This window comes from Phallusia mammillata, chromosome 3 (genome assembly GCF_965637545.1).
Source record: "Phallusia mammillata chromosome 3, kaPhaMamm4.hap1.1, whole genome shotgun sequence".
In the NCBI taxonomy this organism is placed as follows: Eukaryota; Metazoa; Chordata; class Ascidiacea; order Phlebobranchia; family Ascidiidae; genus Phallusia; species Phallusia mammillata.
Window position 1 is genome coordinate 16,410,885 of NC_137254.1, and position 71,507 is coordinate 16,482,391.

A 71,507-nucleotide genomic window follows, 5' to 3' on the forward strand; every position below is an offset into this window, starting at 1 on the left:
GGGAAACCGTCCAATGTCAAATATTCAGCTCTGTTTTTGCCTCGAATGCTGCACATTTTCAATACGTCTGGCGTACTAAAATTTTAAATTAATATGTAGGGTCGCTGGTCTGCACAAACACTTGAGGGCTGATCCCAGTTATGAATTTGTGCTTCCAGATGTAGTACTACAATTTTGCATTAAACATTTCATAAAATTTTCACATACGATGTGTATAAAATCATCATCATAATCATCACATTTATTTTCAGTTGCGTATAAGGTTATTGCATTTAAATATAACATAATAGGCAAGCAACTGTTAGATGGCGAAGGGACCATAACTTTTTTTCGACATTTAAATCATTATGCTATTTTCGAATTATTTTGAACTGTATTGAAAAACAGATTGTTTTCGTTTTTTTCGCATGATTTAAATGCAACTTACAATCTAAGTATAATTTTTGTACACAGCTTGAAGAATGTTGGGCAACACGTGTTGAAAACTCCAGTGGTTTACCGAGTTACCAGATTGTACAAAGCGGGTGAGTTTACTAACATTCGACCACTATTTTTAACGTTATTTACTACGTTCCTTTTATATATATATATATATATATATATATATATATATATATATACATTTTCTATTATTGTAATAACTAAGACAAAAAATGGTAGATACAAGTAAGCACAAATGAACAAACAGGTAAACGCTACGTAAAGGTGGTCAATTGGAGGCCAAACCACTCAACTAAGCACTCTGCACATTTTTTTCTTTCAGTGGCAATTATCCCAACTGTTTCATTATTTTCAAATCGTTAATACATGTGTTCACAGTGTATTTTCATCACAAATCGGGCACACAAAAAAGTACAATTTAATAATGGTGCAACAGAGCTGTGGGTATGTGTTCCAATATACAGTAAACTTTTGCAAGCAGTCCAAGAAGTAACATTTTCCAATAGGGCGACAATTTGCAAGCGCGGAACTATATTTTTGTGACCTGATTTTTAAATCTTAGGTGCGATGCGCCACCAAGTGGAGGCGACGCTCTAAACGCAAAGATGTTGATGCGAAACGAACTTTGCAACTTTCAAGCTGATGAGCTTTGTGTGGACAAATTTCACCGATGCAGAACAGTTTATCTACATCCACTGCGACGTCACCATCTGTCAAAATTCAACTGGACAATGTCCTGGACAGGTGAGTTGAGTTGATAATATTTCTCTTCCAACAAGAGACACAATGGAAGACTGTTCACCGATTTAATAGTTTACTTTCACAAACCGTAAGTTGTTTGTCACTGACATCTTTCAGACAGACTCGATGTGTTTAAGTTTATTTCAAGTTTTAAACTAAAACACCTAAATCAGTGTTTCTCAACCTGCGGGTCGCGACCCCCAAAGGGGTCGCCAAGCACTTTCGAGGGGGTCGCGAAGACGCAACCCAACTCGGAATGATTTTATCCGTATCAAAGAAACTTTCCCTGTGACTTCTGTTTAGCATAGTAACTCACACGACCGTTTGATTTAGAACTTGCGCAACAAATTTTTTTGCGATTGTATACTTCTATAATTGCCGTTTTTGGCTTTGCTTAATAAAAAAAACACGAAATAGTGAAATGGTCAGTGAAAATGACCCACAAACACAATTTTAAGGGTTTTCTGAAGTACAGCAAAACGCCGAACTATTGCAGTTACGTTAGATTGCAAATGTGTGAAGAACACAATCAACACCCTGGTGATTAAACTTCTTGTGTGCGCGTGTAAAGGGGTCGCGTGGTTTAGAAAACCTCTAAAGGGGGTCGCATAGTAATAAAGGTTGAGAACCACTGACCTAAATTCATGATGCAATAACTTTGGGGCATTAATGTATTTGCAGACATGTGGAGGTGTAGGACGAAGATCTGTTGACAACAATGGACGCAACCAACGACTTTCTGCAGGACCTGTGCGCATCTTACAAACTACCAAGTACTTGCTTGTGCAAGGTAACAACACAACAACTAAAATGCCTTTTATCCTACTTTCAAAATCTTATTTTAATGTGCTATTTCCAATACCTGCGTTCATAGGCGAACATCAGTTTTACTAAATACGCAACCAAAGTTACTGGCAAAATTTGTTTCATTTTTATCTTTGAAAGTGAAGAAGTTGTTATTTCCCCCTTTTTTGTTTAATGTTTAGTAGACGCCGGTGTATGCTGCTCGATTCGGTAAAGCTGTAGTTACAGGTCTGGTGTACGGTAGTATTTGTATGTAGTATTGTTGACCAACACAAGGATTTAGTTAAGTGCAGGTTTTTGTAATAAACTTGCCCTCACACAAATATATCTAAGTTAAACATTTTTTATTGCAGACACCTCGGGAGTTAGTGTTCAAGCAAATAAAGTAGCTGGCAACATCTTCCAACTTGGGATGTTTATTCTTCTGGCTGCTGTAACTATCGGAGCTGGTTACCTCCTATGGAACAAAATTGCCCCAAACCCATCATCTAAACAAATCCGTCTGTAGACATAAGTTTTCACGTATACTCGAGATTGTTATGTGTTTGCATTCTAAAATTTGTCGTTTGGGATTTCATTGGGTAACACACACTCTTTGTCGTACATATAACATAAACGCTCAAATCGTACGTAAAGTACGTTTTGTACTGTAAGTGAAACTTTAATTGTGAAATATAATCAAATCTAACTGAAGTGTTGTTTTTTATAAACTTGAGCTATATATTAACTTACCTGGGATAACTTAGTACGGCTAAACAGTATAAAATGAAAGGAAATTTAACTTGACAGCTTAGGTCAGTCTCGATTGGTCAAATCAAAGTTTGTGACACTTGCATTTTTGCTTATAGTGCACCAAACTCACTTTATTTTTAGATTGACGATTTGTAATATAGTGTAGCTGCAGCGCGTTTGAAATTGTCCACCAATTGTGCCCTCCACTATTTTCTTATGTTTCCATGTCAAACGTATAGCGTACGAGTTTGTGTGACGTCATAAACGATTCAGGTAATTCGGATGAGCTTATTTGGCTAAACTGTTTTGGCCGAACCCAATTTTAGCCGATTCGGTACATCTCTACCAGTAACTCGACGACTTTACACAGTGGGATCATTTTTTCCTTCGGTACAATGAAGAGGAAGCTGGCTTGTAGTAACACATTTGCCCCGCATTGTTCGCGTCACAATGTTCTGCAGCACTAGGCATTGTTTGTTTGACTTTATGCCAGCCAGCAGAACCGGAGATAGAATGAATCTTATAATTACATGACATTTTTGTAGGAGCGTCCACGTAATTTAGCCTCTAATATAAGGTAGAGCTACTAACACTAAGCTTGGGCTGGCCCCCGGCCTGAGAACTTCTGGTAGGCAGCGCAAAAGAGCATAGGCGTTTATGGTGCTGTCTCAGTAATTATTCTTACCATGAACCCAAATTGATGTAACAGCACCATAAACGCCTAATCTCTGTTGCGCCACCTACCAGAAGTTCTCAGGCCAGGGGCCAGCCCAAGCTCAGTGTTAGTAGCTCTACCCTAATATAAAGACGATGTGAATGTGACGTATAAATCAGTATGGTTTATTACAAAAGCTGTATATCATATCAGCAATTGCAACAGCTTTATAGTCGCTGAAACAGTTTTGTTATTTAACGAATCTCCCGCAGACAATAAAATGTATAAAAGAAAGATTCTTGCTTCTGATCAGTATAATATTGGACTGTTTCATAAAAACAGATAAAAGCATAAATCGTTTCTTTTAATAACAAAAATATATATTTCGCCTTAATAAATAGGCATCATCAGTTTCTGCAAAAAGCAAACATGTAGTAGGCTGTCGATAAAAAGTTGTGAAAGCTTTGTCCATTCTCGTTTAACGAAATAAAAAAAGTAAGTTACAGTTCGAATGTTGTAATATCCCTTGTAAACGACCTTTACATACCCATGTGCGTATAGGGACTGTCTGAAGATGACTTTGAATCAGGGGTGTCCAACCTTTTTGGCCAAAGGGCGGTTTACGAATGATTGCGCGGGCCACTTAAGTGTTACGGCTACATGCTAGTTTGGAGTCTTAGAAATAGCCGTCTTATAATTTCTAATTAAAATCCTCACACCGAAATTTCAATCTTAGAAATGTGTATTATCCTCGTTTACAGTTATAAGAACAATAAACACACCAAGATATAGTTAAGTCAAAAAAGTTTTTTCCACACGTTGACATTTCAATGTGACGTTTAGCACTGTTTTTCTCTCACAAGTTTGGCAATATTCGGTGAGATGGACGATGAAGCAATGCGAAGCGATTTAAAAAAAAAATTTCGTATGGCTGTCAGAAATTACTGACCAATAAGCGTCAGTTACTGTCAATCTGGGGTGAATGAATACTGCAGAGACAGTAAAGAATACCTCTAGCAGCTTGAGTAATGGAAAAACAATCACCAACACAAGGTAGGCAAGACTCTGTATCTTGTGGGTCAGACGTGACGAGTCTATACCCTAATCTTAACCGCAATTTGGTCGAAAAGGCGTTATGTCACGCCCTAGAAAGTCAGTCAAGCCGCAATCCGCAGAACGTTGGTTAGCCTAATCACATTTACGTTACAAAGTGTAGTTACACAGTGCCAGCAAAGTTTTTAATCACAAGACAAGGGTATCTGGTGATAACCATTCGGTGTCCATCGCCAATATTGCAGTGCATTTTATTGTCAAAGACCAAGAACGGTTGCTTCTGACACGAACTGGCCTTTTTAAACGTTTTATTGACGATATTATTTGGATATCGTTTGGCGAGAGAAACACTTTGAAAATCTTTCGGCTCAAGAAATCTTGCACTAACCTTCCTATGTTTAAAAACCACCTGCGTAGGTGAAAAACTAGAGTTCTTAGATGTTTCTCATGTTGCTTGTAGCGAAAGTCCAGGCTTTTTTACTACAGATCATCAAAAGCCAACCGCTATAAACCGGCTTTATCTAAACGGTTTATGCACCACCTGCCACATGTTTTTAAATCAATTGTGGTTTCTGAAGCTACTCGAATGAGAAGATAAAACGAACGTGCATCAGGCTACACCAGTAGTCTTGTAAGATAACGCCAAAAGGGCCGAAAATCAGATTTTTTCTGACACGATGACAACCGACGTCATCAACCTCGCTCGAAATAGGATCAACGTGTTCCAGGACAGACTCCCTCTACGAAGCCCGCACAAACGGCGGTTTGGGCAACAGGTTTTCCCAATCTGGTTAAAGCAAATCAAGGTCTAAAGCCCAACGCCAAAGTAGTTTACAAACGGCCCTTAACTCTTGGTGGCATGTTAACCACCCCCTGGAAAATCGCGCTGGCGCTAACTACCACAGAAAATGGAACATCAAAACCGTGCGGAGCTTGCGCTTTGTGTGGTCGCTTAAAAAAAATATCAATCGATGGAGTTTCCCACTACCACGTTTAGGACAAACAAACGAGTTTTCAAACTTCGGCAAAACCTAACGTGCAAAAATTATGGAGTTCATGTGGCAACATGCTCAACTTGCCAAGAAAACTATGTTGGACAAACAAAAAACAAGTTTTCAACCAGATGGAACGCGCACAGAGCCATATGGAAAGCATGTGATCTTTCCAGTGCAAAAGAACAGGCGGCAATGCTTCACCATTATCACCAACATCACCCGACGCTCCTAGACAAAAGACCAGGCATCGATCAATGCTTTTGAGTCACATTTTTAAAACAACCAGCAATGTGCATGTTGGACGTATGTGAAGATAAGTGGTATGGTAAAATCAAAGCCACCATAAACGTCGCAAACATGACCCTGCCACAGGTTAGATAACAAGTTTGCAGGTTGCTTGCGGAAGGCACATTTTCGGTCACGCGTTTGTCTTATCGCCTTTTTCCACCACGTTGCTTTTTTGTTCTTCATGTCGTTATGTTGTATCCGTTTTAACGTTTGATTTAGTTGTCGAGAAGTGTTTTGTCGTTGTAGCAGTCTTTTATTATTATTTTTACATCTTTTATTGCCTAAATAATTCTATTATATTTCTTGCTTAGAACTGAGGATGCCATTATATCGGCGAAATCGATATTATTTATTTACAATACATTGCAACACCACAAACATAGATTGATTTAGGTGTACTGAAAGCTTCAGTTTACTAAGTTATGATTATCTGTAACTTGAAACATCTGTATTGAGCGCACGTGGGTTCAGAACGATTTCTGCAAAAGCACAGTTATATATGATTTCTCATGGGATTTAAAGTCACATGTCAACCTTTCCTGGAAAGTTCTGTTAGCGTTACTTGCTTTTTGTTTCCTGTTTGGCATAATCTATATCACTGCTGAGTGCGAAAGATGTTTTACTGCTAAATGCATTTTGCGCGAGTCTCTGATACCAGATGTATGTCAATGAACCAAGAAACATTACTGACTGACTCTTGAAGCACGAGTCAGATTGTGACGTAACAATAAGAAAATTGTGATACAGTGCGCATTGTGACGCAATAAAAGCAGCTTGAAATAGTTGTGTATTACTACTCTATTAACAAAGAAATAAAGCACACAATCAATGCCAATTTTTCAGAATGAAAGTTCGCCATAAATTAAGTAGGCGATTAAGTTGCCAATATGAGTCATTTAAAAAAATACTACGCGGGCCACTCAAAACCTTCCGGCGGGCCACGGGTTGGGCACCCCTGCACTAGAGAATTAACAAATATTCACACTTCAAAATCTATTGCGGCACAAACAAAATCAAAGTTTGAGAATTAATCACACATTCACTAGCATAGACGGTGAATGAAAAGGTCACACGGCAAGTAAAAAATGTACGTGTAGATTTTGGAAAAACTTCTGAAGCAAAACAATTTTGAAAAAAAGCAAACAAAGAAAAGACTTGACGCAATTGCAGATCACTCAAAAGTCACGCATTTGCAAACTTCTTTGTATTGTTTTGGTGCCATCAATGTTTCAATTTATAAACATGTGCTCCGATTCTAAAGTTTTAGACACCAGGCTACTGAAAAAATATGAAAATTTGTTTTAATGCTTAATCGCTGGTCTGTGACATCGGTGCGTTTTTTTGTATGTGTGTGCGATTTTATTGGGATACAATTTAAATGTTTTAAACACATACTTACGTGATCTGAATAGATTGCCTTAATTTCATCTACGTTCACTAAGTTGAAAATAGCTTTTTTCGAATCAATATTTTCCTTCTCCCCTGTCAAGCTGCAGGCAGTAAAAGTGCACAAGTACATTAGAATCCCTAAAATAAGGATTCCAGCCTCTTTGGCCACACCGACCAAAACGCACGTCAGTGGTGCAGCAAGAATAACCAACGCAATAAACCGTACGTCCAAATGATGTTTTGAAACTACAAATAAAAAAATTCATTCACCAGAAACACCCACTAACAGCCGTTTTCTTTTTAACTTCATTCCGAAATTTAATCGACCATTTCACATACTATTTGTATATATTGAGGTTTTTCACGGTTACCGATTCTTGTTTACTCTATTCGACTTGTTTAAAGCCGAAATTAGTACCGAATTCCAACACGAGATTGCTATTTACATTTTTAAGGGGGCCACAGGTCCTACAGGGTCACTTGGATGGCCACGAGGCCAAAAAGTTACTTTGCTTTTTCAAAAGTGCTACGTGTTACAAGTGTGGAAGAATAGGTCACATTGCATCAACTTGCAGAAACCGAACCAAGAAGAATTTTAACTTCATTACTTCCGAAGATGAACAGGTGCCTGTAAAATGTTGTTTTAGTTGTTTGAAGTTTAATGTAACTAAATGTCCGCTGGTTACAGAGTTTCTAGAGGTGTTTGATGACAAATTAGTGTAGGAAATATTGGGGGATCTGACGTTTGAAGTTCCAAAATCCGATTGCAAGCACGAAGCTTTGGTTGGTTTAGTTTGTGCGGTTGACAACAACGGTAATGCCGATTAAACGCGGCTTGACGTAATGTGATTCATACGCCCAACCGAAGTCGAATCGAATCGAATAATGTCCAGGGCTGGGGCGAAGCCCAGTCAATTCTGCCCAACGAGAACTTGAAAGATACGGTATATAAACACATATCAAAACAACGTCATTAAACTACGCACGTGGGATCTGTGATTGGCCTGGAGGTACAGAACGTTTACATCCTGTGTTCAAAACATCAATTAGTAATTATATGGGATGTACCTCTGCGGTCTCACGCAATCAAACACTTGAGGTATATAAATCACGTAATGGGAAAACTTACAAGTCACGTCCGCTCTTACTAATGACGTCAGTGCGAATATTAGGTCATTTACGTTACATTAGTCTTCCTCCAAAAAGTGTTTTACAAGAAACATGCACAAGTAAGAATTGCGAGAAAACATGTGAAAACAATTATGACATACAAAAGAAAAACATTTAATTAACCACACCAAAACTGATACGCGTTAACTAACAGTAAATTTGTCATAACGCTTGCGCGTCTCTCGAGCTCGGTTGTCGACAGTTATCCGAAAATTCGAGAATCGGGCTTAGCAGTGGTATGGGAAATTTAAATGTCCTCCTTCATTGTGCCACAAGTAGTTGTATGAATTCACATTTCTGCAACAATAAAATAAACAGCAGTACACGTACAAAAACAGTTTGCTTTGTGCTAGAGCAAAATTTAGATGCAATTACAAATAACAAAACATCACTAAATAATAATCACTTTTACTCTACGTGGTCAAAGTTATTCACGCAATATGCTTCAGTAAGCAACATCTGAGGCAGCTATGGCCTAGTAAAGATATCTGGTCTAGTGTCTAATGCATCATGTTTCCAATTGGGACGCCATCTAGCCAGTAAAGGTATAGCAACCTTGTGAAGTGTCATGGGAGAATATAAGTGCGGGGAAAAGCATATCCCGTCAAAAATAGAGCATGTTGCTTGTAGACAATAAGGACTGGTGTAAAGCAGGTACGCGCGAGAAGCTAACGTATTTCTCAGAACCACGAAAAGTAAAAAATTGTGGTGATCAGTCACAATCGCTACCAAGAGCTAACTTTTCCTCGGTGGCATACTAGAGAACAAAGTGTCTCAACTCGAAAAGTCGAGTCTCCACGAAGCTAATGGATATCGAGACAAGCAAAAGCGATAATAAAAAGCTTAGTTTTGGTATTAATAGTTCAAATTAAGTGTGTGTTTTCACAATAAGTAGCTTTTAAACTAGCACATTACAAATAAAGAGACAAACAAAAGGTGTTAGTATAACATATCCCAAGAATGGGGTAGGCAAAGAACTTAATGACATAACAAAAACAATAAGGAAAACTTAACTGGTAAGAATTCAAGAAGCCTCATCGTTGAAGTCGTGATTCATGACGATGCTTGTTCCGTTTGTTCAGTAATCCAGTTATAATAGACAGTTCGTGTTTCCGATCTCCGTACCTCGAATAGTACATATCCTCCTTAACAGCTCGAGCTTGATTGAATCGTCAAGAAATTGAAAGCTCGTGCTCTTGAATGCTTGTGGATTGATTGATTGATTGATAGTAACCTTCTAGCACTTGGCAAGGCTTAGTGCTTGTTCGTCGACTCGTCGTAGTCGAAGCGATGCTTGATGGTTGCGGGGTTAAATTGTACCGCTTGCTTGATTGTTGCTTGACGCTTGAATGGATCAGAAGGTTATTTGTTGAATGGTTTAAGAAGGATTATCTTCGTTTAGATGATGAAAGATCTTCCGACCAAAAGTACAATTGTTTTGGTACTCACGGTCACAGTTGTTGTTGTTGTTTGACGTATTTCTTCTTCTCTTCTTGCAATTTACTGCTGGTAGCAAATCACGTCGGGGTACACCAATTGTAGGAAATACGTTTGGTTCTGAGGTTTGAAGTTCCAAAATCCGATTGCAAGCACGAAGCTTTGGTTGGTTTAGTTTGTGCGGTTGACAACAACGGTAATGCCGATTAAACGCGGCTTGACGTAATGTGATTCATACGCCCAACCGAAGTCGAATCGAATAGAATAATGTCCAGGGCTGGGGCGAAGCCCAGTCAATTCTGCCCAACGAGAACTTGAAAGATACGGTATATAAACACATATCAAAACAACGTCATTAAACTACGCACGTGGGATCTGTGATTGGCCTGGAGGTACAGAACGTTTACATCCTGTGTTCAAAACATCAATTAGTAATTATATGGGATGTACCTCTGCGGTCTCACGCAATCAAACACTTGAGGTATATAAATCACGTAATGGGAAAACTTACAAGTCACGTCCGCTCTTACTAATGACGTCAGTGCGAATATTAGGTCATTTACGTTACATTAGGAACGTTAAAAGGAATCAAAGGCAAGTTGTATCTCAAATCTAACTCAAAACCTGTTTTCTGCAAGGCAAGATCACTTCCATACGCCATAAAGCAAAAGGTTGAAACTGAATTGGAGAGGCTGACATCTGAAGGCATTTTGGAACCAGTTACCTTACAGTGAGTGGGCAACACCTATCGTACCAGTGTTGAAGAAGGATGGATCAGTAAGATTGTGTGGAGATTTTAAAGTAACCTTAAAATATTTGCCACGTTGGCTGGAGGAAATCGTTTTACAAAACTGGATTTAAAAAATGCGTATTTGCAAATGACCATGGAAGACGATTGTAAACATTTTCTTACCCACGAAGGACTTTTTCGTTACAACCGCCTAGTTTTTGGGGTCGCTTCAGCCCCAGCATTGTGGCAAAAGGCTATGGATCAAGTACTGCAAGGTTTGAAAGGGGTACAATGTTTATTAGACGATATGATAATCACGGGAGCAACCGATGTAGAACATACAGAAAATCTTAGAAATGTTCTCAAACGACTGTCGGAGTATGGCTTGAAAGTCAATCCGAACGAGTGCGAGTTTTTTAAGGATCGAATCGAATTTTGTGGTCATGTGGTGGATAAAGAGGGATTGCATAAATCGCACGATAAAATTAGGGCAGTGACAAGTTGTCCAACCCCACAGAACGTGTCCCAGTTACGTTCGTTTCTTGGCTTAGTTAATTAAGGTACCTGAAGGTATGTAGGCCCGGAAGGTAAAAAGGCCCATCACTTATATTTTTAAATATGGGAGGAAAAAACTTCCCGCTCTCATCCGATTTTAAACTTAATGCGAATTTACACCATGTGCGAAGTTTTAGCTTTGTTCGTTCTTTGTAAAAGTTGCTACGACCAATTAAAATCCTTACCCTGTTCGTTAGCGACTTTTTGTAATTTCAGAAAACTTCTGAAAGCAAATATTGACAGGTTTAGTTGTTGAAATGCAAATTTTGTCAAGATATACGTGAGATGGATCATTGTAGTTTGTGCAGAATATTGTTTGAGTTAGAAATAGAAACTGCTTCAGGATTAATTTGATAGGGTTTTGTATGTCAGCGACTGGTGGCAATAAAGCCCATTAAATTTTAGTGCCTAACATAGTTAAAGTGAATGGCATGGATGCAAATAGTAAGATAAAACTATAATAAGCTTATGTATTAGGGTCTGTTGTATTTTCTTTACCAAACACAGTAGCCAGTAACATAGATTAATATAATTCACTATTACAAAGTCAGAAAATAAGTAATTGAATTGCCAACTTTGCTAGTCAAAGTAGCGAAGTTATGTCATGATTTAGATTCAATTTTTTGTTGTGTAGCTGCAAATCTATGCATATTAGTCATAACGGCAAAGCGGCGAGCAGCATGGTCTGAAGCAAACCTTAAATTAGCTATGGGGGCAGTTGAAGGTGGATTAACACTGAGAAAGGCAGAGGAACTGTTTCAAATACCAAGGAGAACATTACGAAACCGCATTAAATCAAAAGTAACAGAAAAACGACTTGGGAGGCCACATACTTTGACAATGGAACAAGAGAAAGAACTATGCTTGAGAATAATAAGATACAGTGAGATTGGTTTGCCTGTCACAGCCAGTATAGTAAAAAGTTATGTTTTTGAATTTTGTGAAAAAAATAACATTACAAGTCCTTTTAACAAAACAAAGCAGTCAGCTGGGCGCTATTGGTTTCAAAATTTTTTGAAACGACACCCTGAATTATCTATCAGAAAAGCACAGTCAATGAATCCAGGAAGAGCAATTAAGCTAAACAAACATATTGTAGACGATTATTTCAAAAAGTTGAAAGTTGTTTTGGAAGACCATGACTTATTTGACAAACCTCGCTTTATTTATAACATGGATGAAAAAGGTTGCCGCCTCACATTGCACCATCAACAGGCAGTTTTGGCCCAGAAAGGTACCAAACGAGTGCATCCAGTTGCTCCTGAGCATGCTGAGAATGTGACTATTGTAGTTTCTGCAAATGCATCCGGAACTGCGATTCCACCAATGATTATATACAAAGGAAAACGTTGCAAGCCTGAATATTGTGATGGATTACCACCTGATACACTAGTATGTATGTCTGATAAGGGAAGCATGACAACAGACTTGTTTCTTAAGTGGATTGACCATTTTGCAAAGTTTAAAACAAGTGGAACCGTTCTTCTTATATTTGATGGTGCAACAAGCCACATTCACCATAGTATTGTAGATGCTGCAGTAAGTAGAGATATTATACTTTTTTGTCTTCCAAGTAACACTACACATGAGCTTCAACCAATGGACAAATCTGTATTTCGCTCTTTTGAACATTACTGGGATCTGGAGGTTTTAAAATATTGGCGTGCTCACCCAGATCGATCAATAACAAAGACAAGGTTTGGATATATATGCACCCCTGCATATAACAAAGCATTATCTATTGGCAACATTGTTAATGGTTTTAGAAGCACCGGAATTTATCCGTTTAACCCTGATGCCATTCCAGAAGTTGCCTTTGCACCTAGTTTGGTGACTATGGAGGAGGTGAACTCATCTGAAAGAACTGAACGAGAAGAGGTTTTCACAGAACTTCAATCAACTTCAGCAGCAGCTGAAGCATCACCGAACCCACAAAGTGCAATCTTTTGTCCTGAGATTTTTGATGCAACTGCAACAAGTACTCCAAGGAAAGGACAGGTTGAAGAAAGCAATTTAGTTGATGCTATAGCTATAAATGACCGGGAAGACGATTCTTTACACAGATTTTCTGTCAGTTTTACTGAAATAATGGCAACCCCAAAAATTAGGAGAAAAAAAACTACACGCAAAAAAAGCCTCACTTACAAAGCTCAAGTCATGTCAAAGAATCTTTTTTCAGCCCATGACACAGCACCTTCTGCAAGAAGTAGTAAAGCCAAAAAAATACATGAGAAAAAAAAGAAACAGAAACAACTACTGGCCAATAAGAAGACAAATGCTGGTAGAAATGCATCTTGGTTTTGCTCGGTATGTGAGGAAGACACTACATTGAGTATGAGGCAATGCATGTCTTGCAAAGTTTGGTTCCATGAGGAATGTGTGGGATTGGAGTCCGATGATGAGGAAGACTTTATATGTATGGACTGTAATTAGCACTATAAAAGAGTGCCCAGTGTGTATTTGTTTCAGTGGGTTTATTTGTTTCAATATTTCGTTTAGTTTTATTGATGATTGAGTGTCATTTGTTGGTGGTGGTTTCACACCACCAATGGTTGGTGGTTTAATTCGTTGGTGGTGGTTTTAATTTATAAACTACATGTCCTAAAGTTTATTATGAAGCTTGTTAGAACTTTATTTTGAGAGAAGTAAAGTAGAAAGGGGTTTGATTAATTATATAACACTTAAAAAACACAAGAAAGTTTAGGGCCTTAATAAAAGCACAGGCATGTATTAAGGCCCGATTTAAAAAAAAATTAAACAGTTATTCTGGGAAAACAAAACTTGGAAATTTTCCTAAAGTCGGACGGGTGATCAGTGTTAACCCTTACAACCTTCATGCCAAATTTGGCCAGAAACTATTGAACTGTTTTTCAGTTACAGTCAAAAGTTTGCTTAATGGGCCTAGATACCTGCAGGTACCTTATTATCATCGATTTTTGCCCAATCTGTCAACCCTTTTACATCCGTTATGTGAACTTTGAGAGAAAGGTCATAAATGGAACTGGTCCTTGGAATGCGCTCAGTCATTTGACAAAGCTCGTAAACTTATGGCTTCTGATAAGGTTCTTACACATATGATGTAAATTTGCCAATTAGGTTAGCATGTGATGCATCACCGTACGGCATTGGAGTAGTTATGTCTCATGTAATGCCGGAAGGCTGTGAACGACCTATTGCATACATTTCGAGATCTCTGTCGAAGTCCGAGAAAAACTATTCGCAAATTGATAAAGAAGCTTTAGCTATTGTGTGGGCGGTGCAAAAGTTTCACATTCACTTGTTTGGCCGACATTTCACGCTGGTGACAGACCATGAACCTCTTACTTCTATATTTAATCCAAAAAGAAGTATCCCTGTAATGTCGGCACAGCGTTTGCAACGTTATGCTTTAATTTTGTCCGCTCTTAATTATTCCATAGAATACCGCAGTACAACTCAACATGGCAATGCTGATGGTTTATCTAGATTACCGCAAGGCTTCACTGAAACTTCGTGCGATGCTGCGAGCAGTTTTTATTTCAAGCAGATTGACTTTTTGCCTGTAACGGCTGATGAGATTGCCAAACACACACGCTCGGACAAGATTTTGTCACGGGTGTTTGCTTGTGTGACATCGGGCAATTGGGTGCAGGAAAGTGACATCATGGCGTATTATTTTTGAAGAAACGAGTTATCTACATATTATGGATGTTTAGCCTGGGGACCCAGGGTGATTATTCCAGAAAGTTTAAAGTCTTCTATTTTACAGGAATTACACAACGGACACCTGGGCGTTGTGAAGACGAAACAAATCGCTCGAAACTACGTCGTGTCTGGTGGACAAACCTCGATAAACACATCGAGGAATTGTATAAAAACTGTTCGGGGTGTTTACAAAACAGAACGCACCAGCCATCGTAAAATATCACCCATGGCAAACCTGTGTTAAACCTTGGCAACGCATTCACTTAGATTTTGCAGGTCCTGTACAAAATCACATGCTTTTGGTGATCGTGGATGCCTATTCCAAGTGGCCAGAAGTAATCCCGATGCGTTCCACCACGGCGGCTGCAACCATAGACGAACTTCGCAACGTTTTCTCAAGGAACGGTATTCCTGACAAAATTGTTTCAGACAACGGTCCTCGCAATTTAAGAACACGGCTAGATCCTTTGTTGTCTGGGGGCGGCCGTTAGTTTATTGACATCATCATGGCCCGTGGCTATTGTGGACTGAGTCTAGTGTGTTTCCAGTCCTGACTTCAGAGCGTATCAAGCGGTATGACACCAGCACCAAAAATAGTAGGATTTAATTGATACACAAACATAGCCAGGGCTACTTTTCTTAGTGCAGGGTAATGTCTTTTTTTGCTTAGGGTTCATCTCATCATGAAAACATAGCTGAAGTTCTTGGACTTACACAATGGCATGGAGCAATGGGGATCGTAATGAGACTTTTGAACTTTTTGAATGACTATATTCCGCTGGTATTATCTCTTGTACTTCGAATGGCACATGAAACATCAGACGGGGTTGCATACATTCACAATTGTGTAATAGACAGACGCCTAATTCATGGAGATATGAAACCAGAAAACATTCTCCTCACAATTGGCCCAAATTTCAAGATTGCAGACCTAGGCTGTGCCAAGCTGGCCAATTTTTACTGGTTCAACTGCCAACCAAAACAATGACCCACAAGAAATGACATTGAGGGTGCACGGCCAAAGAAAGAGCAAGATGTGTTCAGTTGTTCTATTATTTTTTATGTAATGTTATGTCGCGATTTACCATATTCATCAGAAGTTCTTTTGGGAAATGATTCGAAATAGGATCCGATCAAACTGTGAAAGGATCCAAGAATCCAGCCGGCACCGCGACGTCGAAATGAAGTTAAAATATGGTTCGGACCAGACGTCGGTTGCACCAAGATTTTTTGGTCGAAAATGCAACAAATTTTAGGAATTTCGACCCTTGACGACTTTCACTAACGTTAAAATCCCGTTGATTCCTGACGTCTTTTTACATTACATATTTAGAAATTTTAGGAACTTCGACGTCTAAGAACTACGTTGATTTGACGACTTTCACTAACGTTAAAAACCTTTTCCTTGTGCCGAAAAGTCTCAAAGACGGAGGAAATAAAGTCCAAATATGCAATTTTATTTTGCCTGAGAAATGTTTCTGTTCACGTCCTGAAACCAGCTTGGACTTGCAAACATCCCTTTTAAGATGCCAAGATTGTGGCTGGAATGTATATTATTGTGTTTCAGGCTGGGAAGATGTGCATCACTTTCACATTAATTTAAAGCAATTTATCCGTACGCTTAGTCTCGAACAACACGTTTCCACTCATGGATTTTGCATGGCAATGTTGCATGAAAATACACCAGGAAATAATTGTTTGGTAAATGTACATCTATGGCAGAATTGAAAGGATAAAGTTTTAAGCTGTTTAAACTTAGCAGATAAAAGACCTTTCGAAGATTTTGCTAAATGAAGTCCTTGAATCTTGCAGACACCATGTCTATCAAATTCAAAACAACTTGCCCTCAATTTTACAAAATTTGGATGACAACGGGTCCCAATGTCCAGCTTGCAAAGGGGTAGTTGTTTTACCAAAAGATTAGCAAGTGGCATAGTTCATGATAAGGAAATGTAATATGTTTAGGATCTAACATGTGACGATATGTATTGCTTTGATGGAAATTTTGGCTATGTAAGAAGGGCTGCTGGCAAAAGTAGTGCTTCTCCCCATCATTTTTCGTAATGAAGGGATGTGGATGCCTTTTTCAACAGCTATGCTAATGACACAGCATCAAAAACAGTAAAACCCAAATAAGAACACATAGTTATCTAATTCGTGAGTACATTTTGGTTTCGTGTAGACGTGTAGTGATATTAAAGCTGGATCCAAAATCCGCTATGTCAACAAAATAGCTAAACTTGATGTAAAAGGAATTTTTGGTGTATGTTGCAAGCATGCATATCCAAAATAGTTTGTTGATATGAAACACGGGGAAAGGTTAGTAACTGCTCTATAATCATTTTGATGTTTTTTTTTAATAAATGCTAGCCTGTCAATGCGTTTAGGCTAGGTTAACCAGTTTTCTTTTTGAAAAAAAATATGGAACAAAACAAAAATGCGGACATAAAGATATTTTATGATATAGCATGTAAACTACAGGAACACATAAAGTTATGTGTGCCAGAGATGGGTTTACCTTTTTCAACTACGAACTAGCTTAAACAAGATTTACACCAGACGCGTTCGACGGCAAGCGCAGACGGCGTATTTTTTTCGCTTCAAACGACTGACGGCAAAGTTAAATCAGATTTACTTGCAGACTGGAGTGCTGTGCGCACTACTTGAAGACTGGAGTGCTGTGTGCAGAACCTTGTTGCAACATGACAATTTCGTAGTTTTAAATTAATTGCTTGAGGAAGGTTTATGTAATATTTACTTATGGTAAGGGTACAATTTGTCTTTCCCTGATATTTTTTTGAAATGTGTCGCAGAAAAGAATGATAGATATGATGAAAGGTACAATAATGTTGGTTTTGTGTTGTAGACTTTTGTTAAAATAAACTTTTGCTAAAAAAACAATTTAATTCAATGAAATGCTGATACAATTGGTGCAGGATTCTCCCTGTATATATGATTCTGGTAGCAGCCAGTACAAGGATCAGAAGCGGAAAGAAAATGTGTGGAGAAATATTGCTCAACAAACTGGCCAGACAGGTAAGACTTGAAGCCTGGTAAATTATTTTTATCATGACATGATTATCATTGTTGTAGTTGAAACTTGCATAAAGCGCTGGAAGAGTTTGAGATAGAAAATGCACACAAAGTGGTGGTGCTGCTGCAAATCTACCGGGGTGGGAGCACTATGAGGCTCTTAAATTTTTGCAAGATCATTTGAGACATAAAGTGTGAGTGATTTTTAAAATAAATAGATTTTTTTAAAATGTGCTCTGTTAACAAACGTGGTTTCTTGGACTGTCGGCAACTTTCCCCAAAACCTTAAGTCCAATTATTGATTTTGCACAAGATGGGACTACACCTGAAGATGGTATTTTTGTATTTGTTTGGTTTCAATCAATTCAACTTAACATATACCGCCTTATTTTTTGTTTTCATCGCGTGAAAAAAGCTGAAGAGCACAACGAAAAATGCACCATCACCACCGCCCTCGTTTGTTAGTGTTGCAATACATTGCGCAACGTGACGTAATTGCCTTTTTCTCTTTTTTTGTTATATATATGGACCTTACAAATTTGATCATTACTATGTTGGCACTTGCAGGTGAGGCAGCTTTTAATTACTTAGTAGACTCTGTTTTACTGTCTGAGGCAGCTGCCGTTGGGTTCGAGGAAGCTACCGCGGGCGCAATCAGCGCCGAAGACGTTGCAACTGTACAATCTGGAATTAGGACAGTACGATCTGCTGTTAATACCGCTAACACACTTTACGACGTAGGACGATCTGTACTTTCAATGAGCAAACGTGTACGCACCGACGTTGAAGAAGAACCAGAAGCAGATAAAAATCATGCTACCACAGGAGCGGAGAACGTTGTTAGCCTACATCATTCTCCATCGTCTGATTCAGTCGTTAGAAGATATTGGAAATAAGCGGCACATCAATTTATTACATGGCGTAGGCTTGGAACTACTTCAATCATTAAATCCAATATCACAGCCCTCGGATGGACTTTGGATCCCGCAACCTTCGAGTCCAGTTTACCAAGCCTCACCTCCTTATTCGGAAACATAAAAATTTTGAAAATGTACTGGGAATGCTTTCCACTATGCATGACTGGTTCTGGAAATGATTTGGCTGCACTTGCTGGCACTAATCCGCAGTTGTGGTTAAGAATTGCAGACACTGTGCAGGAACCAACTTCTGGAATATTTCATATTGGCGAAGACAATCCCTCAACAGATGATGACATGTTATTTTTCTCTAAATATACGGAAATGAACGCTGGTCGCGATAAATTTGTCATACCATTCGAACCAGTTGTTAGAAGAACCTTAGAAAGTGCTACTACTGCGTCTCACATCAGGACTACTACTCCTTATGAAACGTGGTTTGATTCACGAGATATAGCTAATGGTGGTGTATCTAGAAAAGTGTGTAGAGTGTACGTGAATACTCATAACTATGGTTTCGCTCCTGATGCCATACCAGAAGGTTTTACTGTCCAACTTAATTATGTTATGCATTGCCATGTACTACTACAACATTTACAAGCAGCATATTAATTACTACTTGTGTTTTTCAGGTATGATTTATTATAGAGGTACAATTTCTGACGTTTATCGTTATTTATCATTATTTGCAAGTAACAATGAATCTGAATCCCAATTCGCAAGACTGGTTCGCACCATTGTTATCGCCGGAACAATCAGAGAAAACCCAGCAGGCACTCGACGTCTTTTTCACGTATGTTTTTTAGTTGATTTTAGGTCGAGACGTCAAATCAACGTCATCTATCAAAATGTTCCATATTTCGACGGGAAAAAAACGTTGAGAAATGGTTTAAATCCCAACGTACATTTCATTAACGTTTTTTAAACGTCGTATGGACGTCGATTACCTAACGTTGAATTTAGGTCATTACTTTAACGTGCAATTAACGTTGAATTAAAGTAAAAAGCTGGACGTAGAATTAAAGTCTTTACTTCAACGTCTAAATAACGTTGAATTAAAGTAAAAAGCTAGACGTAGAATTAAAGTCTTTACTTCAACGACTAAATAACGTTGAATTGATGTAAAAAGCTGGACGTAGAATTAAAGTCTTTACTTCAACGTCTAAATCACGTTGAATTGATGTAAAAAGCTGGACGTAGAATTAAAGTCTTTACTTCAACGACTAAAGAACGTTGAATTGATGTAAAAAGCTGGACGTAGAATTAAAGTCTTTACTTCAACGACTAAATAACGTTGAATTGAAGTAAAAAGCTAGACGTAGAATTAAAGTCTTTACTTCAACGACTAAATAACGTTGAATTGAAGTAAAAAGCTGGACGTAGAATTAAAGTCTTTACTTCAACGTCTAAATAACGTTGAAATGAAGTAAAAAGCTGGACGTAGAATTAAAGTCTTTACTTCAACGACTAAAGAACGTTGAATTGATGTAAAAAGCTGGACGTAGAATTAAAGTCTTTACTTCAACGTTTAAATAACATTGAAATGAAGTAAAAAACCAGACGTAGAATTAAAGTCTTTGCTTCAACGTCTAAATAACGTTGAAAAAAAATAAAAAATTAGACGTGAAAATAAAGTCTTTACTTCAACGTCTAAATACCGTTGAAATGAAGTAAAAAACTAGACGTAGAATTAAAGTCTTTGCTTCAACGTCTAAATAACGTTGAAAAAAAATAAAAAATTAGACGTGAAAATAAAGTCTTTACTTCAACGTCTAAATACCGTTGAAATGAAGTAAAAAACCAGACGTAGAATTAAAGTCTTTACTTCAACGTTTAAATAACGTTGAAATGAAGTAAAAAAACAGACGTAGAATTAAAGTCTTTACTTCAACGTTTAAATAACGTTGAAATGAAGTAAAAAATTAGACGTGAAAATAAAGTCTTTACTTCAACGTCTAAATAACGTTAAATTAAAGCAAAACATTAGACGTAGAATTGTAGTCTTTACTTCAACGACTAGATAACGTTGAATTGAAGTAAAAAGCTGGACGTAGAATTAGAGTCTTTACTTCAACGTCTAAATAACGTTGAAAAAAAATAAAAAATTAGACGTGAAAATAAAGTCTTTACTTCAACGTCTAAATACCGTTGAATTGAAGTAAAAAACCAGACGTAGAATTAAAGTCTTTACTTCAACGTTTAAATAACGTTGAAATGAAGTAAAAAATTAGACGTGAAAATAAAGTCTTTACTTCAACGTCTAAATAACGTTGAATTAAAGTAAAAAACTGGACGCAGAATTAAAGGCTTTACTTCAACGTCTGTCGTTACTTCAACGTCTGAATAACGATAAATTAAAGTAGAAAAACTGGACATTGAAATAAAGTTTCACTACATTTTATGACATAAAATAGAGCTCAAAACAGTCGGAGAATTAAAGTTGGCATGTAATAATATAGATTACGTACGTTCTAACTCAAACGTACAAGAACATTTAAAAATGAAAAAAATATGATGAAAAATTAAAAACTTAACTCTAATTTCTTCAAAAAAATAGTATATTAGCGCGTGGCTGGTTTGTCAACAAATCATGATATCAGACAATCGCTGCCCTCATCATAATTTAAATAATTCAACCGTAATATTGCGAAATAGTTGTGAAGTCAAGCGTAGAAACGTCGGTATTTTAAGTAATGTATCTTAGTGAATCGGGTTAATTAATGTATTATTGGGTGTTTGATTGCTGTTTTATTGTTCTGTAACTCTGTTTGTGCAATATTATTTTATTTAACGCAATCTAGGACAAATTTGTTTCGTACCTCGTGCTGCGCAAGTGAATTCGTTAAGAAATGGCATACCACAGAAGATGGCGACATAAACAGAAAGTTATGGATGACCTTTTACTTTCGAGTGAATAGTCAACGGAGAGCTATGTTAGTCCAGCAAAACGACAGAAGGCAATAGTTGAATTAGATGATTTCCATTCGGACACTGGGGAGTCAGCATCAACATTTGATTGGGCAAGTGCAAGTAGTCTCAGTGTGTCAGAGGAATCAGACGATTGTGATGAACATGCTGTAAGTTGTTTAAATGTTCAAACTGAATCTTGCAGTAAAATTGGGCCAAAATTAGCTTCTTGGGCTGTTACTCATCAAATAACTACAACTGGATTAGGTGATCTGTTGGTAGTATTAAGAGAATTTGGGTTAGGAACACATGCACGGACTTGAAAAGTAGTTTAATCATAAACATTACTGCCAAGGTAGTGGTGTATATAGAATACATCGTGTAGACGTTTCGACAATCTCTGTTGCCATCATCAGTACATGTTTTCAATCAAGCTGTGGAACACGGTATATAAAGCACTAAGGAAAACAAAGAAAAGAAAGGGAAGCCAGATGTGTGAAGTGACGTCACAGACGATAACAGGGAACGACGTTTAGAACGGTGGCGTAGACGAAAAGATAAAAACCGGAGATATGGGTCAGGTGTTGAACAGACGCAAGGGCATGGAAACTGTGTCGATGTTGAGCTCGGGTTCATGCCTTTGAATAAAAAGCGATTCGAGAAACAACAGTCTCACGCGGTGTTGGTTTGCGTCCAAAATCTCCGGCTCGGCAAAATTAACTTTATGTGTCGGATTCGATAAAATGTTCCGGCACACTTCTGATTTTTGGTTCATGCGATGTTCTTTAATTCTTACAGCGAGATTTCGCCGCGTTTCCCCAATGTATGAAGCGCCGCAGTTGCAAACCAACCGGTAAACAACGTTAGTTCTTTTGATGTGTTCCTGGCGCTCTTTTATAGGAAAATGCCGTGAAAGTTTGTTCGTTTCATAGAATTAAAGAACATCGCATGGAGTATGATGAACTGCAAAATAATGGGGTCTACTGTCACAATAAGGTCATTAAAGTCAAAATCCATGCATTTATTTGTGATGTACCAGCACGTGCTTTTCTTAAATGCATTAAAAGCCACAATTCATATTATGCATGTGAAAGATGCACTATTAAAGGGACTTGGAAGTCAAGGGTTGTATACTCCTGTGCTGAAGAGGAACCACAAAAACGTACAAATGACCTATTTAATAAGTTTGTCTACCTTAACCACCAAAAAAGCTTAACTCCACTGATTGCCAGTGGAATTGGATGTGTCACAGAGTTTGCATTAGATTACATGCACCTTATATGTTTGGGTTTGGTTAGAAGAATGATTTTGTTTTGGAGAAAGGGTCTGCGCTGCTGTAGGCTATCTGCAAATCAACTTAGCCAAATTTCAGAGCAATTATGCATGTTAAATGGAAAGTTGCCTCGCGATTTTTCAAGACAACCCAGATCATTACTTGAGGTTGATCGATGGAAAGCTACAGAGTTTCGTACTTTTTTACTTTATACTGGACCAGCAATATTAAAAAATGTACTGGAACGTAAAGTGTTTCTAAATTTTGTGACAATTTCTGTTGCTGTTGGACTGTTATTGAATGAAGATGTTAACAGAATAAAAAATCTTCCATTTGCAAAAAGCCTGTGTTGTATGTTTGCAAATAATGCAACAAACATTTATGGTGAAACATTTGTTGTCTACAATGTTCATTGCATAAAACATTTAGCTGTTGATGTAAAACATTTTGGACAGTCTTTACACAATATATCTGCATTTCCATTTGAGAATTATTTACGTGTTGTAAAACATATGGTTAGAAATTCACATAATCCAGTTGTTCAGATTGCCAAACGATTGGATGATTTTGTTCTGCAAAGCCAGACACAGAGCTTCTCCATGCTTCTACAGATACAAGGGATAATTGTTTTCTGTTGCCAAAATCGAAAGAAGTTGTGTTTTTGAAACAGAAATGCTGTGATAGGTTTATTTGTGATGTCATTCCAACAAGCAAACTTAAAAGTTGGTTTCAAAACCCATGTTGTTCAATGAAATTAGACATATATTTTGCAAAATCTATTGCTCCCATTTGTCAAAAACAAGTTGTTGACAGTGTTTTACGTCATAAAATGATATGTATTTCTGTCTCAAGGGGGTTTCGTTTTTTTGCCAATGGTAAAATGTAAAATTACATCCATTTAATATTACAAATGTTTTTTTAGTCATAGCAGCAAGTAAAGTATGTCAGCATGGAAATTAGCTGTATGGAAAGAAGGAGATGTGGAGGAAGAAGGTGTCCTTCACTGGCCACCAAAAGGTCAAAATGCTGAAAAATTAAGGAAACAGCAGGCAATACCTGGACTGCATTGGCAGAAGTTTCTAGTCATAAAAGTAAAGTTTTCATCAGGTATTGGCACATTAAAACATAATTTGTTATTTTAATTTATCCTACTTGTCTCATCTCTGGCACTATTTTTTCCATTCTAGAAAAAGTTCCCCAGTGTAACTTAAAGTTGCCAAATAGGGGCATATTTTACTTTGTATAATAAAAATGTAAAAGTAGTCTAATTTTAATGGGAATCACCATAATAACCATATCATAGAAAGGAGTGGTGTCTTTACTTTAACCATGGCATGTGTTGCAAATGACCATTTGTTAACACAAAGAGGATATTATTAGCAAGTTTTTTCCCCTGCTTGTTTTATAAATTTAATTTGTGTTTGTTTAAAGTTTTAAGCAGACATTTTGTTTGAACCCTGTAAATAGAAATTAGCATGTTTTGAAATTTAACATCTTTGTTAGATAGCATCAAGGAGTGTGAAAGATACGATTATACAACCACGATGAAAGAATATTCGGACCCAGAACCGAAAAGAAATAGAACCAAGAAAACTTTTGAAGACTTTGTGCCATGTATATTTTATGCATTATGATTTGTAGTGTATTACCTGAATATAAATTTGCTCAGGTGACAGTAACTCAGACACGGAAGAACTAATTGAGAAAGATGAAGGTGATAAACAAGTCGAAAAAGGTGATTAAAACCAACTCGAAGTTGCTTCCTTTTTTCTGTTATTGCCATAAAGAATGCAATAATTTAATTATCAGAATGTCTGAAGCAAAATGTTATGCACAACAATAATATAGGTTGCCCATATTTTCTTAGAGTTTAAGTCATTGTGTTGTATTTAGATATTCATCTGCCAGAGCAGCGCAATAGGAAGAGGGCATGTCCAAGGAACGTAAGTCGCACTTACCTAGTTTATTCATGTTAGGATTGAAACCTTTAAAATTTGATGTATATCCAAGCATGTAGTGTGCACATGTCATTGTGTGCTCCTCTTAACTTTACATATATAGGATTTCAGAAGAGAGTGTTCAGCATGTTGCTCGATATAAAGGAAAGTATCACAAGTAATTCTAAAGCATCATCATGTGCAGAGCATGTCATACACAAACCACAGCAGATGCACACTTTAGATGAAGTTTATACGCTTGCAGGCAAAATAGAAGATCCAGAGCAGAGAAAAGAATTGGTATGATACACAACAGGAATTTAGTTTAAGAGCAGCATATTTACAGTATCTTCTCGTTTAGCTTCAAATCTTGTAACATTAAAAACTAATGCTGAAAAAAAATAGTTAATGTCAGTGAGTTTGTTGGTAATATTTAAAATGGTGATGGTTTTGTCAAGGTATATTTACAATTTCAGGTTTCACAGTTGAAGTTAATTGGTGGATACACAAAACGTGAGGCTGTCAACAAAACAATCAAATCGTAAGTAAATTAGAAATTGTATCATGTCATTTATCTATGTCAACAAATTTGTTTTGTGTTTTCAGATTGTTTTCAAATAGTCTCATGGCAAAAATGAATTTACGGGGAAACCATGGAAAGTTTGCTTTGGCAGACTCTCCATTTTTTGCAATAATTTTAGGTAAGCAGTACAATGCAGTTTTAAACAAAATATTGTTTAATATGGTTTTCGGCACAAAACTGTTTTTTGTGTTTTTTTTTTCAAAGAAAGCATACGCTGCAACCATCAAGATCTCAGTGAAGCAGAATTTACACGCAGAGCTGCAGCATATTTGAAGCACGCCCCTGCACGTAAAGGAGGCAAGAGTGATTCTGCAGAGGATTCATTCAATTCCTCATTTTCCTCTGCATAGCATGCCAATGAATGTTCTTTTTATTAAATCATAATGTTCTTTTTATTAAATCGTGTCTCCACGAACTAAAGTGCTTTGTTTTGCAGATGCTTTAGTAATAGCTACTATTGAGGTGCATGCAAAGACGTAGACCAGTGTCCGCCTGCTACACCAAAATGAAAGTTAATACGACGTTTCAATGATCGCAATTTACACCGAATAGAAAGGTTATTACGACGTCTTTTCCATGACATCTAATATACGTTGATAACATACACTTAATAGACGTAGATGCATGTTTGCATTCTACACCAAAAATCAACCTTAGGGCAACGTCTATTTACGGACGTTTAATATACGTTGATAATGTACGCGAAAAAGACGTAGAATTGTGTTTGTGTTCAACACCAAAAATCAACGTTATTGCGACGTCTATTTCATCACGTTTAATATACGTTGATAAATGTACGCGAAAAATACGTAGATGCAAGTTTGCATTCTACACCAAAAATCAACGTTATTGCGACGTCTATTTCATCACGTTTATTATACGTTGATAAATGTACGCGAAAAAGACGTAGATGCAAGTTTGCATTCTACACCAAATAACGCATCTAATTTCAACGTTGAAAAATCACACGTCTCGACCATAAAATATACGTCGAAAAAACGTGTTAGTGCCCGCTGGGAAGTGTGACAGAGAATTGTTCCGAAGAATTAAGCGACTTCGTAAACACCACAGTTCAAAGAAGCAGAAACTGGGCCTTTACAACCGATGTCATACTTCGGTTATATTTTGCAGAAGTGATAACACTTGAGGTGTTGGATGAGGGGTCCGGTTCAGCCACTCCATCAAGTGCATCAATGCTGTTCACATCAAAACCATCCAAAAAAAGGAAACGTTCTGATCAAGCGGAAATGGATGTAGGTGTATGTAAAAAAAAGTACATGCTTTTCGTAACATGTTTTATGTTGTTTCAGGAAAACGTTTACAACATGCTTTGCCGCAGAAGGAGAAATCAGAAGAGAAATCAAAGCAGCAAATACAGGGCAACAAAATGATAAGTTCACCAACTTTGGACAATTCGTGGCATCAAGCTTATGCTTTAATTGCCTTCATTTCTGAACATCTGCGAACACAACGATTAAGTTCGCAGTAAGAAGCAATTTTTTGTTTAATGTATAGTGTCTTTTGCACTTTTCTACAGTCTAGTTGTTTTCAATTTCATATACTCCTGGTGTTGTGTTACCTCTTTGTATTTTCTCTTCTGTATCATGTGTCCAAATTTTTTTGTGCAATGTATAGTGTCTTCAATTTTTATATGCTCGTTTGTACTTTTTTTATATTCCGAGTGTTAATTGTGTGTACTCATGGTGTTCTGTTACCTCATTACATTTTTTGTTCTGTATTATTAGCCAATGTTTTTGCTGTTTCTGGCTTTTCAAACACGAAAATGTGCAAAAGCTTTGTTTGTTTTCAAAAACAAAACAGTGAATGAAAATAACTAGGTTCATATGTAGCAAAGGTAAGGAAGGCAGAACAAGAAAAATATAAAACACAAACCTAATGCATCATTTACATTCTGTGGATAACAGCATTTTGCCATGGCAGTGCACCATTGTCAGAATTAAAATAGTCCTTGTATTGGTCACGGATAAAAGCAGCACCTCTGGTACATATATTTGTTCCCATTCTACCAAGAGATTGGAAATTTAAATAGCTGTGCATTTCTGATCTCCACTCCCCCAAAACCACATTACCCATTCGATCTTCCCTATCAACAAATGAAGATGTAACAATATGCATTACGAACATTTTGTCTGCTTTTGATCTGCAAAAAAAATGTGCAAACAACATGCAGCTTTTGTAAATGCCAAAAGTGTTTTTAATAACACGTATAGCCCGATAAAGTCTGTAATTACAAATACTTTTGTCAGCAGGCAAATTTTTTCCAGGATACGGTCGCATTAAGTTTTGGCGCAGTGGAAAGGCAGCATCACCGACAATACAATATGGTACACATACACTGGTGTTGGGCAAACATGCCTGACTGTACATGTTTAAATCCCCACTCGTAAATCTTTTATCAAATTGTGAATTGGCAAACACCCCACCATCACTATGTCTTCCTAAATCACCAATATCAATCATAGTAAAGCAATATTGTGCATCACATACTGCAAGCAAAACAATGCTATGTGAGCCTTTATAGTTAAAGAACTCAGATCCGGCACCTGCAGGTGCTTGAATGACAACACGTTTGCCATCAATTGTGTATTGAATGAAACAGCGACACAACAAGCCCACAGCTACAAGACACTTCGAATGACCGTAAAGGTTAAACTCACGCTTTTATATGGGCATGCGGCAAGGTCGTCACAAGGCGGGGCAATATACTTAATGCGTCACAAGGTGGCGCAATATACATTACAAATTGCACCTAAGCATATCGGAAAGTCCCACATTTCATTAAATTCTTGAGAATTTTTTCCACTCTTTTTTTCCATTTTCATTAAATTCTTCTTAAAATTTTTCCACTCTTGCTCAGTTGATGGTGGTTTGAGAACCTCCGGCATCAACACATCCCTAAGTGCTTCACAGGTCTCCAAAATAATGTTGTTGACTGTTGAGTGCCCGGCCCGGAAACTTAAAGAAATGGTGGACTGAGAATCACCAGTAGCAAGATACCTATTTCACAATATATGTTTACGTTTATAAGTATGTGCCATATACCTCAAGGTAATTGCAAGACGTTGTGCTGGTGAAATGCCTTTCCGGAAATGCGTGTCCTTCTTTGATATTAAATGTTCCACTTTGTGTAGCAACTCATAAAAAGTTGCTACATTCATGCGAAAGTATTTGTGAAAACTCTCCTCATCTGCATGTATATCAACCAAGTTAAAGTCTCCCAATATTTCTCGGTCTTGAAATATAGGCCGAACCCATTCCCTGCACAAGGTACACTTATGTCATGCAAATAACATGTTAGTTTGGGGGCATTAAATGGCAAACTTTATTACCTTCTTCGGCGACGGATCCTCATCCACATTACAACCAGCAGTATCATTTGCTGATTCAAAAGCAGTAGCAAAAGTAGGTCTAAATTGTTCATATTGTTGAGATATTTGTCTTAATAAATAAAAAACATTCATGATTATTTTATTCTTTACTGGGGTTTAATAACAAATTGTCCATATTCCTGAGATATTTGTCTTAATACATAAATAAACATGCATGATTATTTGATTCTTTACTGGGGTGGAGTTTAATATACTCCTTCTGTCAAGAACACTGTCTGTCTGTCAAGCACACTGACCCACTTTGTTTGGCTATAAGCGTCCAACAGCGCAAATAACGATGGACACATAAGTTATGAGCCATTACTTTTCGTGCCCTTTTGACTCTGGCAAAGCCTTTGTTCGGTACAAGATCGATTTCCTATCCCGCTGTGTTTGCAAGACAAAAACACTTCGTCGCCGCCTTGGCACAGCTAGTGTGAACGCCGTTTTTGCGTCAGACGTTGCGCGGAAAAAACGCGATCAACCGTTGCCGCCGCTAATCGCCAGCCGCCACCGTCAACCGCGTCTGGTATATTTTAGATTCTTAAACGAAAACGTGTACAGCTCAATCAAGATTTCCTTTTTAACTCGTTGATACATGTCACACCTATTGGCATTCTGAGTGTAATGTTAAATGAAGAAAGAGTAGTGTGGACTAAATCAAAAGCAAATTTTGGATGCTGGGAGCGAGTGTTACTTCAATGGACTGATAGTGATAATCCATATCATCTCAAGAGTCCAAAGGTAAGCATTTAATGACAAAATATTTTTTAATGCATTTGGAAAACCAACAACATAGTCAGTCCATTTTTGTTTTTTTCACATCTAAATCCAGTAAATCTAAATACCGTATTTGTTCGTATTCGCTTGATCAACTTCAAAAAGATGGTTACATTTTATCACAAAAAATGTGTGCATGTACTGTAAATTGTTGGAAAAACAAAATCATTAGAAGAAAAGGAGAAATGTACATGTCAAAATTGCCCAAAAAGTTATGTGGGGTTCATCATGATACTACCAAAATACAACATCCCAGTATTTGTGTGGACAACGAAAATGGAATTTTGCATTTGCGAAAACAAAAAGTAGGCTTGTAGCTCTATGTCTAAAAGAGCATTGAAAAAAGTTTGATCCTTTTTGCAGCAATCCAACCTGCATTGACTTAAGAAAGTCAGCAGGCACAGTCAACCTGTCTAGAATGTGAACATCTTGAGGCTGTTAGGTTAGGTGAGCCAAACAGAAAAATTTGGATCTGCAATATATGTTTAAAATACAGTAACTAAAACAAATAAATCTAATTTACTGTTTGTGGAAACATGCAAAGCTTGTTTTAAGTGAGGAAAAAAAGTACCACTTGTGGTATACATTTGGACTTGGGATATTTCTGAATAGACAATCTATTTTTCAGTTTATACACACAAAGGAATAATACAGCAAGTTGCAAAGATTAGGGGTAACCTTCGACTCTGAGACAGGGAAGTAAATCCACTTCATCAAAGCATTGTCATACATGAAACGATTTCTAAGTGGTACAGGGCACAATATCAGCATGAACTTTTTACAGAGAGCAAATCCTACACTGGAATGAGCCATTTTGAAAATCTTTTGAACATGGCTTATATCAATCCAGTATCGGCTTGTAATGAGCCATGTTTCTACTTGCACACTAAAAGTTTGTTGACTGAAAATGTTATGATTTTCAAAAATGGTTTTGGCTCATTTTTAGCCAAAAATTTTGTAAAGCATATATTTGAGTCAATGCTGACTCGTTGTTAAACAAAGTCAGCTATGTTTAGCCAATAGAAGACTCAACCTGAGCCAAATATTGATGTCAAAGTAAGCTAAAATGTTTATCTCAAAATGCGCCATACTTTGTTGTAAAGATCAAGCCCAAATGTCAATTTCAACATGAGCCAAAATGGTGATTACAATAGGAGACATAATTTAAAGTCGACATGAGCCAAAATGTTGATAATTTAATTAATTCACGTTTTACCAAAAACAGTTTTACACTTCAGCCAAAATTTTAAACTTGATCCAAACAGTATGTTTGTCAGACATTGAAAAAGTTATTTATGACAGCCTTTCACTCAGGCTATTTGGTAAAGGAACTTCTTATACGTCGGTTATTACGTCATAGATATATTTTCAGGGCACAAGCGGTTTATTTCCAGAAATTAAGTGTAACGTCACAATCGAATTATCTCTTTGTAAAACATATGGCACCAACGAAGAGAGTTACATGTACATGTGTGGAATTTTCAAATGACCCATTTTACCAAGAAATAAAAGAAAACAACGGTTTCAGCAAAAGTATGTAAGTAAATTTTACCATACATTGGTCATTTAAAAACCTAACGCGATGATGTTGCAGGACTTTACAAGTGTTCCTGGTAGTTTGTAGGATTCCATCCCTTCAACATAGACGGTTGGGCGAAAAAAAACAAAACGAGACCAAAAGGTCATGCAATGCTCATGAGTCTTCTGAAGTCAAAGAGAAGCGACTAAAGTTTATTTCTCTTATGAATGTGATGGCACAATTTATGATGTACACTCCAGATAAGTGAGGCAATTTGTACATTTGTGGTAAGTGCGGCATTGTACATTTGTACAAACACCAAAAGTTATTTTTTCTTTCATAAATTAAATTTAGTACATTTTTCTTTCCAAAATTATTATTTAGCAGTGCATTGAGAATTTAGCCCTTATCAAAAAGCTATTGGCAGAAGAACTTTACAGCGAAGATGAGGTGGAATGCCTTTATGAAGCTGAGTGTTGCACAATTTAGAATGGAAGAACTTAAGCAAATTTTTACTGCTCTCACTGATTTTTGGGGTAATGCTGTGGGCTTCCGAGTATGTATTTAATATTTGTAGCGATGGCCAAATTTTATCAAACGCATGTAATCAACTCTACCTGGTGTGTGTAAACTGCTTCGATGGACAATCCCAAACTACTGTAATGTTTGACAAAGTTTCTTTTATAAATGTGAGGTTTGATGCATCTCGACCTTACCTTTATTTGCTATCTTTAATTGCCACATACTTTGTTTTAAACCTGTCCGTATACAACGGCTGGGGTTTGGTATACTTTCATGACCACACGTCATACCTGCACATACACCAATGACCTTTACATATATGATCAACATAGGTCATAGTACGGATACGTCACGCACATAATGACGTCACATATTTTCCCTATCGCCTGACAAACATTTCCTACTTTATGAAATAACCATCGCAGAAAACTGAAAATTGATGTGTGACGTCATGTAAAAAACTACGTCAACCGGGTCACGTTAAGTATGTTATTCAATGGCTGCTACTCGCTTCCGCAAAACACCTCTCGCTCGCCGATCAGCTGCGTATGCTGACTTAGGTAGTGTTAGAGTTAGAACTAAGTTAAGTACGGAAAAGCCTATGTCGGGACCTGGTATACTTTCATGACCACAAATTCTCGACTTTGCTACAGCCAAAGTTGAGATCGCAGAAGGGCGACCGAGACATTGTTGGAAAGGCCTATCCTTCCTCTCCATCTTTTTGTATAATGGCGGCTAATCAAATAAACGTAAGGAAACTGGCGGGGATACGAGTTTCGCAGGATTTGGGTAAATCCATCGTTTTTTTTACGAGCGCATGGTTTGCTTTCTCGGCAGCAAACTTGCCCAAAATGTAGTTCAGTTATGGAAGAAAAAGGTTTGGGCGTCGGCCAAGGTCGATAGTTGTCCGATTGCTTTTGGCATGATATATATAGTTTTAAAAGTTTTTTTTTGGGATTTATTCGTTTGTGTTTAACAGGCATGCAGAAAAATAGTTTCGATCCGGAAAGGATCATTTTTGGAGAAAAGCCATCTCGACCTGCGTCAACTTGTGACACTAATGTATTTTGGGACATTAGATGTCGTCTCTCAAGACGTAATAATGGCAAAGGCATCAATATCAAAGGCCATTTGTGTTGATTGGTGCAATTTTCCTCGCGAAGTAAGCTTATTCAGTAGATAAAAGCTTTTATTGTAAACACCTTCGTTAGATTTGCACGCAGAATCTCCTGTCCAGGCCCAACGTGATTGGTGGAGTCGGGCGCTTTGTAGCCATTGGTATAACTTTGGCGGCACGTCGTAAACGCGGGTCCAATGCACAAGCGCGCCCAACACGGGAACAAGGATTTTTAGAGGCGTTGATCTACAGACCAAGTAAGACCTAAAACACCTGTATATTATTTGGCGAACAAACTCTTGTACAGGGAGTGTTTTTGCAGATGGTCCGACGTCGGGATCGTGCCACGCTCGAAAATGTATTTGTCCGCCACTTGGCACTATGGACGACAATCTGGTCAGATGAACTAGATGCAAAGTGTAGAGAACACGACAAACAATACGGGAAGCTTGGAAACAGTGCATACTGGCAATACAATACTGCAGACGACGATTTACTGCGAGATATTTCTCATCATACTGGCCCTGCTGCTGCAACTGTGCGCAATATATTTTTACTTAAAAAGGCGGTATTACCTCAGATGCCCAATCAAAAAAAGGATTGGGCAAGGCTTAAGAAGATCAATCGCAACAGACAACTTAAGAAGGCTGCTGCAGGAGAACCAAACACCTCCACCAACATACCAGCAGACGGAGCTATGAGGAAAAGAGGTTTTTCAGCAACGTCACCACCGACAAGTCAATTAGACGACATGGAACTCAATGATGGGGACAGTATGTACGACGATGAAGGAGGAGGAGGAGGCCCTCCTGCCAAACAAGCAAGGCTCGGACAAAGTGTCGCGGGGAACTCAGGCGGGGGAAGGTCTGGAACCCGTACCATGGCCATACCCAGAATGCACCCAACTAGTCCTACCTGTACCTACACCATGGTTACCAAGGGATTCATCTGGTTTTACAAGGGAGCACCGGAGACAAACTGGGCACCGTGGTACAACTGGCAGTCTACGACGTCGAGTGAAGGCGTTTCTTACCCGGCGATAGCAAACCAATCAATAGTCCACAGTGACGTCATATCAAGGCAGCTATGCCTAGGGAGGGACAGAGGATCAGTAGCAGCAAGAAGATGGAAAGTCTTTGGACCTCAAGGACTGACGTCATACAACAGTCTAAATGAAATAATAGCAACGGGAATGGGGTCGCAGTACGAGATGTTTAAGTGTGCCGACTGGAACATTGTACTGTGGCCAGCAGCATGCCTCAACAGGCAGGAAGATAGTGGGAGGACATTACCAATGGTGTACATGGACGTGGCGTGGGACACTGATAGCATGGTGTACGACAACAAATTCGACTTTGGACAAGTGGCAACTCACGTGTTCGATAGTGACAGTACAGAGTTTCCGCTTCAATCGTTTCCGAACATGACAAGATACCAGCTGGGTGATGACCACACGGTGATAAAAATTAAGTTCCTCCAAAGGGACACGCATACTACATGCATTGCAAGTTCTACATCAACAAATGACACGGCAACAACAATGGATGAAACACCGTGGTATGATGTCACACAAGGGAAACCACCATCGGGGAAACTAATGCATACTCAGATGCACATATACGAGGAATCAATCAAAAAGAATCTGTGTGCAGTAGCGTACAACAAGGAGGCGGCAGGAGCTGAAATATACGCAACAAAGACCGACAATTATATCACAATACCATATACCATGTCAGCCAAAGTCATATTGTGCAATCCACGTTAGTACCGGTACCACTTGAAATCAGTACCGATGATGTGGTACCGGTACTAACGAAAGTGTATATATGTTGTGTTTCGTTGCGTTTATTATCATTACAATATGTTCAGTGAACAACTACCTGCTTCGTCTACAGTGCAAAGTATAGCTAAGAACTTTTATAAATCTGATATAAACAAAACTGTTGCTGAAAATAACGCTACGTTGAAGTTATTTGAACAAGAGCTATTCGAAGTATACAAGGATGAATTTACCAGCAGAAGAAGACGCAAATTATCGCGCCCGAAAATGGGCCTTTACGACAGAGTCAGAGGTAGAGGGGATCCACCAAATCCCAAGTGGTGTGATCTACCTAGGGAATGCCGAGCGGGGCCAGTCCAACCAGGGCCACCGACATGGGCTATACATCGGTGTCAATCAGACTGGCAGTGGCAGGCCAACGCCGCTAACCAAGAAAAGTGTAACCCGGATCCTGACATCGATGGGCATAAACGTTCTGTATATCGCCCCTGTCAAGGACATGAATGCGTACATTCGTTATATGTACAAAAAGACAGCTATAATCCCACCAGAGCTAATAGAAAAAATATCGAACGAGCGAAACAAATATGGAAACCAAAGCAGGTGGCAGAAGATAGCAGAGGAGGTAGCCAACTCCTTTGATACAAAACCGAGCTGTAATGCCTTCAAGGAACGCCTCTTTGAGAAGGACTTCGCCTTCCCTGAAACGCTCGCAAAAAGAGCATATAACACCGTGAGCTTCGGGAAGGCGAACCGGAAAATGAAGAAGGCGTTCCGCAGGGTAAACAAGAAGAAATATGAGGAATGGTCTGTAAAAGATGGATGTAAGATCATTAACGACATCATTAACCAGGCCAAACAAATAGAGTGGAACGAGGGGAAGCTTAACACCTTCGAGCTGAAGATCGCTCTAGTGTGCGCAGCGCTAGAAGCGCGAAACGAGGAGCAGGACGGGATCCGTTTCGCACCCCACTTCTGTCTCCATGGGGCAGCAGGCAAGGGCAAGACCTTATTAGGTCAGTTCTTGTTCCCCATGGAGTATGCGAGTACCTTGACCAACGACTCGCAGGGAGTGGGGCGGATGGCGCTGCGCCACAAACATAAGGTGTTAAAGATAGATGATGCGGGGTCAAGTTTTTTCAACAATGACGCGCTCATCTCAGCAGTTAAATTCATGTATCACTCTAACTGGAGTGCGAAGACCCATGGAGATCGCCAAGACAACAAGGCGACATGTGCGTATATAACAACAAATACGAAGAATCCTATGATCAAATTGGCAAGTCTTGGCGATCTCCAGCCTATGAAACGGAGGTTTATTCAGGCAATGTGGCCGGAGGATGCGGCAAATCCAGAGACAGGGTCTCAAAAGGAAATTAAAGGCTCAAGGACAAATGAGATCATGATCGAGTTGGCAAAAGAGGTAATGGTGGAATTGTTGCAGGAGAGGCCAATTGATGAGGACATAGTCAAAATGGCGGACTATATAAACAATGTTGTTGATGAATTTAATGCTGCGAGCAGCGATGATGAAAGTGATGACGAAGCAAACACCAGTACCAGTTCACCGGTACAAAAAAGGAAAATGGTACAAGAAGACGCAGTACCACAAAAAAAGAAAAAACAGGACGATGACGAATTAGTCACAAGATTCGGGGATACATTTAACCCTATGCGTCACACATATGATCCAGCAATACCACCGAAGACAAGGAAACAATACAATGAAGACATGGCGAAGTACGAAGACCCAAAGACGAGGGAGGCGGCTCAAGAAGAAGACCGAAGAGTCTTGGAAAGTATTATAATGCCACCAGAATGGATTGACAACGGGAGGAGATGCGAGCATCGTGGAATGGATGCACAATGTTTTTGTGACGTAGAGAGCTTGTCAACAAATGCAAGCGATGATATTCTAATGCAAGCATTAGAAGAAGCTGGAATTATGTAGTACCAGTACCACAAAAGACAAGTTCTTAGTACCACCTATCTAGTAAATTATTTTTATTGACGCGTTTTTTTGCTATGTAGTTACTGTGATATCTATTTGCAGGTTTGCCACAACAGTACCAGAACTGTCAATCATCCTTATCATTTTGTAACTCCAGCCGGAGTACACACTAACGATATTCAAAGTTTGTGGGGTAATTGCAAACGGAAGTTTAAGCGCATAAACGGGGGGGACATTCAAGGTATGGTTAAGGAGCCGATGGAAGCAAAGAAAGATTGGCCTAATTATGCATGTGAAATTTTGTGTCAATCAAGATGCTTGCAATTATTTATTAGTAAGAGAAACATTAAGTATTGACGGGCAGTATTTAATTGGGTTGTGTTTGGACACATATAATCGCTGTTTAAAGCTGGCCTAACTACTGATGAAGAATATGTAACTGATTCTGAAAACCGAGCTACCCCTCCCCCCTCTGATAACAAGTAGTTTATACTTCTATTTACAGGTAGTTGACCGCATACAATATGGGTGGAATTCACCAAGTAAGATTAACTTAATCTGGATTAGGGCTTAATCTAGGATTAAGCACCTGGATTAGTTGGTAATCACCAACCAGGATTAAACCGAGACTAGTTAATCGGTACTTTAATCCAGATTAAATTCCTAATCCCCGATTATGCTGAGTCATGGTCTTGGCCGCATGGGTTTTGGACTTGCTTAAATGATGTTTTTACTTGTATGAAGGTTTAAAACCGCGTGTTTTAGAATTTTAAACACTTCTAGGCGCTTTGGTATGCATACTTACAAGCTATTTAATGTGATTTGTGTGCTTATTAATTTTGTATGTTTGGCACATAGTTTTTAAATACTGTTTTGTTTTGTTAGCAAGCAACAACAACCAAATATGCCTCGAACAACTAATTTCAGTTTATTAGAAAAAGATTTATTGCTTTCCCTCATTGAAACATATAAAGATGTAATAGAAAGCAAAAAGTCAGACCATCTCACCAAAGGTCAAAAAGATTATGCTTGGAAGGATATAACTCAAGATTTCAACAGCAATTCTTTCAGTCAAACCAGGTCAATTGATCAGTTAAAATTGCTGTGGAAAAACTTAAAGGCAACAAGCAAGAAAAATGCAGCTTATGTAAGAAGGGAACGAGCAGCAACTGGAGGTGGACCACCACCTACACCTACCGATAGCACTTCAGAACGAGTGGAAGGTTCAGTTTTAGTTTAAACACACTTCATCATCACCTATCATTTTCATCCAGACCACTCATTTCACTCATGTAAATTTTAAGTAAATTATTTGAACTGGTAAAAAGTATTGTTTTACAGCTCTAATATCTCCAGTTATAAATCCTTTACCAAATGAGTTTGATGATGATGCTGTGTTAGATTTAACTGGTTGCTCAGAGATGGAAAACTCTAGCTCAGGTGATTGTTGGTATTCTGTTTTTTTTCTATTCTAATGAAACAACCTTTGTATCCATTTTGTAGCATCAGTGGCATCAACAAGATCTGGCACCCCAAAACCAGAAGTGGTTTTGATAGTTGAAAGTACAAAAAAGTCAAAAGAAGAACAACTACATGATAAAAAAATTCGTTTGTTGGATTTGGAAATGGAACATCGTATGAAGAACATGACATCAAGATGCAAATCTTTAACCAGAAATTAAAGAAATTCAAATCAGAATAAACCTTTTTGGCATTTTGTTTTATTTGTTCACTAACCATGTTTAAAATGCACTTTTTTCACATTGTTCTTTTCTGTTCATTACTTGACAACAATATGACCAATTACTAGTTAACTACTGAAGGGTTTTAACTTTTTTTTCCTAAATTGAATCTGGTAAGTCAAAACCAAAAGTAGTGCTATATTAGGAACAAAGCAGTAAATGGCCAAACAACTTTATGTCACTTTATTCACACTTTTGTTCAGTTCTTTGCATATATTATTAATGCACTGTTTTATATACTAACTAAACACTGTTCTTTTCTATTCATCACTTAACAATAATTTACCTTCTTTTTCAGATATTTGTATTATAACCATCAAAAATTTTCTGTAATAATATGAGTCCGTAACACATTGCCAGCAATAGATGGTTCCTGGTTGAGAATACTGTTGAAACTAACTTCCTCAGGATCATCGAATTCCTCCAGCAGCTCTCCTCTTCTTACAGCATAGTTGTGCAAACATGCTGTAGCAACTATTATGGTTAGTGTATTGTGAATGTCTGTTCTTAATGGTATTCTTAAACAGCGAAAGCGTTGTTTCCACACCCCAAATGTACGCTCAATTTTTGTTGGGGTTGCAATATGTGAGCGATTATAATTTCTCTCCTTCTGGCTACTGGGGTTTAGTAATGGTGTCATCATGTATTTTCTGCAAGAATATCCACCATCTTCAAGCATTAAACCTTCAATAATACAATGTTCAAGCTGGTAACACAAATGGCTGTTGTCAAATATCCTGCTGTCATAGAACCAGGCCAACGGCAAACAAAATTGGTAAACAGCATGTCTGGATCACACACACACAGCCTGTACATTAATGGAAAAGAAGCCTTTTCTATTTCGATATATTTCTGCATTTTCTCCCCCAGGTGATGCAATCGGAATATGGGAACAATTGATTGCTCCAATAACATTGGGAAAACCTGCTACTGCATGAAATTTCACCTTTACGTCTGGTATTTCCTCATTTGATGGAAAGTGAATGAATAGTTTGTGTTGTTTAGCAATTGCTCTTGACACTCTGTGAATAATGCGACATGAAGATGATTGACTGATGCCTATGAGATCTCCATCAGTTTTTTGAAAATGTCCAGTTGCAAAAAATCGCAATGCTGTACAGATCTGCAAAATGGGTGGAATGTAGTTGTTTTTTGTTGTTGCACAGACAAGGGGCGGCATTACGAACACATCTCGCTAAGTTTAGCGAGCTCGGTATTGACGCACGACCTCGTTAAGTTGAGATTTGGTATTACGAACCCCCGGCTCGCTAACCGGAACTCGCTAAACTCCTCGCTAACTAACGAGGACCTCAGACCACTCGCTAACGCTAAATTGTTGTTGACAAAGCCACACAGTCACGTCGAAAATCAATTGTGGCTACGTATTTTGTTGGTAAAAGTTTGTACAAACGAAGAAAAATCGCAAATGTCGGTTTTAATTTAATTTTAAAATGGAGTTTGCGAAGAATAACTGTATTGGATTGATGCCATCAATTCACGAGGATTTACACATTTTCCAGTTAAAATAAGTTGCAAAACTTCCGGTAAAAAGTATCTGATGCTGGAAGAACAAGTCCTTATTATATACTTCCTTAAGAAATCTAATTTGGTTAAACACAACATTTAAGCTATTGTACTAACCGTCCGTGTGGTAGTGACTCAAAGTTGTTTACACCCTCCATATTTTCTTTCAACACTCTAGCTATAAGATGCACGTGTCAAGATAGGTTGTTTTTATTGATCACAGTAGTTATTTTGTGTTAAATTGATAACATTGTCATGTATTTTTTAAAATACTTGACCGTTTTGTAATGTGTCTCAAATTTCTGCCTGCAAACACTGCCATTAGGGAACCGCCGCAACAAATGTAATGATCTGCATGACAATATTGCCAGATACTGAAGTGATTCCATTTTAATAACATGATTATTCAAACAGCATGTACTTGTGTTTATTAGAAACAAACAGTGACAGTGTAGCATTACATGAATAAAATTGAAATGAAAGAATCGAGAAAACAAATAAAACACAAAAACTTTGAACAAATTGACAATTAAATTGTTCTAAATTACCATGTGAGGTGGGTAATAGACAGAAACACTAATGCACATAATACAAACACCATGTACAGTATTAACACTGTACTTTTTTCAGCATTACAGCAGTATGGTGGCCCATCGTTGTCAAATAGTTTTGCATGAAAAAAAATCGTTTCAATTTAAAATCGTTTTCATTTTAAAATCAATTTCATTTTAAAATCAATTTCATTTTAAAATCAATTTCATTTTAAAATCAATTTCATTTTAAAATCAATTTCATTTTAAAATCATTTTCATTTTAAATTCAATTTCATTTTAAAATCAATTCCATTTTAAATTCAATTTCATTTTAAAATCAATTCCATTTTAAAATCAATTTCATTTTAAAATCAATTTCATTTTAAAATCAATTTCATTTTAAAATCAATTTCATTTTAAAATCAATTTCATTTTAAAATCATTTTCATTTTAAATTCAATTTCATTTTAAAATCAATTCCATTTTAAATTTAATTTCATTTTAAAATCAATTTCATTTTAAAATCAATTTCATTTTAAAATCAATTTCATTTTAAATTCAATTTCATTTTAAAAACGGTTTCATTTTAAATTCAATTTCATTTTAAAATCAATTTCATTTTAAATTCAATTTCATTTTAAAAACGGTTTCATTTTAAATTCAATTTCATTTTAAAATCAATTTCATTTTAAAATCAATTTCATTTCAAAATCAATTTCATTTTAAAATCAATTTCATTTTAAAATCAATTTCATTTTAAAATCAATTTCATTTTAAAAACGTTTTCATTTTAAAATCAATTTCATTTTAAAATCAATTCCATTTTAAATTTAATTTCATTTTAAAATCAATTTCATTTTAAAATCAATTTCATTTTAAAATCAATTTCATTTTAAATTCAATTTCATTTTAAAAACGGTTTCATTTTAAATTCAATTTCATTTTAAAATCAATTTCATTTTAAATTCAATTTCATTTTAAAAACGGTTTCATTTTAAATTCAATTTCATTTTAAAATCAATTTCATTTTAAAATCAATTTCATTTCAAAATCAATTTCATTTTAAAATCAATTTCATTTTAAAATCAATTTCATTTTAAAATCAATTTCATTTTAAAAACGTTTTCATTTTAAAATCAATTTCATTTTAAAATCAATTTCAAAATGAAAATCCTCGTGTGGCCCATCGTTGTCAAACCTATAGTTAAGCATAGCGCAGTGGCCCATCGTTTTTAACAACAACAAAAAAATTCAAAATGAAAATCCTCGTGTGGCCCATCGTTGTCAAACCTATAGTTAAGCATAGCGCAGTGGCCCATCGTTGTCAACAAAAAAACAAAAAATTCAAAATGAAAATCCTCGTGTGGCCCATCGTTGTCAAACCTATAGTTAAGCATAGCGCAGTGGCCCATCGTTGTCAAACATAAAAATCATATACACGTACAGTACATAAGCACGTGATGTTTAACTCATTCGATTACCGGCAAACGTAGCGTGGAGCCCTAAAGAATGTAAAGATGATCTTTCACGAAATAGATAGTATGTTACTGAGTGTTAACTTATATTTTTAGCGATTTGTAGAAAACAAAGACCACAAACTTGTGGTAATAGACATAAGTTTGTGGCGTTTTACCGATGTTTTGCTTTCATGGACGCTAGGGCAAGTACAGTCTGCTGCATGATGTATAAACTAGCTTCTATTTTTGTTTTTATTTATTTTGTTTACAATGTTTGGCAGAAACACAACTTTTACAAAAAAAATTATTTGCTAAATTTGATATGAAGCAAAAAGAGACTTGGGAACAGTTGCTCGGGTAGCAGTTAAACTAAAAAGAAAGAAACCTGAAAAAATGCGACTTCAAAAATTATGGTTAAAAAAATGGCCAGTGTGCCACCAGGTAGATTAAAAAAGTTCGAACCAATGGATACCCGGGACTTTGTTCCATACCACAGCAGTGAACCTTCTCTTGATAGCATTGAAAAAGCTTGTGATGAATTTTATAATCATCCATCTGGATCTTGTGATGTTTTGGCATCCGAAAGAGGGCCATCTTGTTCTCGGATTGAGCAGGTGAAGGGTAAAAAGTTTTTTCATGAATCGATTTTTAGCCATTTCTGAGCAAGCAAATGTATCTAAAACATGTGCAAGCAAATCTACTAACCACAATGACAATGACTTTCAAAAGATACCCTTAATCAATCCACCATCCATCTCAATCAACAAACTATTAAGAGCTGGAAAGCTTGTCAGGTCAGTGCCAAAAAATCGAGTTATACTAATCAAAGATGAATTTATGTTGCAAAATTTAGATTGGTTTCAACACCCACCTGATTCTTTTGATGTTGAAGAAAATCAGTTTTCCCATGGAGCATTTAGAGATACAAGGCATTTTGTGTCAAACAACGCCAACATAAACAGCAAGAATGCTGCGTTTTAAAAACTTATCGCAAAGAAGCAAAAGACACTGTAACAAATGATTTGAGCTTGACCCTCGAAGCACATGCAAAAAAGCAGGTGCAGATGCACAGTGTAGCTAAAGCTGTTACTGAAAAATTTAGATCACTAGCACCTCCTGATTTTGAGGAAACATTTGAGTACAAAACAGTTTTTTATACAACATACAAAGGAAAGGCTGCTACTGTTGAACCATATGTAGAAGGAAAGTTTACCAAATATGTCAACAGCACTGGTGAAGTCCAAAGGGACAGTGTTGAAGTTGTTGAGAAGGCAGAATACTTGGTGCATTATAGTTATAATACTCGAACAAAAGCTTCATGCTTTTAGATGTCCAAGGCACAGGTTTTCAGCTTTATGATCTTGAAGTAGCAACAAAGGATCTGTTTTGTAAAAAGTGACAGTACAGAAATTATGTTTTGTGCTGGAAATCTTTCAGCAATTGCTATTGATGAATTTGTTAGCAACCATCATTGCAACAAGTATTGTAAGTTAATGAATCTTACCCAGGTTCACTGCTAACCTCTGTTTTGCCAAGTTTGTTGTGACCCATGAAAAGGGACCTTAAAAGCTATGCTTGGAGTTTATTCATCAGAGCACAAAAAGCTGAAATTCAACTTCCATGTGTAGTGCCTAATCATATGTTTTCATTTCCAGAAAAGTATGGTGCAAGGAAAAAAGGCCTATCTTGAACAAAAGATGACTTAAAAGATATGGCAAGAATGTCTGGTGTGCTGGAATGTCCAGATTATTGGCCTACAAATGATTTTGTTAAAAGATGCAAAAACATGCTCAGCCACCCTGAAGATATAGAATCCTGTGATGCTTCTTCTGCTTACTTATTTCTTAGAGAAAAGTTCCAAGAACTTCCTAATGTGCATTAAATAGTTTGGATTTGACATGTCAACTAACATTAAAATGCTTTTATCACTGGTGCTGTTATGTTGTATTTTGGGATAAAGGATAAATTTTTGTATCTTAAAGTGACATTTTTTGAGTGTTTTTTTTTCTATAAACTGACAAGCGTAAAGAGCTTTTTTTTTTTTTTGTTCACACAAAATGAGAAATTTTTATTGATTCCAATAAAACATGGCAACAGTACATTGATTAGAATATAATAACAGCAATATCATCTGTCAGAATAGTTGTGGTCAGCAGGCAATTTAAAATTTTGATTGTTACTTCAGGGATGCAAAATTAGGCAGACAAATACTACACAGGCACATGTAATAGTCAGCATTCGGCTTTTCCATTGAGGAACTTATACCTGTATAAATAATGATGTTGGTATTCATAAAGGCCATCAATCATGCAGGTACCATTACTTTATCAAAACAATTATGGACTAGCAATTATCGAAAAGTGTTTTTAATTCGTATTATTTCGACGGTTTTATTGGCTTGACTACCAAATGGTCTTCCAATCCTTTAACTTTCATATGTGCAACTATGGGTGGTGTCTAAAATTACGAGCCCGCCTAGCCCACTTAGTTGTGGACTAAACAGGGGTTAAACTAGCTCTTATCAGATAAAACAAGGCTAACGGGACTAAACAGAGGCTAAGTGGGCTTCTGACAAATCTTGTGTGCAGTTTTAGACGTTACAGAAACGTCAGTGTACAAAATACGGTGTATCCAAAATATACAGGATGGCTTGATGCACGTTTAAATCGCTTTTTTGCGTGGCTCGATGTACCTTTATCGATCCAAGCGTTGATATTACTGCACCAAGTAATCCTGTATATTATAGATGCACCCTACAAAAAAGTTGTGCATGGCATAATTTTACTTTTGTCACTGCTGGCAGCATAGCATGGATTTTGAGGTGTAGGTTACTGTAGTTGTACTTTGTCTGTTTATTAGTCGACTTACTTTAACTCAAGAAGACTTACTAAAAAAATGTTTTTGGCCTCAAAGTTGTTGACACCTTTGCTGACTCAGCAATTATTGCCAGGGCAAACGCCTATGCTCTGTTCCGTGTAGCTCTACCGTGCCCAAACCTCTGGTGTGAGTTTTGTTAGTAGAACTAGCCACTTCCACGCTACGTTTGCCCGGAGTCAAATGAGTTAAACATCACGTGCTTATGTACTGTACGTGTATATGATTTTTATGTTTGACAACGATGGGCCACTGCGCTATGCTTAACTATAGGTTTGACAACGATGGGCCACACGAGGATTTTCATTTTGAAATTGATTTTAAAATGAAAACGTTTTTAAAATGAAATTGATTTTAAAATGAAATTGATTTTAAAATGAAATTGAATTTAAAATGAAATTGATTTTAAAATGAAATTGATTTTAAAATGAAATTGATTTTAAAATGAAATTGATTTTAAAATGAAATTGATTTTAAAATGAAATTGATTTTGAAATGAAATTGATTTTAAAATGAAATTGAATTTAAAATGAAAATGATTTTAAAATGAAATTGATTTTAAAATGAAAAAATGAAATTAAATTTAAAATGAAATTGATTTTAAAATGAAATTAAATTTAAAATGAAATTGATTTTAAAATGAAATTGATTTTAAAATGAAATTGATTTTAAAATGAAATTGATTTTAAAATGAAAACGATTTTAAATTGAAACGATTTTTTTTTCATGCAAAACTATTTGACAACGATGGGCCACCATACAGCAGTCAAATTTGACCTGAAATTTTGGTCACAATGCTCCAATTTGGACTTATTTTGTGTGTGTCCAGCAAGCCTCTTTCTGCATCATGGTTTTGGTCTGTCTCTTTGTAATGAGGACACTGGTTCTTATTTTGTTTTAAATCTGTAATTGAAAAATGAATATGTAATATTGGGATGGTTAATTGAAGATGCAAACCATTATACTTTATAAAATGAGTTGTACAAAACATGTGTTTAGGTATAATAAAGTTGTCATTGTTTCAAACATAAATGAAAATCACCCTAATGTCACCAGTTAGAAATTGTAAATCATTTTGTAAAGTGCAAACTTACGTTAATCACAGATCTTACCGTATTGTTATCATCTTCAATTAAACTCAATAGTTGAAGTACATTTTCTTTGCAAAACCGAAATCGGCTATAAAATTCTACATCATCAAACTTCTCAATTGGATTAATTCTGTCTCTTATGTTTCTTTTCAACAGTCTTGTGGTTTCCGTGACGTTATTGTCTACACTTTCTATCACCTGTATTACATCCATTTTACAGCTTTGAAATAAAAATATCTGCCGTGAGGCAAGCTGGAGAGTGGTGATTTTTTTGAAATCAGATTTAAGTATTATTTTTATATTTTTTGGTTAATACACACAAATAAAGCTTAATTGAACACAAAACCTACTTTTTATCCCGGTTAATATACCCAAACAACTCAGAATTCAACTTAATCCATCCTTAAACCTGGGGTAGGGCAGGATTAAAATTTCGCCCATTTAATCCCAGATTAAAATTTAATCTAGGTTGGTGAATACGACTACCAGGGATTATCCCTTACTTAATCTAGGATTACGTTAATCTAGGCTTAATCTAACTTGGTGAATTCCACCCTATATGTTGCAATGAATTGCTTGCTGTGCCTAAGAAAGAAAGAAAATGTGCAAAGCCAGAATAACACATCAATTGTCAGTACAACTATCAACTTCGAGATATGGATAAAGCAATTGCTTGTCTTGCAACATCAGAACAACGCTCGTAGAAAAAATTGATCAACTAATGGAATGTCCCAAGCAAAGAGTAACTTTGCCAATTGTAGCTGTAGATGAAGAATGCGGCAGCTATGGAAACAATGCCAGTAACTTACAAAACTGTGACATTTCAATAATATGCTTTCAGTAGAGTTGTGATTAGTGAGTAGCCTATTCCACACGTTTCAGAGTTTTGTACCAGTTATAACGACACACTTAGAAAGAGTTTGAAAAATTTATTAAAATTTTCGTGAGAAATTCTTTATCGCTACAGTAATCCTCTACTGGGCTAGGTGCTCCCTTCACCAATTTTTTTAAAGAAAGTTTTCCTTACCAAACCAATGATATAACTGAAATGTTTGTTTTATATCCAATTGATACAACGAAGTTTTTAACATTGGTATATTTTAAAGGCAATTGATTAAGCCACTGAGCAGTGGCAAGCTTTCTCCAACATTTCAAATCGTGTTGGTTTATGGCCTGCTTGGTGCAGTGCTGTCAAACTTCTGTAAGGAACACAGCAATTTTTAAATAATTTTATTTCTAGAATTTGAAACCGATGCCAATTGCTGAGACAATGGAAACAATAAGCACAAAAGAATTTATTAAATTATGAGAAGAATTTCCAGAGTTTATAAACATAAAGTTGCTCTCAAGCAGTGGTTCTCAACCGCCGGTCCGCGTCAACTTTCCTACCGGTCCGGCAGAGAAATCGTGTGGAAGTCAACACTCCACTTCCTTGCAGAAACTTCAATAGAACCGCGTTGAACATGTATGATATTAAACAGACAGCAGAAAACTTCTCATTAAACTGAAATTTTCACACTTCTTTTGAATTGCATTTTTTGTCGTGATTACACTCTGGGTTGATTTTGAAACCAACCGATCCGCAAAATTTGTTTGAAAATTTACCGGTCCGCGAACTTAAAAGGTTGAGAGAACCACTGCTCTTAAGTTTATAAAATATGTAGTAACAATGTAAAACGTGTTATTCAAATATTTGTATCTTCAAAAGGCGAATGTGTCTCAAGACAAAAATTAAAACGAAAGTTAAGTTTACCTTTAACAAATTTTTGAAATATTGAAAATTGCCTTGTAAAATAAAATTTACCTTCGTTGTGTTGCACATTGCTTGACTTTAAGCTTTGCCTGCATTTTATGGCATTTGCATTATATCGAAACTCAAAAAGTTGTCTGCGGTAAATGGGCATTAATCTTTACCAGTAAAAATACATTGGTTGAAACGTCGTATAATGAAGTATCGAGTTCCATTTTCTGAAGCCTGTATAATTATTCCAGCGATTGATTTTGATGTCTTAATCAATCCCTTCACTCTCTTTTTTTGACAACAGCATTGATTGATGAAAGGCATAATGGTTTCATCAGGTTTTCTCGAGTGTTTAACGACTTCTTTAACAAATTCTTTAACCACTATTACTCAATCTACAAACTCTGTGTGGGAAATTACAAAACAATTTTGGTACCTAGAAATGTTGTTAACCATGTTATTCTATTGTCATCAACACTTGAAAAGGTTTTAAGTATCCTTTAGCTTTGTGATTAAACAAACCAGTGTTCAGAAGATCAAATCATTAATCAATTATAAGCACAAAATCTGACAGATGTTGATAGCCCTTTTTTAACTCAAGGCCAAATTGTTTGAGACAAAACCTGCAAACCCCCAAAATCAACCAATTATGTAACAGAAATAAACTAACTCCTCGTTTTCTAAAAGAGTCCAGCTAAAACTTTGTTTGAACTGCTTTTCGACATCATTTAAAGTAAATGGAGATTTCTTTCGTGGGCTTTTCTTTTGTGGTTTCAAAGGACTGAGGAAATGCCCCATTCTTCAACCATGATTTTTTTGTTGCTGCAATGCGAAAAAAATACCAGAACCAAAAATTTAAATTATGGAACCCAAACAAAAAATTGTCCTTTTTAGCAAAACTATTTATTGATGGGTCCTAATACTTGTAAATGACATGGCTAGAATCCTCACGAGATACAGAACCATTGGACAAAGTGGTTTTTTGACCAACCTTCCATCATGTTCTTTTCCATGTAGTCATGTGCATTGTGTGGCCACTTGGTTAGCCACATGTCTATGGCGGAGGCATCTGGTGTTCACATTAGCTTCCCATCTACCATGCAGGGATTTCGGCATTTATAGCACCATGCGGATGTTGGCCACACGGATTTTCCATCCGTTGCTATGACCATAGATCGGTATGGAAAACTCACCAACACAACGCAAACGATGATAAAAACGGCTTTTGGCGCACCACTAAGCTATTCGAAGAAAATTTGGACATCGCTAAATGCGTTTTTTTTATTTGTTTTTATGTTTGTTCAAAAATATGCAAAACAAATAGGCAGTGTTGTTCAACAGTGAGTTTGCATTTTTATATTACTGCTGTCAAATATGTTTGTTCAAAGACAACAATTATAACATTTTGGATTTTTGCCCCCGCGGAAACCTGGGCAAGAACGTCGGAGCTCAACAATGTGAAATCTATTGCTGAGAAATGATCCACAGGTAATTTTCTGGAGTAGGTTTTGACAAATTATTTTCAGTTCAGTGTATTCTGCGTCATCTAAATTGTTTGGTACATTACCTTTGGTAATATCATTACTATCTGTATAAACAAGCTCAGTAAATTTTGCAAGTCGTAAGCTCTGCCTGCTGTCCTCGTAAGTCGAAGGTTGGTCAAATTCTCAAACTCAGCAAAAATCGTAGCAATTAGCCAAGCGCGAAATTACAAACCAAAGCGCGTTGCATTGCATAAAGCCTTTGTTCCTTGTTGCAATGAAACCATGGAGAATGTGTATTGCAATTTTTTTTTTTTTGCCTGAAGCAAAGTTTGTTTTAGTATAGTGTTGGAGTTTTCCTCGGATTGTTTTCCTGTAATGAAAATGCTTCTTCCCCAACAAAACCGCATGGCAGGGGCCCCTATGACCCAGGCAAGTGTCGTGGTGAAGGAATCGGTAACTGGTGGTCTGATCACTGCCTTCCAAATTCAGAATTACTGTAGACGCTGCCATCACTTTCCCTGCCATATTCCTCCATACCAACCATCGTAAGCATCTACTACTGCAAACAAAGCAATGCTAAATTTACCATTTCTGCCCTAAACTGTCATCTTTAGTACAGTTTTGTGCAAATTACATTACATAAAACCTAAATCAATAACACTGTAAACCGCTCTTAAACTTTTGTTTCGGGTTATCTGCAAAGCACACAAACAGTTCAGTAATAAGGATTTTTTTGAAAGGTGTTTGTACCCATACTTACATTCTAACAACTCTTCTCGCTTTCTTCCTAAAACTAAAAAAGTACAGTGCGTCATTAGTTTTACTGTTACAACATTCAAAGGTTAAAAAGTCTGCAATACAAACTTACGGTTTGTTATCATGCTCTTAATGGGTCTAAAAAAACACAGTGTGTCATAGCTGTACTGTTACAACATTCTATTCCTTAAATATTACAAAAACAAATGCCTTGATAGCCATCTCGCTTTTTGGGTATTACATCCAAACATTTTTGAAAATAAGTGCAATAAAAGTATAAACACACTTCACGCACTTACCTTTTTCACGTCTTCTAGTAGGTAGTTGGACAAACTTTTGCTGTTTTATTTGTGTGCCCCACAGTTCTGTGTTTGGTAAATATGGATGATTTGTGTGGGATGGGGTCAACAACTCCATGGTGGTGGGGTGAGTATTTACATGTGTGTGTAAGTGCTTTTCTTATGTTATTGTAAACAGTACACTGAATGACAAAAGGTAACATGAAAAAACGTATTGCTGCAAAAACGTATTGAGTAGGCCCATTTGTTACAAAATGATCCCTATAATGTACACTGTACAGTGAACCCCTGGAAAAGAATTGCCACTGGTATTACAGCAACCAGATGTAGTAGCCCCAATACGTTTCAAACCTTCTGTGGCAGCAACTTTGTCTGGTTTTTGGACAGTTGTTCTCACTCCAGTTTTATATCACATTAAAATTTTGTGACTTGAAAATTGAATTTGGTTTTATTGTTCGAAAAAAATTGCTACGTTAAAGCCTTGAAACCAATCTCTTCATGCGATAGAAAGTACATCCCGGCTCCAACTTGCTGGGTGTTTTGTTAGTTTCTTTGGCAAACTGCCTGACTGCACCTTGAATATACTCAGTGAGCAACTAGTCTTGTCTGTATCCGCTGATTTTTTTTTACAGAATCGCTGCAATGTCTTGACATTTACCTGTGAATAAATGTACATAAATCAACTTTTTATTACGACCAGAAAAGGGGTAACGGTTTAGTTAAGCTTTGTGTATTTGGAAAATTTGATTCAAGCATTGGAATTATTTTCACATAATTGATGTTTTACAGACTACACAGGCAATTAACATTCTTGTAAGCCTTTCCAAATCACGACTTCATTAATGACTCACCTGCTGTTGCACTGTACCCAAACGCCAGTAGACGATAATTGCCTTTTTCATCGTCGATTCCAAACGATCGGCAAATAAAACATGTCTGATTGTGACCGCACTTATGCAAACAAACCATTACAAGCAAAAGTGACATAACCATGAGTATACACAATTTTGAAAAAAGATGTTGTTGTTGATCTGCTTTTGCCCATTCGCCACCCATACAATTTCCTAAATATTTGGTTTTTTAATCTTCAATCAGTTGACAGGGAAGGGTGAAAAACATGTTACTAAATAATCAAAACTAAAAACTTATATACGTTTTTTGTGAACAACAACCATTGTTTTTTTGTAGAAGGGATGAAAGACTTACACTTACAGTTTGACTGAAGCATAAACCACACTAAAACTTTTTTTAGATTTTAGTACCGGAGTTGCCATGATCTTTATTTATATTGTGTGGGTGAATGGAAATCCTTGTGTCAGCTTGGTAGAGCTTCATTCACCTTTGTCCTGAAACAATAACAGCTTTTCCAACCAAACTTTGGAAACAATATTTAATAAAACTGTACTGAATGTACTTTTTTGTGCTGATCGGTAAACAATTGTCAAAGCACTAAGAAGGTTTTTATAAGATGTGGTACTTGAGGATTAAAGTACAACAGCTGATCAGCAATTGATGGTTGTGAAACGCAACATTCATTCATCTCTGCCAAAACCACCTGTTGCTAACAATGCCAACTGACTTTCACATTGCTTGATCGAAAGCTACCACATCACTTATTTTCTTTACATGGATTTAGCAATTTCCACAAAACCCACTTGTTGAAAGTGCAGCGAATGCAAAGCTAAATCCTGGTTTAATAACTGCTATAGTCCAGACTTAGGTATCTACTTCACGAGTTTTATTATAAGCAACACAACAAACAGACGAACACAAATAACTTACTTTTACGACTTCATTTGGCGAAATTGAATGTAGGTCAATTTTCACAGAATACGATCCGCACGAAATTACACCGAATAGAGAATGAATTTTCACATTTATACATAGAACATTCTTGATTAAAAAAAACGGAAAAGTACTCAATGGCGATCTTGAGAGAACAACGATCAACGAACCCACGGGAAAAGAAACTGGACACAGGGGGAATCAAAATCAATGTACAGGATAGTTGCTTAATGAACAGCGGTCATTTCGCTTGAATATTCAGAGTTAATGAGGTCGACCGAAAAGGGAAAAAATGTAAATTGCAAAAAGCAATCTCGATAAACGAACGTATGGTCGCTGATTAATCTCGGAAGACCACGTGATTTGAACACGTATGCAAAAGCCCGTTTAGGCCCGAATTTTTTATTGACTGGCCTATCTATGACAGCCTTGTCACAAACAAAAAATAAGCAGGGGTGGGGAACCTGCGGCCTGAAGGCCGCATGCGGTCTGTTGGGCCAGCAAGTGCGGCCTACGCGCATTCTTGTTGTTTTGTGCAAAATGTCTGTGGTTAGTCAAACCTAAAGCAACGTAATTGTTTTATATGATTGCAAACAAAAAATCATTGCCTAAGCATCAACATTGTGCACCAATGCTTATACATTTTATAACAATCAACATTGTTCTTACAAAACTCACCGTTTCTTATCAAAACGTTGAGTAATTCAAGCGAAGTTTAGCATGTTAACCTGTAACTCCAGTATGGCAAAGAAACTTGAACGAAGTTTAATGAAAGAAAATAGGATTTTCAATGAAGAATAATATTTTCTAGTAGTACTGGATGCAAAATGACTTGTCTGCTTTGCGATTCCACAATTTTAACAGTTAAAAAATTCAATGCCCATCAGCATTATGCCCTTCACAAAGACAATAAGTATGCCATGTTAGAAGGCGAGTCCCGAAAGATAGCAAAAAAAAGCAAAAGCAGTTTTTTCAAACTGTGTTTCAACAAGGGAATAAAGCTCCAGAGGCAGTTATAAAGTTGCTTATTTGCTGGGGAAGAAAGGTAAACCATTCATCGATTCAGAACTCATAAAGGAATATACTTTAGAAGTTGTAAAATGTATAGATCCAGAAAATCTTAACAAATACAAGGAGGTGCCTTTATCAAGGAGGGCAAACACAAATCGCCAGCATGAATTAGCATCTGATGTCACAGATCAGCTGAAAACTATAGTCCAGTGTTTCCCAACCTTTATGTTACTAACGCCCACTTGCGCTTTCGATTTTTTTACAACGCCCCCCGGTCCAACAATCTTTGCCGATCATTTTAAAAGCCAACGTAGAGTTTGGTGTAATTTTGTCATAAATTAAAAAAAACACAAAATGTTGGTGTCTAAGCCAGTGGTTCCCAACCGGGGAGGAATTTCATAAAAACTGCAAAAAAAAATTACATTGAAAATGTTACAGAATATTTTTGTATATACATTATTATTTCGACCCGGTTTACATTTGGTAAAGGATTCTGAATGCTTTTTGCTTCAATCACTAACAATTTAGGCAGCTTTTCAGCTTATTTTTTGTTTGTTCAGTTTAGCGGTCGCAAAGGCGCATTGCAAGGCATTTTGTTTTCTTTTTTTACTTTACTTTACTATACCCATAAATACCAGTGTAGGCCGCCAAACCACTCCACTCCTCTTTTTTGTAACTTTTCTCTCCTCAAGGCCCCTTAACCGTTACATGTCCTGTGCAGCTGCCAGATATTCCAGAAGAGTTGGACGGATTTGTGTTGTTGGTTCGCCCACGGTTGCCACAGATCGACTTATTGAAAGATTCTCGTCGTTTTACCGATTAAAGAAAGTTATAGCTTGGTTGTTGAGATACAAGCTGTTGTTACAGGAAACCCACCAACTGGACTACGCTATCGAGTGAAGAGTTACAACTGGCGAAAGTGGAACTTGTAAATGATGAGCAGCGAATTTATTTCTCAGCTGTTGTTGTAACGTTTAGGAAACAAGACTGTCCGCGTGTTTTGATGAAACTGAAGCCTGTGCTTTACAATGACGTTCTTCGCGTTGGAGGTCGCATACAAAAATCTAAAGTTGCTTATGATACAAATGATCCTGTAATTTTACCCTGTGGTTCCTATTTGACAGAACTTATTTCACAATGGCATCACGACTGGACACACCCTTGCAGCAATTCGTGGCAAATACTGGATTGTGAATATCGGCGTTGTTGTACGTCGCGTGCTGAACAATGTGTCGGCTGCAGAAAAAGGGCAGTGACGCCAGCAACGCAGGTGATGTCGGATTTACCTGAGCATCGCCTACAAACTGATGAACCACCCTTCACAAACGTCGGTGTGGATTATTTTGGTCCGTTTCATGTGAAGCAGTCTCAAGAGATAAGATTGCCTTTTAACGTGCTTGTCTTTTTGCGCGCTACACAAAAGTCGCGTACGACCTTTGTAACTCACTAAAATTGTGGAATCGGTAGCAAATCGATAATTTCGTCGACAAAAGGAAATCTCCCGGTCGATCAATCGTCCCGCCGCTAATATCTCTATGTTTGACAACGTTTGCTATGCGATTGTAGTTTCACCATAATGTTGTGTGTGACGTCATAACAATTGTAACTTGCCATTGTAATTTACGTGTTGTAGTGTACTAAAGTTGAGAATTACTTGTATAAACTGATAAAAAGAAAACTCATTGTCATTTAATCTGGTGTACATATTTAATTTCGATATGGTTTATTTTGCAAATGCCTTTTAAATCTGTGTGGTGTGAAGAGAAAATTCGACGAGTTTAAACTGAAAGCAGACAGTGCAGAATCCGACGCTTACAGGTCGCGTGATACAAAAAAAGATACACAATTTACTACATCACAGATACAACCAATCGCCGTTTTGTTAATTGTATAGTGGAGTAATGGACCGTTGTTCGTCACGGTAGGCTCCTCACCCCAGTTTAAAAACTGCCGCTACATAGCCATATGATCACGTATTTAACCACATCTGATAGTATATATGTAGCCTTAATCAAAACACCGTCAAAGTCCACATCGAAGGTCCGGATATGGACCGCGGCCCGCCACTTGAGCAGCCTTGATTAATAGCATACACCTATTCTATTTAGATAAGGTCGAAGGCATATTATTATAAAAAATGTACAACTGAATAAAAATTGATACAGAAGAACAAACGCTGCAAAGATGGAAAAAATGTTGCGCGAACAATTTCATTTTTGATAGTTGTCATTCAATAAAGGCCATTGTTTAGCAATGGAGACAGTCGATTCTCAATTCTACTTTGATTTAAACTTATTTAGTGTCACAAACTGACGCCAAATAAGATTATAGAATTACTTCAACCGCTTCGCGGTCCCCCCACAATTACCTCACGGACCCCTAAAGGCCCCGTACACCAGTTTGGGAACCGCTGATCTAAAGTAAGTCAAGTGCTTGTTTTGCCTTTAATTTTTATTTCATCCTTTTTTCACGCTTCATTTTCTCCCATATTGATAGAATACTGGAATATTTTACTTGAATTGTATGTATTTTTATTTTGGTAAAGGGTTCACGAAAGCCCACTGACTATTCACTTCGTATTCCAAAATTTTGGCAAGAGCACAACTTGGTTGTTAGGTTTACCGCGCGAAGGATGCAAGGTGGATCGGCAAGTCATTGTTTTCCAGTAAGGGTGTCCTATTAATGATTTACCAACAAGGAATGTTCTCCCACCTGCACCCAAACGAACAGATCTTGCAAAGCCAGTGCAGCTGGCATGCAAAACACACGAAGCTTCGCCTTTCCGCAACCTTTCCCAACTGCCAAATGGTTTTTGACAGCACATGAACAGTTGAGATAATGGGTCTGTTTAAAAAAACGTTCGAGTAATAAGATTGTAAAAACTTCGGGGAAATATGCGGGTAAAGATATTTTTTTAACATGTTCTGACAAAACTGATAACCTCTGAACGAAAACCAACATTGAGCAAATGGCAAATGGGCTAATGGGTCGTTATACTGTTGCTCAAACAAATCCAAGGTTCTTTGTCGCTACGTGTATGACCTATTTTTGTTTTTCAATCATAAACTCGGACCATTCGAACATCGATTACAGCTCGTCGATGAACGCTAAATTTAGTCAGTAATTCGTATATAATAGGACCAAGAATTCAAGAAAGTGCTTGAAGTTAATGGGCATCCCCACAACTTTGCGGATGGACGTTGTAGAATGAAATAGTTCCTGAACGAGAAATACCAATCAGTGATTCTCTGAAAAAATGCCACCAACGACCAGAGACGTCGTTTGGCTTCCTTTCTCGGTCCTTTGTCGTACATTTTTGCATGTCATGTGTAAGTCTATGTCTCGTGGATAATCGACATACGCGACAGTTGCAAGTTTTATTGTTGGGGAGTTGCACATTATTAACCCAGGGCGTAACTGATCGGGTTGAAAACCGACACTGTGGAAGCTGAAAATAAAATTACTCACTTGCTTTACAAGCTGTATACTTTGTCTTGTGTTTTGCAACCTTGAAAAAAGCTATGTACGCTATGCATAGACATCGATGTCGCAAATGTCCGGCTTCGTTGTGGAATTGTGTAAGTTACTGTTGAATTTGAAATTGACTGTTATTCCAGGAACCGGCTGCGAAACTAGACACGTCACCTTACCAAATGCTCTCGAAAGTGGGATGAGGCTCGTGACTTGTCATTGTTTGAGAACGATGCAGCTGCAAGATGGTCGTCGATCTTATTTTGGGTGGTTTGCACAAAACGAACTAATTGTTTAAAAATATGTTCTTTTTTAACGACAAGCAAGCAGCCGTCGGAAATTGAGACGATATCACCGACAGGTGTAGAATCTGAGATCGAAACTACATCGGAGCAAAGGTAGGAAGCCCTGTTCTGATTGCATTTGGTAATTTTGGTTGCAATTGTTCTGTTTGTCACATCGAAATTCCGCAAAATAAGGCGGCAGCATTTAAAGAGAGCTGTAGCTGCCTGGTGACGCTGACCTCGGACTTGTTGGTGGATAAGCCAACAACACGTAGTTTACCTTTATCACAGTCTTCGCCGCCTATTATACTCGGCCTACCTCGCCAATTGCCAGCGTGTTCCTACGCCTTTTGCAGGTTGCTGTTCACAAGGCGTGGAACTGTGCAACCTTGTGTTGGTTCGTTCTGTTGTGATCGGTGCCACTTTTACTACTCCACCAAACGTGGGTCAAAACTAAATTTTGGTAAGTATATGGGTCACGTTAAAAAAAGGTTGGCAACCACTGGGTTAGAGTATCCGAAGGTGTTGCGGGTTGTGATCACGACGGGATTTCACCATTTATGTAGCGACTGATCACTTGCTAGACCTAATCCATGATTGAAGAGTTGAGTTGAGTTATCTTACAGTGATCTAATATCGTTCGAAACAACATGTATATATACGTACAATTGTCAACGACAAACAGTCAACAAAAGGTGACATATGGTATACAGCTGTGTGGAATTAAATGCTTGAGGTGTTAATTGATTTACTTGTCAAATACGTTTGTTCAGATCACAATCCCGCACATTTAAGTCTGAACCTATTCCGATGTTTTTAATATCATATAATACGTTTTTATGCCTAAATAAAGTCCAATGTATTTGTTTGTGTTTTAGGTGAATGTAATAATGTTCCACGAGATAGAAACCTTTGTGTCCCAGGCGTCGGCGCACACAAGATGAACGTTCACAATTTAACATTAAGAAATACAAGTTACTTTCACCTTGCAAAGGTTCGTGTGCAAAGTGTTCCACTCTATTTGATGGTGTTAGAAGGGAGGCGTTTTATCAGAAATTTTGGTCGCGGGACTTTGCAGGTAGAAGGGAATTTATGAAAGGCACTATTCATAAAACTGCAATTAAGCGAAAGGGTGAAATAAAGATTGTTGTATCAACTGCCTGGCTGCTCCGGTGCCAAGCTCACAGTATTAACATGGCAACCTTGGTAATGAGATGGCTTTGTAACTGATCCGACCCAATATCTTCACCTGAAGAAAAGCGAGGGAAATTCAGTAAAAGTGACGAAAGTGAAACAGAAAAAAATAGGCAACATGTAATACTCCTTTAACCCCCAGGTTTCACACTGCAGCAAAACTCATGCTCCAAACAGGAAGAAATATTTGGATCCACAACTTTACATAAGGTTCATGTGGAAAGTGTATCTTGCTCGTCCTGATACACCCCATGTGTCATATTCTGTTTATCAAAAAATCTTTCATTCGCTAAACATTGGATTTTGTCGACCATCTCAGGGTGAATGTGACACATGTAGTTTTTTATGGTGCACATGTGCATTATACAAATATTGGTGAGACCCAGTGTGACTTGTGTTCCTCTGCTAAACTTGCTAGAGATCACTACGTAAATGATGAAGACCACCCGTCACCTACCGGGCACATTGTTGTGGCTGCTGACATGCAAAAAAACTATTAATTAGTAACATTGTGAAAAAAACGGATTTACATGATAGGAATGACTTTGAATGTTTGGTTTCTGATTCTGCCAAGCAAATGCGTCCTGTTCCATAGTCCCACACAGACATGTTTACATTTTCTCACTTACATCAAAAATCCTATTCATCTCTTCCAAAGCTTGGAAAACCAAAAGTAATTCAGCTGTGCCGTGAATCAAAAAAGCCCTTGTTTAATACAGAGGTCTGATTTTCAAAACAATTCACCAGGGTAATGTAACAAGTTTGGGAAGTATGCAGGACAGGCTAATGTGGATGAGATATTTGCTTCTTGTCTTTCTACACCCCAAGGTATAAACAAATACACAAAAAAATCAAATCACCAATTAGTTATTACTACATATGTCCCCAAGAAAAGCTGATAAAATGTTTCTTATTCTTAAAACAGTTTGAAAATGGCGACTTAAATTTATGAACAAAGTTCATGAAAAAATTAAAGCTTTTGCTTGAGGCCATTGAGGCAAAAAAAAGCGATCACAAGCAAGTTACTTTTGAGACTTCAACGAAACATCAATCGGCGAGTGACACGAACGTTGGGCGGATTTGGACAGAATATTAACCAGCGCTTCGACCAGTATTTTAACAATATAGAGAAGGTTGAATTTAACGTTTGTGGGCGCGATATTTATACTGCCCATTTTTATTCAGGAATGTTCCAAACCAAGATTACAACCAATGTTGTTCAGGATTAGTTGCTCGATGGACCGTTTCAAACGACAGAAGAAAAAATGCCAATCGCAAAATATAATAACGATGCAATAATCATTGAAATCATTAAAATGAACATGTCATCGCAGTGAAAGGAAACAGTGCAACTATTGCAACACAATTCTGACAAAAACACAGATAAATCAAAAATGCTTCTTAGCCCAGCAACACACAATGCTTTACATATGTCCACAAAGTCCATGGTCAATCTGGTCAGAAACAATCATCAAACAGGTGCAGAATACATCGCAAATAGAAGAAAAAAAATCTAGATCCACTTGCGGGCTGATTTTGCCAGCGGCGTCAAAGGGGAAGGATTAATGATTGTTGTAATTAGGGCGGTCATTTTTTGGCTTGTCAAAAATCTGTCAAAATTTGTAGCATAGGTAAAAATTGGATTTACCAATAGGCTAGGCAGGCTGAAGCCTAGGGCCTCAACGTCCAGGGGCCTCGAAATTCGGTTCGAAGTTTGTTATTCTTTAAAAACTTGACAAATTTAAACCCTACCTAAAGTATATATATATTATCAAGCTTTTCAGAGTATAAAATTCTATACACAACTGGTTTCAACCACGTTTTTTTGAACAGTCATTATTACGTCGTTTCACAATTATTACGCGCATTCTGCTGGAAGAGCAATCTATTTCCTTGTCTCATGGAGACCTTTATGAAATTATGTGCAAGGAAAAATTAACACTGCCTTTCCTAATGTGGAATCAATATTAAGACTGTTTCTAAGCTTAATGGTCACTAACTGCTCTAGAGAGAGATCTGTCTCAAGGCTAAAAAGCATCAAAAATAAACTGAGATGGACAATGTCCAAAGAAAGGTTGTCCGCACTGAGCATTCTGTGCATTGAAAGTGACAAGCTTAAACAGATAAATTTTGATGAACTTTTGCATGATTTTGCTTTGACGAAAGCTAGAAAAAAATTGTTGTAGCCTAGTCTTACAGCCTAGTCGTCCTCGTAAATAAACTTTACAATTATTGTAACGGTTGTTTGATTAAAGAAAATAAAAGCAAAACTACCTTAACTAAATTTTTATTCTTTTAATTAAAAATTCGCACTCATGAATGTGGAAAAAGCAAAGAACGAAGAGTTTAATGCACTCATATTTTTAACATTAAGCAATGACATGTGATGTTGTTTAGAGAGAAATTCTGAGCTCAAAAATATTGAGGGGGCTCACAAATGGAAAATAGCCTTGGGCCCCTCATGGTCTAAATCCGGCCCTGTTTACAAAGTCAATTTATTTTTACAAACTGCATATTCGTGGTGCTGTATAGGTTTCACTGTTAGTGAACTTTTAATCATAAACATTACTGCCAAGGTAGTGTGGTGTATATAGAATACATCGTGTAGACCAGGGGTGGGCAAACTTTTCAGTGCAAGGGCCGCATTAAAAAGTTTATAATCTTATCGGGCCGCATGGTATTTCGCCAACGGCCGCCAATTGCTTGCTTGTTGTTTTGTTTTAAAACAACTGATGCAAAGAATAAGGTTTGTATCATATATATACCATTTAAAGTCGCCTAAGATGCTCTGATTAACAATTTCTAACTTGTGCACAAGTTTAGCTGAACAGAGCTAACTGTTTATGACGTCATAAACTGTATTGTGACGATTGCAGTGCCCTTTTTCGCATTGTTTGCACATAATAAGCGGATAAAAAGCCTGGCGCATATGGTTACTAGACTGGTAATCTTTTTTCCAGTCCCACGAAATCTGTTTTAGCAGTTTGAAAATCAAAATATTTAGCAAAATAGATTGCGGCCGCAGGTTGTGCACCCCTGCGCAAAATTATTACATAGCATATTTTCAGCTTGCAAATACTTTTGTTCATGATTGTACAAACAGTGGTTGAAACGCTACAATTGTAATTGTTTTTTTTGAAAAAACAAGCGTTTGTTGCAACAAAGGCTGAACCACGTTTTTTGTTAATGAAGTCCTTGTGTCAAAGTTTGGGCGTCAACAGTGCAAAGTGGGCTGTATTTGAAAACGTGAATCGCTTTTACTTTTATCGAACGAAGAAATTGTGTCAAGTGACGATTTGCATAATAACGTGGCAGGCTAAAGCACGTGAAAAGTATCTGTGTTTGGTTCCAAAGTATCGTGCGCAGTGTTTTTTTTTAAAGGTGTTTCGGCCCCCCAAATTTCTCCAGCGGTTTCCCAAAATTTGGAAATGGCTATTTTTTGGTATTTAAATGAAACACTTGCGGTCTCTTAAAACTACTTAGCGGTCACCCAAACCAAACCTTAAAAAAAACTGATCGTGCGGGTACAGATACTGCACATGGTATTGGTATCGGCAAGTCACACCCCCGGTATTTTTAAAACTCTGCTCCTGTGCTCATAGTACTATTCAGCGTTACTCGGAAACATTTGGCGGGCCGCATGCGGCCCGCGGGCCGTAGTTTGCCCACCCCTGGTGTAGACGTTTCGACAATCTCTGTTGTCATCATCAGTACATGTACTGTTTTGCCCCTTTTTATGTTGTTTAAGATCTCGTTGAATACTTTTAATGCTACTTGTCCTGACATTGGTTTAGCTTGACGTCTCTTCAATCTTCCTAATATATTTTGCAAGTTGTTGCTGGATGTCTTTGGCCAACTAATATAACTTCTATTGATCTTGATCTGTGAGTACCCTAATCCAAATTTATCTGTTAAATATTTTGACCACTCATTTTTCGTCGGTTTGCTACCAAATTTCTTGTATCCGTTTAGAATGAATTGGTCTACCTTTCTCGCCTCAGTGTTGTATCCAGTTTTTTACTGAGTCTGGTAGTTCGCCTTTTTGCTGCTTGTACATGTAATTAACATACTCCACTTTGTTTTTCACTGGCTGTAGATACTCTGTTTTGATTCCCATGTGTTGTACGATCTTACTGACACCACCCTTTCTCCACAAACTGCTGCTTTCTCGAGATCTCTCTGGCTCTAATGACGTAATAAGCCCATGGGCTGCTCCAACTTGGTCATATAATTAATTTTATAATTTATACATATTAATTTTATACATATTATTCACGAATATACGGTTTTGGCGTTTTAAAGTCTAATACCCACGTGTTCTCTACAGCGTTTCGTTTGGTACAGTATATCTAAACACTTCTAAATTGAACAGTACTTCACAACTACACCACTTCTGATAATCTTCTGTTCTGTACCACGGCATATTATTATTATCTATTTGCATTAATTCTGATGTCTGCCCTGCACTTCCATCTTCCCCTACGTCTACTTGCTGAGACTGTTTCTGTTGTATCTTGATGTTAAATCCATGTATTCCAAGTCTGTGACTCTCCTGCTTCAGTTAGTATCGTCATTGATTGTTGTGGAGTCGAGTCCCAATGTTTTATTCCGGCAATTGCTGCATTTGTTTGATGCTTGTTTTGCCATATATTTAGCCTTATCACCGGTAGATGACTTGCTGATCCTGGTGCTGTGAATTGACCCGGATGTAATAATTTCATATTAACTGATCTTACCCTGAAGTATTGGAACTATTGTAATGGATTGTAGTCTTGCCATGGCATCATTTTAGTTCTTCCCATTCTATCAGTTGAAGCAATTGTTAGTCCAAAGTCGTGTATTCGACATTCATAGATTTGACCACTTCCATACGAGTCTCTCCATGGTCCTGGTTCTGCTATTGGTGATGATTTACTGCTGGATGATGTCTTTGGTATATTTTCTGGGTTATACTGTTATATCCTGCACTTAGACTATTTGAAACTAATTTATGTTCCAATATTCCAGGTTTAGAGTATGTGACACAACATATCATCTGATAAAATTCTGAAAACACTGTAGTGCTGTTTGTGGTTCAGTGGCAAACGTACAACCACTGTTGACTTCAAAAGAAAATGTGCGAAAGTTGTGATCAACAGCTTGCCAAAGTTTCCACCCCTGATTATCTGTACCTTCCTCATCATCCGAAGATAAAACAGAGTCACTCTTCATACCTTCGTCATTGTCACTTGGGTCTAATTTAGACTGAGAAATATCAATTGCTTCTTCATCATCATAGCTTCATCATGTTAAGAGCAGCAGCAGCATCATAAGTTCGCTTAATCATATTGCAATGTGTAAAATTATTTTTCTGAAAGTTACAGATCACAAATAAGTCAAAAAAATACAATGGGCTATAATGATGTAACAAAACATACAAATGGTAAAAATTACTAAAAATACTACATAACTTTTTCTGCCTCATTAAGTCTGTAAAATTTCATTTGAAATGCATGTAAAAAGAATTGTCACTATTGCACATGAAAATGACCACAAGCCTGCCACAAATATGGGAAAAAAGGGCTGTCATGTGACTTGAAACTAGTCGATAAGCGTGAAATCGTTATTTGAAGCTTCGCTCAATAGAAATCTGCTGTTAGCGCACCCGTAGGGATGCATTTTGAACGGAAAACGCGGCCGTAGAAGAATATTCCTAGGGATGCACATGGATTGAGATTAAAAAAAATATAAACGGGAGAAGGAAAGTCAATCTTCATCTTTTGGTTCCGCTGCATCAGGTCGTAAAACGTGGGAGTTATTTTCCTTTTGTGGAATGTTTCTGGAAGACAAGAGAGTAAGTTGTTATGTCCTCATAGAACTTGCCAAATTTTCTTTCCCGACTAATGGAACCACAACAAACTGAAATAGATTTCACATGGGGTTCTGAAAATACCGATTTCTTTGCCGAACCAAGTTGGTGAAGATTAATGCAATGTGAAGATGCTTTAACTTTTCCAAAAAATAAGATTATTTGTGTTAGCAGCAACAGCTACTTGCTATTTCACCACAAGAGAACTGGTAAAATTTGACAGTTAACATTGATCTCTTGGATTTCAAAATACTTTTAACAGGAAAGCATGGAATACCACTCAAAAAAAGGTTCAGGTCATCACCCGAAAAACTGGGTGATGCAACACTGTGTCACCCATCTTTGAAACACTGCAAATGAAGGTTTTTTTAAATTATAAAAGTATAATTTCTGCCAAAGTACACGTTTACGAATAGTTCGATCAAATGTTTACTCATTTGTGTGTTGTTAGATGAAACTGACCAGTTTTGTGCGACACTGGCAATATCCCTGAAAGGAATTAAAAAATGCAAATATTCCTAATGGTGTATGAAGCAGAAGATTAACAGCAGTTAAACAAGTTTCATAAAAACATGAACACGCTCACATTTTACCTTTCGCAACATATTCAAATGGTGCTACCTATAGTTTATTTTGTTTCTTCAAGTTTTGTAAAAATAAAAGCAGTTGGTACATTCTTGCTAAATGTTTATTGGTAGCGAAACACATGTTGATTTTGCCAATGCAAACTTCCTTCGTGAAGTAGTTTGTAAAAACATCACGAACAACTGTGTATCAGCAGTGCTTCTTCCACGAATGCCAGAAAAAGGTAGTAGGGTGTTTGTCCCAACAACATCTCTCCATTTAAAATTTTGTTCGTCTGTTGCCTCTACATCTTGTTCCATTCGCAGTAAATTATATAGGACAGAAATTGCTTTAACTACATGATCAGCATTGTGTGGTGCCATTCTGGTAGGAGCCCGAAAGACATGAAAGTGCCTAACCAAAATATCGAATGCATTTTCCACACGACCACGTGCTCTTGAATGTCTAAAAGTAGGATGCATATAAACTTTAGGTTGGGATATGTTGACAGGTACTCGGGCCTTTGGGTTGGGAGGAGAAAAAGTTAAAAAGTTTTTTTTGGTAAAAGACTTTACAATTATATTTGGGTAATTGGGGTTAGTATAACATAAATAATTAGGCACCTGTAATCATATATTTTATTTTGTCTTGTTTGGTTTGCACCTCCATACGGGAGCATAAGATTTACATGCAATCCAAATGCAGCATCTACAACAGACACATAAGGAACTTTTGGAGAAGTTGTACCAGGTAGTGCCTTCGGCTCTGGCAAATTAAGTTGACCATTCAAAAGAGCTTTTCCGAAAAACACCAGCATAACCCTCACGACCATGACTACCAACATCTACCATAATGAAATTGTAATGGGCCTCTACCACTGCTAGTAGCACAATGCTGAAACTTTTCTTGTAATTAAAAAAACTGTGATTCAGATTTTACAGGTGATTGAATAGCACAATGTTTTACCCCTGTGAAATAATTTCGTGTAAAAATATCATTGTTAATAGTTTGTAAATGTTAACTTTACCATCAATTGTGCCAACACAATGAGGAAAATGCCAAATTCTTTTAAAACCATCTGCTATTTTAGTCCAAGCTGTCTGGTCAGGTAATGGTAAGTATTTATTGTGAAAAAAGTCCCATATTGCAGCACAAGTCTCAACAATAATCTTTTGGACTACTTTCTTACTTATTCTGTATGAGTAACCAATATTTAAGTAGGTAACTTTAGTTGTCAGATATCTACAAAAATGAATAGCATACATTCAGAGATGTAACAAGTATATTAGCCGGAATAAAATGCAAATATTTACAATACACTTTGTTATGAAAAAAAACCTTATCCATGCCTTAAGTTGAAATGTTTTTTTTTCCAATTTTTGTCCTGTTTCTTAAATTTAGAGGATTGGCTTAATGCTAGCACAAGCTTGTCAAAAAGCTCGGGTGTCAATCTAAACGTAATGAAAAAAACTTTGTCGCAAGTGACGCATATCACTAACCAGTTTGAAGTAGTCCACTGAAAGTAATGTATGTTTCCGGTTTAGTATTTTTATGACAAAACCACAACTTACAGACAACCTTCTTTGTCTTTTTCGCGCTTTGGAAAATAGGATGAACCCAATTTTGTCGTTTTCTGTTCTGTTGAGCATTTCTTCTCTTTTTCAAAATCAAAAAAAGAAGCAAACACCTAATAACAGAAATCCTTTTCTTCCGACAAACAGATATCCTTCATACAGCAGCAGTTAAAACAAATGGGGTGACCCCTGTGAAAGTGCGGATGTGTGGGCAACAACGCCAGTGCGCGAGCTCGAGTTTTATGTCTGTGTGTACATCACTGCGCCAGCGCGGTAGCTCGCAGGCGTACGCTAAGCCGGCGAGAAATCCTGTGTGGAACTAGCATTATGTATTTTCCGTGGAGTTGAAGTAGCAATAAGATTCACAATGCCTCGCTCCTTTGGTGATTGTGCGTCTGGTGCCGGATCAACATCGTAGTCTTTCGGTCTAGGACGTTTTATGATTTTCTTTCTCTTCCTCTCCTACATAATCAACAATTAAAGGAAATGTTTTCCTCTATTTTATGTGTTCGGATCAGAAAGCCATTTGCACCACCCGAAAATGCGAAAACAGAGGCCCATATTAGGACAAGAACATTAGGAAGGTTTTGGAAAAAACGAACACTGTGCACTTCACCACCGTAAGCATTCATCACAGAGAACGATGATGTGGCAGATGAAAATTCAACCAAGCCTCTTTTACACATATGCGGGCCATAGCTCGTTGCGTTGTTCGAAAATGTTCGCTTTTCCCCACAGTACTGCGAACTGGGCCTTCTTTTGCCATCACTTTCCTGATCTTGATTGTGCCAACGGAGCAAACTCTTATCATCACAATATTCTGCTGCTGTCCGTTTGTCTGAAAATGAATCAGATAGTGTGAATATATTTACTCGACGTCGTTGCGCTTTTATCCCGCAAAATTGACCCGGGGCTGTGGCGGTGACGGCGTACGAGGAGGGGTAGTTAACGCCCCTCGTCGACCGCGGGTAAGGTTGTAAAGTTTGGACGTCATTACTCAACTATCGCTGGTGTGGCGCTTTTGTTGGTACACACATATCCAGAAATTTGAACATATGCGTCTGGATGCACATAAAGTTGTTGTTTCGTTTTACCATAAAGGTGATGGTGTCGGTTCGGGTGAGCTGGGGCAGGAACCATCGCTTTATCAGGTTTGTTTTGCACCTTTGAAGCTGATCACGTGGGCGGAGTATCGCCATAGGATGCCTGTCAACTTCTTGACACGACTCGCGTTTGCACGATTCAGCCAGAAGTTTGTCCAAATCGTCAAAAATCCCCTGGAAGCGTTCCATCATTGCTTCCCGTGACGCTTTCTGCACTCGCATGAGATAGGAAAGTATGCGGTCGACGAGTTTCGCAGCATCCCCATTCGTGACGAAGCACTTGGCCTCAACATTGGAACAAATAGAAACGCTCAGGGGAAGGTGCTCGGCGTGCCAGGTCGTCTTTGACGCGTTTGCAGGGAAGGGGTGTGGGGACGTCTATTCCGGGCCTCGTCAATGGCATCCATTACTGACATAGGGGTGGAATACACCCGCCAACATAAACGTTTTTAACCAAACCTTTGCAGGTGTTTTCGTGTTCGCTGCACTTGGACAAATTGCCAAAGTGTTTTCTGTGGGTCTTGTACACAAACCCCGAGGCGAAAATGTCCAAATTTTCTATGTAACTAAAATGCTCCTTGAATAGAGGTACATCAAGGATTCGCGGTTCCTTGAATGCGCGGCGTCGCACACTCCACGACTTTAGTACGCAGCCGTTTCGGGGAGCGTCGGCCGCCAAACGAAAAACATTGAGACTAAGCTTGAACAGCTCCTCGAAGTTCCACCAGTTTCACGCCGGGAAGTGTCAGGGTTGACATCGACCGCCAGGTAATATTGCTGACAGAAGCCCGCCGCATTCGCTTTCATCGTTTCTGGACTGGAGCCACTAAACAAGGCTAGGCAGCGGAAAAAACACAGGTTGTCCTTAATCATCCGCCTTCGGATCGTCCTGTGAAGCGGCACCAAGCCACGATTTTGCAACAAGTGGATCGGGAGCTTCTCAGCTTGCCCGATAAACATAATAACAAAAAAATGTGACGTTGGTAAACGCTTCCACGACCCACGCCGATTCCTCGCGCTGAAGTCTAAGCCACTCCAAGCAATCTCGCTCAGCAACCTGCTCGACAAAGGCCTGGAGCTCGTCGAGGGAGCGAATCAACAGCGGGCCTTCGAACAAGTTATTGTCTGATGTGTTGAAGTACCGCCTTTCACCCGTGACCCGTCGCAAGACAAATCCGAAACCCGCGTTAAAGTGAAAGGCCCGGGAGCGCACAGTCATGATGTCCTGTGCCACAGGGTTGGTGCGCCAGTCCTGCGGCAATCGGTAGTTAACGCGCCGCTGACCTAGATCCTGGTGCGTTTGTATCGCGTCCCAACGTTCCGCGATGATGCCACTAGCGATCGTATCGCCGCCCCGCTGATTAGGTCGAGATCTGAAATGTAAAAAAACGTTTTGCCATTTGAAAAACAAGAAAATCACACAAAACGGTCAGAATCGGCAGAAGGTTGAAAGATCGTCGGCTGGGGGTAGCATCGCAGACGTGACCCTCCGATGGTATACTCCTAAACCAGTCTATTAATAACATCAAAGTCGTCAAGAAATATGACACATCTGCTTTTAGTGTACTTACCAACAACAGCAAATATCGCACAGGCTCGGTTCTGCGTTTCCAACGCACGAATATCAGACTCGTTTCGGATACGGTCGAGAAGGCAGAATATTTATGTCTAGGGTGCCATTGCACACGTGAGCCAACAACGGTGAACGCCTGCAGTCGGACGACATTATCAAAGTCACAAAGTAATCCGACACATCGGCTGTTACGTACGTTACCAAAAACCACAGACGGCGCACAATATTGTTTGGTTTCTTTCCCACCTACGAATATCCGATTCGCTTGCGTCAGCACGCTGGACAAGCTGGGAAAAAAGAAATATTTTCAGTAACGAGTGCTTCGGTAATGTCGAACGCAAAAAAATCTGAAAGCATACCTTAGGCTCGATGGCTTTCCACCGTCTTCAGCTGATGCTCTTCAATCAGTGAAGCTAAAACACCAACGTCTTTATGCGAAAATTTTATGGCCAGGCAAAAATTGGCTATCTGAAGAATCAATCTGAGGCACTTCCAATTTGGATCATTATGTGGAGCTATTATAAGTATCAATGGAAGTATGTAGCACAAAGTGATTGTTTAAGCAGCTCAAGACATATTATTTTTTGCAACTACTGTAATTAATCAGTTTTGCAAATAAGAAGTTAAGTGGCATGTTAATACCTGATTGGTTAAGCTTATGGCCATCTTCATCAATAATTCTTCGATCCAAAGGTGATGGCTGGTCCGTATTTTCCTAGCCATACAAATCCATTTCTGCCACTTGGTCATTAAACCAGGCAAATGTGAACAATTGCATTTCATCGATGAACTTCCGTAGTGCAAACTTAATTTTAAAAGCCTCATACACCACATGTATTAACACACAAATCAAAGTACTTTACACCATTTCAAATGAAAAGTCTGTCCACTCCCAAAAATTTAGACCAGTACGTTGAGGCAACCATCCATACTCAGTGATGCATCACAAATATCAGAGCAATGCTGGATATGATTAGTAACATTTCTTGGGGTGAAATTTGTGTGACCAAACTGCAACACAAAGTATAGTTTCAGGTTTTAAATTTTGTTAACATTCCTAAGATGTTATATTACCCCATTAACCATATCATTTGATTCAGTGGTTTTTGAACAGTAACAGGTTCTGCACATCCTTGTTGCACAACCAACCCCTTCTTTAAATCCCCCAACAAGATTTTGGGCTGGTGTATTCTAAGAACGCTAAACGACCACCATGAATAACTTGATTGCCAGTAAATCTTTTCATTGTGACGCCATTTTCCTGACAAAAAAAGCTAAATGTGTGGTAAATAAGTTATTACAAAGTAGGTACTTTTTTAGGATTTTTTTAAATCAGTAATACAGACTTACAGATGACAAAAGATTTAGATCATCAACAAAAGCATTAAAATCCGATCAATACCATTATTTCTTAAAGTGTATGAAGATTTTGCTACTGCAAATAGTTGTATTGCATGGTTGGCAGATCTATACTTGGATCTTAGGTTTGTCAACACCCAATAAAAACATCATAAACAAACATTCAATTTAGATAAGTAAAATTTAAACTGATTTGCAGTATGCACATTATTTGTATGGCACCAAGTTTATGCCTAGTTGCTTTTGATCCAAGGGCATTTGCAACTTCAATATCATCATAATACCCAACAACTTGTAAGGCCGTTGGATGGTTTCTAAATAAAGGGTTGCATCTGAAAAATAGTCCATCACAAAAATCAGACTGTCCTTCAGCGGCTATTGTTTGATATTCGGTTTCAAACAAAACGTCTGGATTGCATAGAAGACTCTGTAATGTGTTTAACAGTATTTCTTTACTTTATGGATTAGGGACTTCACAATAACTTACCTCAATAGTCTTAAGAATGGGGATTTAATAAAAAAAATCAGGCTTCTGTTTTAAAAGACTTTTTTTAATAACTTTTTGGGAACTTGATTGTTTGGCAGCAATTTTTTTGTAACCCCACATTTATCGTTGATGGCTCCTGCAGCAAAAAAAAAGAAATTAAACACCCTTTATTCAGTGAAGAAACAACATCATCAATGGAAGAATCATTCCTAAGATTGGTAGAATGCTTTCATCGCCACTTTGATTTGGAACCTCGTTGTTTTCTGGACTATTTGCTGAAGTTAACTGATCGGTTTGCAAGTTGTGAAGTATGTGAACCCTGCGCATATTCTGTTGAAAATATGAAATTTTATTACATGCTAATAGCCATGAAATTTCATTACATGCTAATATGAAGTTCCACTTCCAATGTTTCATACAACAACATATTATGAGTTGCTTCAGTTGATTGTTACACTAACAAAGATGTATCAATTAATCAATCAATGCTCAGGACTTGGCGTCCCCTCGCTTTGATGGGCACAAGGTACTTTTTTCTTATCGCATCCCTCCACACTGCTGTCCTTCTCTTTGGTGGGCGTCCTCTTCTTCTGCCTTTAAGTTTTGCTTATAGCTGGAATTTATAAGCTCACTGCTTCTGGCAACATGTCCGAACCTTTGAAGTCTCCTTGCCGACACCACATCTTATATGGCAGGGGTGGGGAACCTGCGGCCCGCGTGCCTTTTTAATGTGGCCCGCGTCTCAATTTTGTTCAGTATACAATATAGCAAACATAAATAAAATGTTAATGAACAAATATTCCCTTAAAATGACATCAAAATTATTGGTAATTTGTATTTAATATCTTTCCATTCAACTTTATGACGTTAAACTTCTGTACAAATTGCCACACATTCAACCACTGTGACGTAACAACCACTCGACTGTCTCTCCTTGCAGTAACAAATCATGCGCCATGTGCTGCTTTTTAATTTGATGTTTTATTTGATTTCAGAGCTATTAGTTTGCTATACAAACTTTGGATCCTTTTATTGTTGTTCAAAAGTTTAATCTTGGAAAATGGCTACTTGCAAAAAAAGAAAGATCAGTGATGAAGCTAGGGTGTTCCAAAAGGAATGGACAAACTCTTATTTTTTCGTTGAAATAAGTGACAAACCTGTATGCCTTGTTTGTGGAAAACATGTCGCAGCAAAGAAAAAATCAAATCTGCAGCGTCATTATGACTCCTGCCATGGTAATTTGAAGAATTTAACAGGGCAGGCTAGGCAGGATAAGAATAATGTTCTCAAAGGAGGCTTAAAAGCGCAGCAAACTACTTTGCAAAGGTACTGCAAAACCGATAACGATGTTATTCAAACAAGTTATGAAAT

The 71,507-nt window shown here is 37.6% G+C and overlaps 7 protein-coding genes and 2 pseudogenes across 11 annotated transcripts in view; 7 read left to right on the plus strand and 2 right to left on the minus strand.

Annotated features, from left to right (window-relative positions):
- Positions 1-1,951, plus strand: part of LOC145219129 (zona pellucida sperm-binding protein 2-like) — a 3,505-nt gene extending 1,554 nt beyond the window's left edge. For both annotated transcript variants that reach the window (XM_080086514.1, XM_080086515.1), the window contains 3 exons: positions 454-524; positions 1,004-1,185; positions 1,864-1,951. In XM_080086514.1, the coding sequence (XP_079942640.1) occupies positions 454-524; positions 1,004-1,185; positions 1,864-1,895 (285 nt within the window). In that variant the 3' untranslated portion in view covers positions 1,896-1,951. The remainder of the gene's footprint in view (positions 1-453; positions 525-1,003; positions 1,186-1,863) is intronic.
- A 19,359-nt stretch (positions 1,952-21,310) lies between these two features.
- On the plus strand, positions 21,311-25,677 carry LOC145220077 (uncharacterized). The gene is made up of 8 exons (XM_080087372.1): positions 21,311-21,701; positions 23,727-23,911; positions 24,308-24,418; positions 24,474-24,539; positions 24,698-24,747; positions 25,218-25,282; positions 25,348-25,442; positions 25,529-25,677. The coding sequence occupies exons 2-8, from the start codon at positions 23,746-23,748 to the stop codon at positions 25,672-25,674; spliced, it is 699 nt and encodes a 232-aa protein (XP_079943498.1). The 5' UTR covers positions 21,311-21,701; positions 23,727-23,745; the 3' UTR covers positions 25,675-25,677.
- A 557-nt stretch (positions 25,678-26,234) lies between these two features.
- Positions 26,235-26,989, plus strand: LOC145219696 (uncharacterized). The gene is made up of 3 exons (XM_080087022.1): positions 26,235-26,240; positions 26,332-26,577; positions 26,635-26,989. The coding sequence occupies exons 1-3, from the start codon at positions 26,235-26,237 to the stop codon at positions 26,713-26,715; spliced, it is 333 nt and encodes a 110-aa protein (XP_079943148.1). The 3' UTR covers positions 26,716-26,989.
- Positions 26,990-27,108: 119 nt separating this feature from the next.
- LOC145219697 (uncharacterized) lies at positions 27,109-28,003 on the minus strand (annotated as a pseudogene).
- LOC145218771 (uncharacterized) lies at positions 27,914-30,878 on the minus strand. Of its 3 annotated transcripts, none has more exons than XM_080086173.1 (4): positions 28,675-30,878; positions 28,388-28,603; positions 28,261-28,300; positions 27,914-28,227 (listed from the first exon to the last, which is right to left on the minus strand). In XM_080086173.1, exons 1-4 carry the CDS (start codon positions 28,764-28,766, stop codon positions 28,060-28,062), a joined length of 516 nt encoding a protein of 171 aa, XP_079942299.1. In that variant the 5' UTR covers positions 28,767-30,878; the 3' UTR covers positions 27,914-28,059. The 3 variants fall into 3 exon arrangements, 2 of the variants coding, with proteins under 2 accessions (XP_079942299.1, XP_079942298.1); XM_080086172.1 differs by having other exon boundaries at positions 28,261-28,342; XR_013857731.1 differs by lacking the exon at positions 27,914-28,227 and having other exon boundaries at positions 28,234-28,532.
- LOC145218770 (uncharacterized) lies at positions 30,877-34,487 on the plus strand. 2 transcript variants are annotated; one of them, XM_080086171.1, is made up of 3 exons: positions 30,877-31,030; positions 31,088-32,908; positions 32,974-34,487. In XM_080086171.1, exon 3 carries the CDS (start codon positions 32,974-32,976, stop codon positions 34,414-34,416), a length of 1,443 nt encoding a protein of 480 aa, XP_079942297.1. In that variant the 5' UTR covers positions 30,877-31,030; positions 31,088-32,908; the 3' UTR covers positions 34,417-34,487. The 2 variants fall into 2 exon arrangements, with proteins under 2 accessions (XP_079942297.1, XP_079942296.1); XM_080086170.1 differs by having other exon boundaries at positions 30,877-32,908.
- A 1,237-nt stretch (positions 34,488-35,724) lies between these two features.
- On the plus strand, positions 35,725-36,908 carry LOC145218646 (uncharacterized). The gene is made up of 2 exons (XM_080086053.1): positions 35,725-36,623; positions 36,888-36,908. Exon 1 carries the CDS (start codon positions 35,735-35,737, stop codon positions 36,380-36,382), a length of 648 nt encoding a protein of 215 aa, XP_079942179.1. The 5' UTR covers positions 35,725-35,734; the 3' UTR covers positions 36,383-36,623; positions 36,888-36,908.
- Positions 36,909-41,260: 4,352 nt separating this feature from the next.
- Positions 41,261-43,903, plus strand: LOC145218645 (alpha-protein kinase 2-like; annotated as a pseudogene).
- A 27,293-nt stretch (positions 43,904-71,196) lies between these two features.
- Positions 71,197-71,507, plus strand: part of LOC145219699 (general transcription factor II-I repeat domain-containing protein 2-like) — a 975-nt gene continuing 664 nt past the window's right edge. The window contains exon 1 of the mRNA XM_080087023.1: positions 71,197-71,507. This exon is cut by the window's right edge and continues 664 nt beyond it. Within this exon, the coding sequence (XP_079943149.1) occupies positions 71,197-71,507 (311 nt within the window).

What these genes read in the sequence shown, in the direction of transcription:
- LOC145220077 (XM_080087372.1), top strand. Translation starts at nt 23,746, where the DNA reads ATGTCAGCATGGAAATTAGCTGTATGGAAAGAAGGAGATGTGGAGGAA. An exon ending in AAAAGTAAAGTTTTCATCAG is followed by an intron (nt 23,912 to 24,307) that starts GTATTGGCACAT and finishes CATCTTTGTTAG; the next exon opens with ATAGCATCAAGGAGTGTGAA. An exon ending in AGAGGGCATGTCCAAGGAAC is followed by an intron (nt 24,748 to 25,217) that starts GTAAGTCGCACT and finishes TTACAATTTCAG; the next exon opens with GTTTCACAGTTGAAGTTAAT.
- LOC145219696 (XM_080087022.1), top strand. An exon ending in CTGATCAAGCGGAAATGGAT is followed by an intron (nt 26,578 to 26,634) that starts GTAGGTGTATGT and finishes ATGTTGTTTCAG; the next exon opens with GAAAACGTTTACAACATGCT.
- LOC145218771 (XM_080086172.1), bottom strand. Translation starts at nt 28,766, where the DNA reads ATGAACAATTTAGACCTACTTTTGCTACTGCTTTTGAATCAGCAAATG. An exon ending in AGGATCCGTCGCCGAAGAAG is followed by an intron (nt 28,604 to 28,674) that starts GTAATAAAGTTT and finishes TACCTTGTGCAG; the next exon opens with GGAATGGGTTCGGCCTATAT. An exon ending in CAGTCAACAACATTATTTTG is followed by an intron (nt 28,228 to 28,260) that starts GAGACCTGTGAA and finishes GATGTGTTGATG; the next exon opens with CCGGAGGTTCTCAAACCACC.
- LOC145218770 (XM_080086170.1), top strand. Translation starts at nt 32,974, where the DNA reads ATGGTCCGACGTCGGGATCGTGCCACGCTCGAAAATGTATTTGTCCGC.
- LOC145218646 (XM_080086053.1), top strand. Translation starts at nt 35,735, where the DNA reads ATGAAACGGAGGTTTATTCAGGCAATGTGGCCGGAGGATGCGGCAAAT.